Source organism: Dreissena polymorpha, chromosome 2 (genome assembly GCF_020536995.1).
Source record: "Dreissena polymorpha isolate Duluth1 chromosome 2, UMN_Dpol_1.0, whole genome shotgun sequence".
In the NCBI taxonomy this organism is placed as follows: domain Eukaryota; kingdom Metazoa; phylum Mollusca; class Bivalvia; order Myida; family Dreissenidae; genus Dreissena; species Dreissena polymorpha.
The window spans coordinates 68008613-68080701 of record NC_068356.1 but is presented as its reverse complement, the minus strand read 5'-3'; the positions used below and the strand labels follow the sequence as shown (position 1 = coordinate 68080701).

At 36.3% G+C, this 72089-nt stretch overlaps 1 protein-coding gene across 3 annotated transcripts; it reads right to left on the bottom strand.

Moving 5' to 3' along the window:
- Nucleotides 1–34289: 34289 nt before the first annotated feature.
- On the bottom strand, nt 34290–69139 carry LOC127867453 (tetratricopeptide repeat protein 30A-like). 3 transcript variants are annotated; one of them, XM_052408610.1, is made up of 17 exons: nt 69007–69139; nt 68684–68749; nt 67956–68165; nt 67569–67625; nt 66539–66607; nt 65116–65287; nt 64586–64714; nt 61347–61388; nt 59679–59881; nt 57448–57513; nt 45496–45615; nt 44568–44644; nt 40993–41203; nt 40062–40133; nt 38950–39053; nt 35179–35387; nt 34290–34622 (listed from the first exon to the last, which is right to left on the bottom strand). In XM_052408610.1, the coding sequence occupies exons 1-17, from the start codon at nt 69058–69060 to the stop codon at nt 34498–34500; spliced, it is 1986 nt and encodes a 661-aa protein (XP_052264570.1). In that variant the 5' UTR covers nt 69061–69139; the 3' UTR covers nt 34290–34497. The 3 variants fall into 3 exon arrangements, with proteins under 3 accessions (XP_052264570.1, XP_052264571.1, XP_052264572.1); XM_052408611.1 differs by having other exon boundaries at nt 61356–61388; XM_052408612.1 differs by lacking the exon at nt 61347–61388.
- Between the last annotated feature and the right edge of the window lie 2950 nt (nt 69140–72089).

Genomic DNA, 72089 nt, shown 5'->3' with positions numbered 1-72089 from the left:
GCATATTACAGATTTGATAAGAATATATTTTGAATATTCAAATTGACAATATACTTCATTTAACAATGTAATTTTAAACATGTTATTTGGAACAAATATATTACGCATGTCCATGTTTTCATGTTAGAATCCATTTCACAAATGGACTGCGCACACGCCTCACACGCAGTAAGTGCGTGTAGCACTCGGGTCATCTTACACATAAATTTACTCATAATATAATAATATTTGTGATTTGTAAACAGACATATTCAGAACGAATGTGTCTGATTGTCAATAATTTCATTTACAATACCAGGCGATAAAAGTGCAAATGTTCTTCATTTGGCCCTGACTTAACCCATACGAGACAATAACATCGGGAAATACAAGGAACACAAAACGTTATCTGACTTGACAACATCATTAGACAAACAAGTCGCATATTCTATGAAGGAACCATCCGGAGCTTGTTATCGAAGGTTCAGTTGCAGACATTCATTTCATGCATAACTTCGGTATAATTGGTTTAAAGAAAGCATTATCGATTAACAGTGGTCTGAACATCTAATAGATATAAGAATGTGTTTATAACTAAATGTAATAAGGAAATAACATGATTGCTCGTTACTGAATTAACAACTTAAATATTGTAATATTGTCTTATGCCTTTTTGATTGTGCGTGTTTTGGTCTACAAAATATATGATCTGACGTATCGGAAATATCATTCGAAAAAATGGCCTGACATATGCATACCTACTGTCCATTTGCTAAAGTCGTATCCTTTCTTTAACTGCAAAGATACCGCGGTATCTATTGTTAATCATTGAAAATGACATAGGCGTCCTGTTGTCATTCTAATTACAAATGTGTTGCCTTGAAACGCGGTTAGTTATTTATGAGCAAAGGTTGTTAAAGAATATGTGTTACATGAAAATGTATTTCATTTGTTTTATAACTGACTTGATCTTCTTTACCAAGATCATTCAAAACATTAATAGTGTTCTTATATTACACATAGCAGACAAATAATATTAAACGATCAAAAGCATGTATTTACAGGATATATGTACTTGACTTTGCATATATACCAACGTACACATATGGAAAATGAATGATTTATTTAAAACACGTTTATAACGCAAGTGTTTCAAGCAGAAAACAAAACCATTTTGAGACACATTGCCAAATATGAAGTCGTCAAACAAACTACTGCTAATGATTGTTGCTGTTCTATGCGTATTTATGAAACTAGTACCATTTCGACAAGGGAAAAGAATGCCTTTAAACGTAAGGGGTTATAGAACAAGTTATTAATGCCTTAAATAGATATATATGTAGTTTCATTTTACATATATTTATATAAAAGAATAATTAATATTTCAGAGGCGTATATTCAACATTATATGTTTAGTATGTTTTTAAATGTGCTTCATATATAAAAATGAAAGTTTTATGGATTAAAAAAAATAAGATCTGTCAGAAGACAGCGCGCTCGACTATTCGAGTTCTTGACAGTATACCGTAAGCCATCATGGGGATATTGTTCATATTCATAATTTATTAGACGATCTTTCAAAAATAAAAAAGGAGAAAAAATGGGGGGGGTGTTGAGAGGGGTTATAATCTGGGGGTGTGGTCATTTATAAGTCGATCTTTCAAAATTAAAAAAAAATAAAAATGGAGGGTTAGGGGGGGAGTAGGGGGTGAGAGGGGGTATAATCTGGGGTGGGGTAATTTATTAAATGATGTTTAAAAAAATGGGGGGGAAAGGTTGTGGGGGTAGGGGGGTGAGAGGGGGTATAATGTGAGGTGTGGTAATTTATAAGATGAAGTTTAAAAAAATGGGGGGGGGAGGTTGGGGGAGGGATTCTGGGTAGGGGCGTGGGGTACTGTTTGGGTGGAATACATTGTGGTATTCAGGTAAGTGTTGTTTTGTCAAAGTAATAATAAAATGTTATCATAAATAAAGAAGTTATGGCAATTTAAGCAAAATGTTCAATTATCTAAGTGTGAAAGGGGCAATAATTCTGTCAAAATGCTTGATACAGTTGTATGCTCTTATTTATAGGTCGGGGTCATGATGGTAAACAAGTATGCAAAATATGAAAGCAATATCTCAAGGCACATTGAAAATATTTGGGGTAGTACGCAAACTTTTACATTTGCTGCATATTCTAAGTGGAAAAGGGACCATATATTATGACAAAATGCTTGATAGAGTTGTCTGGTCGTGTTTATAGGTTGGGGTCATGTTGGTAAACAAGTATGCAAAATATAAAAGCAATATGTCAAAGGATATAGGAAGTGTTTGGGGTAGTACGCAAAGTTAAACATAGTTTTATCGATAATATGCATATTCTAAGTATTAAAGGGGCCATAATTCTGTCAAAATGCTTGATATCGTTGTATGATCTTGTTTTTTGGTTAGGGTAATGATGGTTAAATATGTCAAGGGACGTTGAAAATATTTGGGGTAGTACGCAAACTTTAACATTTGCTGCATAGTCTAAGTGGAAAAGGGGCCATAATTATGACAAAATGCTTGATAAAGTTGTCTGGTCTTGTTTATAGGTTGGGGTCATGTTGGTAAACAATGCAAAATATGAAAGCAATATGTCAAGGGAAAATGAAAATAATTGGGGTAGTACGAAGACTTTAACATTTGCACGCTAACGGTACGGAACGGAACGCCGAAGCCGGGGTGAGTAGGATAGCTCCACTATATATATTTCATATATAATAGTCGAGCTTTAAATAAAATGCAGTTTTTTTTTATGTGCATACATGTTGTTTTTTCTTAAAACCAACAGAGCTTGCCATACCTTTTTAACTTCTTTATCCTGGGTTTCAGATGATTTCTCAAATGTCGTTAGTTATTTTGATTGCCCCACGTGTATACGTAATAATGATTCATATAGGCGCTTAAAATGCAGTCTCAATTCATCACCGTTAAACGATTTCTAGTACTAGTAATTCATCGTCTATGAAATGTTCCGAATAACTTTCTTATTTATCTGACACACATATGGGCACTTCTCATTTAACTCCGTGTGCTGTAACATAAATCTTTATTGAAAAAAAGGCGTTTCAAATAGAGCCTTTTAGCAGCTGCACTGCGTCAGCAGTAAAGTAGTAAAGAAGACAAAGAATCTCAGATAGTCTTCCTTACAGGTGCTTGGTCAGTCAAGGAGCAGTAACACACTGGTTCGCTTTAAAGCTTCTTGAAACAACATAAAGTGCTCTAGACTCGTGTTACGAATAATTCCGTATTGATGTGAAAAACATGGAAATGATGAGCCAGACAGATTGGCAAAGCTGCAAACGTCGAAAAAAGGACCCAGAAGAGGACAAAGTAAGTATAGAAGAAATGAAAGCCATCATTAAGTGTCCTGCTCTATACTACACATTATATACTACACATATATAGTAAAGTAAAGACTTAAGTAAAGCATATGTCATTTAATATGACTAATGCCATTTCAAAAAGAAAAAGCGAGAGAAAACCTTCAATATAACAGATGGTTGGTTAAAGTACAGTGTTTGTTTAAGAATAAGTATGCGCATGCGTGTTCTTGTTTTTATTTGAATAAACAATCCACATATGCACTGCGTGGCAAGCTTTTCTAGTATCCAGATAATGCTGCGCTTTTGCGGATTCAATTACCACTTGATGGTAATAAATATAAGAAGCCATGTTGCACTTGCACATATAATGAAAACCATACGAAAGACTTCAAGTGATTAGTAAAATGGGCTTTTTTAGTCCAATCGTAGGCACATAGATGTAATTGGCGATCTTTAAATAATTGTTCGTTACGTCAACTGCTGGTTTATCACGATTGAGTTCGGAATCAAATATTTCCATAATTCTAAATGCACAGTTAGACGGTGATCGTAAAGATCTTATTTCTTTAGATGCTTCAGTTGTCGCTAATATATTACTATATTTATTTTACTTTTTGCAACCAAGAGATAATGTATGTGAGTAGGCAGTGAGCCAGTAGCCTTTAATGGCTAAGAAAACCTCTCAATACAAGGGCATCAATAATGGCCTTGTCATTCGTCACCAAGACTAGCATTTGAGTATTTGTTAAGTATGGTTTGCCATCAAAACAAGCATCCATGTTCCAGTAGTTTGACTATCAAAACGCGAAAGCGTGTATAAACATGATGTATTATAGGCCACCTCTACGCAAGGGAAGAACATGTCAAACAGCGGAGCTTTCTAAATATCCTTGCACTAAAATGACATTTCATTCATATCCATTGACAGAAAATAAGTACTTGCACACAGGTTACAAATTATTTTTGCAGCTTCATGTCTAAGGAAACTACCAATACATCGTAGATAGATGTTCAAATGATGTACCAGGGACTAGACTATGTCAATATTATTGTTAATATCTTTAAAACAAAATAACTCATGCACTTAGAGAAACAAAACATGAAAACAGTTTAATAGAACTTATAGGCTTACGCTTGTATTAAGCTTTAATGTTTAAACGTATTTTTTATTAACATCTACTTCATCAGATGGAATTTTGAACTCAAATCGCTTTTTTTCATAACTTTGAGTAAAACACTCATCACTTGATATTAAAATGGATTTCCTTAAGAATAAAGAAAATACATAATTTTAGGAATACACATTTCTCTTGAAAGATATAAAACAACTTCAACACACATTACATATATAAACTAAGTTAATGACTTCTTAATTTCAGTACATTGGTGTATTCTTTTATATGTTTGTGTTGCCTTTTTAATGCATTGTACAGTTTTACATTATATGTTTCAAAGTTGTATCAAAGTGTTGAAAATAAAAAATATTGAAAAACTAACCACCAATCCGTCCCCCCCCCCCCCCCCCAAAAAAAAAATGAAAAAAGAAAAAGACTCAATAATACTATCAAAGTGGTCTGTGGTGTTAAAATCCACATGCTATAGGTCTTCGACTTCTAACGTATCAGAGTTTCATGCCATTCCTCTTATGCCATCACTCATGTAGACTGGATCCGTGAGCATTATAATTCTTATTGATATACTGTAAACGTATAGAAATTCGTCGGTATGAAATTTCGTGGTTTAATAAAAAAAAAACTAATTCGTTGACACGTAATTTCGTGGATTTCAAATTTTCGGGGAAGATTGACAGTCATAATAATTAAACTTTTCTTAAAACAACCAGAGTTGTAACAAAGAATAATCTGCTAATGTGTGTTGACAGCAAGGCTTGTGATTAATGTGCACTGAAGCATGAAAGTGTTGCCGATATTTGTCGATAAGAGCGAATAAGCGGCGATCTTGTGGGTCCCGCTTGCTAATTGCCATCAATGTTGTTTTGACAATATTTGCAACTTTGCTCAATCGGTCCCCTAGTAGTAACAATTTAGTAATAAGGTCCCCAAAATACAGGTGTGAAAGCCGTTATGTCTCTTTTAACTTTATTTGGCACTAATTGACATATGTGATAAATCTGCATACTGTTAATTTGACGACGTCACATAAAAGAGAACAATCGTTGATGTACAGTTTAAATTCTGTGCTTGATTTAAAAGTATTATTAGTGAATTTATAACCAAACACTTATCAAGAAAACAACATATTGTATTACCTAGCATATCTCAATCAAATATCCCAGATAACCGAAAACAATAGAGAATGTCGGCAATGACATTCGGAAAGGACCGATTTCGGATTGAAAATGTAAACATAATCGTTGGTACTTGAATTCGTGGTTCAGCGGAACAACGAAATCCACGAAAATTCGTACCACACAAAATTTAATTGTTTTACAATATGGGGCAACTTAAATGCCGTCAAAATTCATCACCGCAAATCGATTGACAAGAATTACTAATTCATTCTCTATGGTACCGTCTTAATAGCTATTACAGATTTTGGGAACATACCACCTGCCCCACATCAATTGCACGATTGTCTATTGTTTAAGTAAGATTATATATTAATTCATAAATAGCTCACTTTAATTGTTTGAATCGTCTTAAATAAGTATTATCAACATATTCAGTAAGACATATAAGTAAGCTGAAGCAATGCATGATCGTAAAGTGTTGTCCCAGATTAGCCTGTGCAGTCCGAACAGACAAATCGGTTACGACAATGTCCGCTTTTGAGATTTGTTTTCACGGAAAACGAAAATCCTAGTTTAGACGGAAAGTGTTGTTCCTAGACTACGGCTAACCTTAGACGATACTTTACGCACATGCAGTAAGTTCGACATCCCAGAGCGCAGCTAAAATGCTTCTCTTCTCTCATCGATTTTCTGCTTTCTATGCACGAAAAGCCTGCAATGTTTCTAGGCTTCTGTAGCAGAAACACGTTAAGCACCGCAGATGCCTGATGGTTCAAAATGTGCCGTTAAAAGTAACCAGAGCTTGAATGGCAAATAGGATAACTTATATCTTTCTTATATAGCATGACATTAATACGGAGCGATTTTTATTGCAAACGCATTTTGACATGGCTTATAATTTCTGTGCTTCATTGCAAACATTAACAGAGATCTTTTATTAATAGCATTCCTGATTGGAACAGAATCTTCTCCATCATTCATATGACAGAATATAAGTAATTCATTATCCATGCCTTCTTTAATTTTATATCGGGATTTATCTGACAAACAGATGACCACGTGACGTAAGCGCAAACACTGGAAAATTGGTACGATATTGCTGTCTTTAGGGGTTTAAATGCTATAAAATCAGGTCATTGCAATATATTTCAACTTCTGTCGGTGACTTACTGAATGTGTGAATATGTTCATGGTATATTTCAATTTGACTGTAGACTCACATTGTGTTTAAACCTGGTGGTTTTTCATTCAATATTTTTTTCAAATTGTATAGAGTTGTGCTTAGATTGAGCAACACGTTTCTGGCTTATACGGCCATGAACGTGGCTACAATCATACATTCTTCAGACATCCATTCGATTTAAGTGTTTATATTTCTTATCTTACAACCATGTTTACAAAACAATTGGAAGCATTACAAACAAGGGCTGTTTGTAAAACACGCATGCCCCCCAAATGGACTGTCAGTTGTAGTGGCTTAAGGTCACTGTAACCTTGGACTTTGACCTAGAGTCCTGAAAATCAACATGGGTCATCTTCCAGCCATGATCAATGTACCTATGAAGTTTTATGATCCTAGGCGTAAGCATTCTTGAGTTATCATCCGGAAACCATTTTATTGTTTCGAGTCACCGTGACCCTGACCTTTGACCTGAAAATCAATATGGGTCATCTGCCAGTCATGATCAATGTACCTATAAAGTTTCATGACCTTTTGACCTTTGACCTAGTGACCTGTAAATTAATATGGGTCATCTGCCAGTCATGATTAATAATGTACTGATAAAGTTTCATGATCCTAGGCCTAAGCGTTCCTGAGTTATCATCCGAATGTTACTGTGGCATTGACCTTTGAACTAGTGACCTGCAAATCAATAGGGGTCAACTGCCAGTCATGATCAATGTACCCATGAAGTTTCATGATCCTAGGCGTAAGGGTTCTTGAGTTATCATCCGGAAACCATTTTACTGTTTCGAGTCACTGTGACCTTGACCTTTGACCTAGTGACCATAAAATCAATATGGGTCATCTGCCAGTTATGATCAATGTATCTATGAAGTTTCATGATCCTAAGCCTAAGCGTTCTTGAGTTATCATCCGGAAACCATTTGGTGGACGGACCGACCGACCGACGGACAGACGGACCGACATGTGCAAAACAATACACCCCCTCTTCTTCGAAGGGGGGGGGCATAAAAATAGAATGCTACGTTAAGGGACATTTTGACGAGCAAACTAAAACAGTCATCAATTTTTCAAAGTAAATCTTCACGCGATAGGAATATTTCAGTGACGACAGATGCAGATTAGATCTGGAGTTATCATACAGTATTGTTGCACAAGCACATTTTCATACAGCAGTCAAATGTCGCTTGTCATAGATTTCATAAAACATTATAAAATACAGCTAGTATCTATCATTCTTGTAAAATAATCATCATAATTGCATTTATCTACATCTATTGCAAGCTACAAAATACAAAACGCAATTTTCAGTCTACAAAAACACTAGTATGATCATGTTATTATTATATAAGGCACTATAAGCATTGTCCCTCTGGCAGAAACAAGATAAGTAGATTTGGCGGATTAATTTAAGGTGGCTGTTCAGTGGTCGAAGCAAATGTCAGTAACCTTTGACGGATGAGACATTATTTCCAGACACGTGATCCAATGATAGCCTGGTCATCAGTCATTTTCACTTTTTAATCAGGTTTCAGCTATGGTTTCAGTTCATCTGCAAACAAATAATGCCCATGTTTCGGCGGCATCAGTAATCACGTAAAATCGTATCTAAAACTATATTATGTTTCTATTGTGAAAGTAAAGTAAGTTCTAATCGCAGACCTTTTACACGCCTTCGCATTCTGATGGCACAGGGTAGTTGACGATAACAAAAAATCACCGCGAGAAATAATATTGATATGTATAAGCACTATTCATAGTTTCGAGGGTAATACTCAAATTACATTATCAATAAAATAAAAAAGACGACATGTTCTCTGGCTTTTAAGCACATCCCAATGTTGTATGTGTTTCTTGTGAAAATACCTAATTATATGCCATAACATATACGATAAAAGTATAAATATAGCATTATTTGCGAGACATCGATAAGTAATGTATGGTCAAATTTAAGTCAATTTGCTGATTGCTTACAACCTTTTCTTCGTCATCAACGGTCTCTTAGAAATCTCGCGAACTTATTGTAAAGCCTTTCAATTGATATCATAGCAAACCAAGGACAGAACATCCATTTAGTAGTTTTCCTCTCTTTCCAAAAATAACACCCGTGTATAATACAAATCAGTCTTGCAATTACGTAAGAAATTAAACATGTATAGCTTTCCGTGTCAGTGCTTCTGTTGCTGTCCAAAGATTTGTTCGAATTGTCGCAACGGATACGTAAGCACCAACTCAAAACATAATAAAGTACGCTTCCCAAATCGATTAACTGAACAATTAGTCACAGCGGCGCTATCTTACGCACGCAGAGAAATATACAAAAATACAGCACAATTTAGAACCCTGTCTCTATACTTGTTTCTCGTTAATACTTACCAATCATTTATTCTAGAAACACTACGCCATTCATAGGCCCTAAAATAACCTATACGTGATTATTAGATCGGGGAATAATAGGCATACAAGACGTCATCTGACTTGACAAATATCATGAGAAAAAAGGGCGCGTTTCGAATATTTCACCCCCTGAGGTTGTAATTGAAGTTAGAATTGCGGAAGTACACTTTATATATAATCTCATTATTTAGTTTGAAGTACGCAATATCAAGTTATATTTGTCGATACATCTTACATAAATGAAATGAAAGTATACTTTAAAAAGATGCCAGCTTAAGCAATTTTAGAGTATAAGCTGACACGGTTTTTCATATGTCTTTTAAGTGACTGGATGATCTCTATCCTGTTTATTCAATTCATTTATATCGTTCTAATATCGAATATAGCAGACAGATAATATGAAAGACACTTCATTGACAGGTAATATGTACTTAACAATGGACATATATTAACCAACGTACAACGTACATGGAAAATAAATGATAAATTAAAATTAAAGATCAATATCAGTTGCCTTTTAAAAAACAGCACACACAGTTTGCTACACATAGTTGCATCTGTAGTTTAGTTCACTATATAGGTGTCTGGAGTTGTAACAACGTATAAGGAAACACTATTTCCCTTAATGCAATATGTAATGAATACATGTTATGCTTGCTCATAACTGAATTAATAGCATACATAAAATCCTATAGTTAAACGTTAGTGCAGCGTTAGAGTGGCTAATGGTGTTTTGACTCTGTTCTATTGGTCTTAATAATATTTGTACTGAAGAAGCTAAAAAAAAATTTTTTAATCTGACCATAACATACAGTCTGTCGTCATCAACATGACAAATTGGTTGTCATGAAACGCAGTCACAGTTCACTACTTGGTTAAGGTCGATACGTGTTTGTAATCGTCTGTCTACGTTTTGTTTTACATTATTATAAGTAAAATTTAAATAACATTCAAGCTTAAGCAGTTTTAGATTGTGAGATTAAAAGGCAGTTCAAATGTTTGTTGACTGACTTAATCATCTTTATTTTGTGCATTCAATTCGATTATATCCTCGTTATCGCAGAAGACAAATCATATAAAAAGATCAAGACCATTTACAGGTATTATGTTATAGACCTTGAGCATATATTAACCAACCTACATATATGTAAACAAATGATACTTTAATAAACGTTTATTATGAAATTGTTTTCTAGCAGATTGCACACACAGTTTACGAAACCTAGCTGCAGCTGCATAATTTCAACTGGTGACGGCTTTAGCAATATTCACAGCATGAATTCATGGTGATTTAAAACGCACACTGATAATGGTTTCGGAATTTCGATGCATGTTAAGTGATTTTTTATCATTTCGACTGAGGAAAATTATGATTTTAAACGGAATGGCGTTAAAGGAGCCTTTTCACAGGTTTGACATTTAATGAAGTCTTTCATTAAAAGCTTTATATTGATAAATATAAACATAAGATCTAAAAAGCTCCAGTGAAAACTCAAGAATATTTTTTTTTTAGAAAAAAAGTAACCCTCAACATGGCTCAAACCACTGACCCCGGTAGTCCTGGAGTAAAAGTCTACCTCTTGGATCACTCGGCTATCCGTACTCATACAATGATTGATGTATTTTTTTCTTTATATAAGCAATCCTCGTAGTTTCATAAATAAAACGACAACAACAGAACTCTCCAAATTATTCAATAGTTTGCGTTGCAACCCTTTGTAATTTTCAGGTTTTTATATCATCAAAAGATGCGTATAATGGCTATTTAAGAGCATGGTAAATGTTCAGAATTATTGTTTCCTCACAAATATCATAACTTAAACAAACATTTGCGAATCTGAAACAACTGTTTTTAATTTTGTCTATTCGCCAAAACGTGCAAAGGCCCCTTTAATAGCCAGTTTAATTATCGGAATTTCCTCTCGAATGTTGTAATTAACTTTGAGATGTCTGGTTATATGATAACTTTAACGACAAAATATTTTCCCCTAGCGACAGAGTATTTAAAAAGAATGAAATAAGTTCCTTCGAACACGAAACAAAAACAAACACGAAACTGATTCGAGCAACATTATTACATAAACACTTAAAACAATAATATAATATATCTAAGATTCGTATAACCAACTCAGATGGTCATGCTTTTTAAGCCTACTTATTCTGGGTTTAGGCTAATTCTCGACCGCCATTATTTATTTAGATTGCCCCACACGCAATTCCATATGATCTACAGCAGCACTTAAAAAGCATTTACAGTTCATCACCGATAATCGATTGCCTAGCACTTTGTAATAATTGTCTATGAACTGTTCCCAATTGCTTTCGGATTAATCTGACAGACATATGGGAATCGACCAAAGCTTAAGCACTAGTAAATCAGATTACTACCTTTTGATGTAGCATTTATCTTTATTTTGAAGAAAAATCGTTGAAAATAAAATGTACGTTGATGCACACACTATCTGATATCAGGAATTAAATTGACCACGATTCCCAAATAGTTTTCTTACCAAATATTTTGTCAGTCCTGGAAGCAGCAGCATCCAACAAACTGCCTAGCATCACAGCAGCACAAAACCATCAAGTGCCCTATAATCATATAATAACGAATATTGCGATTCTACTGATTTACCACTGTCAGTCTTTCAGAAAAGATACATTTTCTAATTTTCAATGAATATATTTGATTTGACCAACTCGTATTTACTTATTAGGGGATGAGCTTCGATACCTTCATACTTCAGACTTCTGTTTGATGTAAATTATTGTTTGTTGTCGTAAAATCATGTTGAGAAAACCATTTAAACCATAATAATTAAGTAATTAAGGAGCTGGTAATCTGGGATATTTTGACGATCAAACCAAGGCCGTCTTCAATTTATCCAATAACATGTTCGTACAATCATGTTTAGACAATACTTTGAACCATTTAGTAATTAAAAAAGCTATGATATGGGACATGTTGACGAGCAAACTAAGGCAGTCTTCAATTTATCCAATAATATAACATAAATTAATTTATTTGTTTGAATGAAAAACACATATTATTACTTTGTCTGACAGACTAATTGATATATTAAAACAACCATGCTGCACGTTTGCGGATTCCAGTATCACTTGATGCAAATAAACTATATGTCAGTCACTTCAGTTGCATATTAGATGTGGAGTATCATACAATGTTAGTGCACAAAACCATTTGCATACAAAAGTCAAATTTTGCTTAATTTTGTTCACATAATAAAGTATTGACAAAAACTATTATTGATGTTTCTTACAAAACCACATGCGCACTTTCTCTGGCGTCTCCAACTCCGGTTAGGTCAATATAATTGAGATACATTATTTTTAATAACTACAGATTGCGTGACGCATACTTTTCATTGAAGGCTTCCAGGAAGACATTTAACCGTTACGCCAATAATTTCACCACTTTGAAATCCAGAATATTTCTGATGCAGCGGTCTTTTTTAATCTTGGTTGTTATTTTTTTTTTCATGTTCTTGTTCTTGTTGCTTGGAGGCAGAAATTGAGAGTTGTAATTTTATTCTTCTCAATATAAAATGTTTGTTAAAAAATCATTGCTAACTTAAAACCATCAACAACTGATTGCTTAATTTTCTTGTCTGGCTTGTTGGTATTTGTCAAGACGGTATACTTTTGACAGTATACTATTATAAAATAAAACAAAATCGATGAACCATCTTTACTTTCTTCTTAAAGTACCATAGATTTTACTGGACAATATAATAATTGAAGAGAATTGTTATCAGAATTTCGATTGACATTAAATGTGGTAAACATCGATCGTTTAACATTTGAAGTAAACTATATATACAGGACCATTTTATGCAAAATTAAACGAGTTAATTTGACCATTCAGGCTTTCAAAACTACTTACTTACTGTTGATATCTCCTAAAACCGTTCTTACTGATTTCTGTGGTGTCTTCTGTATCACCTCAAGGATCTCTGCAACGTTCTCTGAGCTGCGGCTAGATCTTTGTCTTCGACTGTTATTTTTCGGCTGTTCTCAACTGAACCAGTCTGTTGAAATCTATTACCAATTTCTACTGCTATTCTAAGTCACTATTGTACAAGAAGTAAGTCAAAAGGCATAGCTTTTTTAACATCCACGCAGTTTTTTGGCACTGATAAGTTTGGGATTAGGAGCAAACTCTGTTCAAGACGAAATAAAATATGGAAGGCCGCGCCAACTTATATGTATATGTGTAAGCATTATTCGTTGTTTCGAGTGTAATATGCGAATTATGTGATAAATGTATTGTAAAATGACGACACTTTGAAGCACTCCATAATTATGTGTGTTGACATATGCCAACACATTAAAGACATAGTATTTGTTCCTGATACGTCGCCACGTATAGTATTGTCGACTTTGATTAAATTTTCGTATTGCGGAATGTCTTCTCTTCGTCGGCAATTCAAGACGTAAAAAACTTCAATCGATAAAAGTGTATATGTAACGTGTGTTATAAGAACTCCGGAACTTCACTTAAGACACATTAAATTTTTTAGCATTTACACTTAGTTATGGTTTTGTAAATTAGTGTTAGTGGGATATATAACATCTTTTAGGTGTCAGTTAAAGTTCCAATATGTCTTAGGAAGAAACACTCGAGAATATTTGTCAAGCTCGAAACCAGGGACTTGAATTTGCGAAAAACCGTTGTCAATATGTTCAATTTGGAAAAAAGTAAACATTGACAAGAAATATTTTCATGAAGATACTGTTTAAAAAATAATAAATTGTATTTGGAAATAATCCCTCATTGTATTATATACACGCATTACATTTGACAGAGATGCGTTTTAGGAACATATGCAAAACCTCACATAATGCAGAATCAAGTAACATATAAAGCACTATATAAAGCCACAACAATTTACATGCACATGTATATATTATAATTGCGAGATAGTTATTGTATGACTAATGGTTTTAGTGGTAACGCTTGTAGGAATAAACGAGTGATTTTTTAAGAACAATGAATAATGTAAAAATAACAAAATATCAAGCAAGTACATGTATATATCATTGAAACATAAAACGTATTGAATATTGCATAATATTTTGAGGAAAACGACACAAGCGCTTTGAAATTTGAGTAATAGTGAACACTCATGGTTCTGCGGATAACGATGTATAAGCAGTATATTTAGGACACTGCCCATTTAAATCCTCAAAGAAAATGCTATTGATATGCTACAATGCTAAGCGATTAATCTGTACAAGCAATTATTTAAATATGTAGGAACGTAGTCTACAGATTCACATTTAAGTTATCCACACCGCGACTTTAGTGTACAAATTGTTAATATAATAATAAAGCGAACTAGCGATTCCCAAAAGAACCATTCAGTATGATGCTTTTCTTTGTAATAATACACCTACGTCTTGTACAAATCTTTCGTGTCGTGTGATTTCGTTAGCTCATAGACATGAGCTGTCTGTTTCAGTGTTTCGTTGTTGTCTACGGAATTTCAATGTCGCAAGGGATACGTTAGCAACAGCTCAAACCACAATAAAGTTCGGGTCTAGAATCGACTTACTGAAGAATAATCAGTCCCAATGGCGATATTTACTCGGGCAGAGAAAAATACAGTACAGCACAAGTTCATTTAGTTCCATGACTCTATTCTCGTTCTTCGTTAATACTGACCAGAGTATACCTTCCATAAAAGGAAACATTGCACCCTTCAAATGGTTTTTCATAGAGTATTAGATATACACATATATATCACAATTAATTTCGTGTGTATGTGTGGCGTAATGTCTTTCATTCTAGAGAGGAGTTCAGCTCTGGAGTCTTAAGTTAAGCAGACAACAATGCTGTTTGTTTTGTTAAATACGATTTGTTAGAATATATGAATACATGACATCAATAACATGCATTTACTACATTTTGAAAATCAAGTTGTTGCTTTATTATTCAATAAAACGTTCACGAGGCCCATGATAGTGTTTAGGAGAGGGAAATTTTGTTGTTGCTGTTGTTGTGACTTTCCACGAACATTTGGATAATTGAAAAAAAACGTGTTCTTGTTTGTATTTGAATGAAAAAGCTACATATATGATATTGTCTGGAAGGCTATTATCCATATCTATACATAGATGGTGACGTCACTACGTTATTGTCACCTCTATACTAAGACGCATCACATTCCCCTGTTTTGGGGAATTATGCTTCCTCCAAAGTAGTTCTGCGTAGGAATGAAAGTGTTACAAGTTAAAGGAAAATCGTTTTTTGTTGTGTGTGTAAAACGGAATATGGTTTAAAGAAATGTTATTTAATCATGTTTAAATAGGATATTGAATCCCTATTAAGTATTAAGACTGATAGCGATTATCGTAAGCACGATTACCTGACCTACTTTCGCTGTCACTTTTCACTTGTAAAAGAAATGCTACCCACAACTCCTTTCGCGTTCGTACACAAGTCAGTTAGACCGGTGTGTACACAATGGGCTATTATTCTGACAAAATAATGCGTCGCTTTTGCGAATTCATTTATCCGGCGCTGCAAATGAACGTTAGGTGCCTTGCAGCAGCAAACGGTATTTTATTTCAAAACAAAGACGTCACTCGTTAGTAAAATTTAATACGTTAGTCCGATTGTAGACTCACGGACGTAATTTAGTTGCGTTTCTTTGTCATAAATAGTGTTCAATGTGTATCTGCCTTCTGGGAGCCATATGATGAAGTATTTGCGTATTGAGCAAGTGGTCGAAAGAAGATGCCAGCAGCCGAGAAAAACTTTTAAGACAATAATAGTATTGTCATCAGTCAATGTCACTTTTTAATAAGGTCAAGCAATGCTAAATATTTTTCTGACATTCAAACAAACAGAAAGCCCTTTTCCACGTGTGTGCATAATGAATACTAGGAGGCGTGTATTAACTATTTTGTTAATGGTCCGCCCACTATGCAAGTGAACAGCGTGATAATTTTTTCAATTTCAGAGCTGTTTAAACACCCGTGCATTTGAATCTTGTCGATTGAAATCAAATTATGAGTTGTAGAACGTGAACACATTATTCACACATTAATATTTGTGGTCCCGTGAAAATATAGAAGCTGGTGGTTTTAATAATGGTGATTGATGACTGGTTGTAAGAACACTTAAGTTTCCTTAAACATGGTGTTACCAAGACGAAAGAAGATTTGTATATGATAAAGTAAAGGAATTTATTTCTAGAATTTCAGCAACAATCGAACTTTGTCATATTTAATGACCCATTGAAATGTATTATAAAACGGAAATATTATGAATTGATATTGGTGTAAATAATATCGAGATCTTTCACACGGACTTGTAAAACAAACTTTAAAGCGCTTATGGACTGCTTCTTACCTGTCGTTATTTTAAATTTACTACTATTTTACGTCTTCGCAGCTATTATTCGACGTTGTAGCTCGTATATGTTTCCAAACGCACGACTCACACACGACCGAACATACATGATTTTTTACTTGTGGAGGACTATTTAACTATTACTGTCCATACAAAAACAGAAAATTGCAAAAAAGTGTGTAGCATGAAATTGACACAAACTCGCATGTATGTTTAAATATCGAACACCGGTTGTTATATTAACGATAAGACCTAAACACGCACAAACATTTAAAAGCACATAAGCACTCAAAACCAACGATTATTTCGTACAATATTTCCAATAATTAAATGAACACATGAAACAAATTAATGTTCCGTATAGAAATAGCCAAAATTTCAACTGCTAGGTGTGGTCTGGTAACATAGATTCAATGCGATACAAAATGCTCGTTTTTATTTTATTTTTTGTCATAATATATTCCATATGAATTTCCGTCTACGATATACGAGCATTTACGAGCGAAGTCGAGATTGTACGGAATCCGGATAGTGCCAAGTTGAGTGTCGCGTGTCGACCTTCGAGGTCGACACACAACATTCAAGCGACATGCTCTCGACGCTCAATACGACGCGCGACAATCATGCGACGATCAAAATTTATCCCACATTTTACAGCGAAATCGGTTGATTAAAGCCCCGTTTATTAAATTTCATCTATAATCAACGGCAAGGCTATAATCAATGGCACGAAATGACGTCATCAACTGCCGAACCGGGACTACTTTTTCCCACGCACCTCGTCACCTGTATTTGCCAAGTGCATCAATAATAAAGACAATCTCAAATGTTTGTCAATCTTAATGACCTTAAAACAAAGGAAAGTAGCAAAAACGTGTTTTTTTTGTCATTTATTGTCATTAAAACCTAGTATTAGGTAAATTTAACACTATGCAAAAAGGTTCTGTTGTTGTTGCTCCCCTTTGAAGAAGTCAGTTCGAGTTGCTCCCCTTTGACCGTAGAAAACAATCGTCTGGACCAAGAAATCCTGTGTTAATTTTCAAGCTGTACTCGGATATGCGTCCATCTGATTTTTCTTCAAAGCATCTTTTCTACCTGACAATACGCACAAATGACACTGCATCCCGGTGATTCTTGCGTCAACAATTGGGTGTCAACGAGTTAGGTCAGATGCTGAAGGCCATGGCAAAAGACGCCGGCTTTCTCAAGCACAAGAGAATAACGAACCACTCAGTTCGCAAATTCCTGGTCCAAAAACTTCGAAATGCAAACATTCCACCCACTGAAACCATGGCCATAACAGGGCACAAAAATGTCCAGTCCATAACCAATTATTCCAACATAACTGTTGAACAGCAGCAAAAGTGTTCATTCTTGCTCAGTCCAGTAAATGTAACAATCCAACAGATTCCTCTTGTTCGCCTTCACGCACCGAAACTATGGCCGAAATGCAGCCTAGACAACCACGGTCTACCGTCGAACAAGTTGATCTTGATGTTTGCCCCACCCAGTCACTTCACCAGCAAATGTCTTTCTCTAGTTCGAACAACTTTGCCTCACAATTCTTTGGTGCCACTTTCAACATTCAAAATGTTAATGTATATAATTAGCTTAAATCCAAGTAATCTTTGTTATTTCGTCACGAAATAACCACATATTATCACAAAGAAGCAGATAGTGTGCACCTCGTGATCGACTCGATAGTTTGATATCGAAAGTGAATTGTGTGTGATGTTAGGCTACGTTGTAAACAAATGTAGTTCCTTGTATATAACAACTTAATGTCATATTGATATCATAAAACTTAAAGGTTTGCAATTCAATATGATTAAATTGGTAATTAATAACGCTCGACACTTTGTTACAGAACGATATTCTGATTAAAAAAATGATTATTTGATCAGCGGTTATTTTTGGAACGCGGAGTAATACACTGACCTTGGTTACACTACAGTCATGATCAAAGTACGACAAACACTCATGAAAACTTATTTTGTTTAAATAAAAAAAGTTTACTTAATAAAAAAGTGGGATAAATAGAATAATAGGTCAATGTTGATTATAGATCAGGTTTATCATGCTCGGCACGAAAACGAAAAAGCACTCGCCAAGGCTCGCGCTTTTTGTTTTCTAAGCCTCGCATGATAAACCTGATCTATAATCAACACTAACCTATTATTCTCTATTTAATTGTCGCATATCATGCTGGGTTTTAGGGAAAAAAATCGCAGAAAATCTTGACTGTCGACTGAATTGTCGCGCGTCGTATTGAGCATCGAGAGAATGTCGCTTGAATGTCGCGAGAATGTCGTGTGTCGACATTCTCTCGACGCACGATACGACGCGCGACATTCAATATGAAATATCGCGAGAATGTCGCCTGTCGACCTAAAAATCACACGACATTATCTAGACGCACGACATTCTCTCGGCGCTCAATACGATATATCGAGCCAAAATCGCGCAATTGTCACTTGTCGACCTAAAAACCCCTAGGTCGACACACGACATTCTCTCGACGCTCAATACAACGCGCGACAATCATGCGACAATCAATTTTTGAGTGTCGCATATCGCGATGAGTTTTAGGAAAATCTTGACTGTCGACTGATTTGTCGCCCGTCGTATTGAGCGTCGAGAGAATGTCGCTTGAATGTCGCGATAATGTCGTGTGTCGACCTTCGAGCGCGGGACTGGACATTCTCGCGACATTCTCTCGACGCACGACAAATCAGTCGACAGTCAATATGATATATCGCGAAAATGTCGCCTGTCGACCTAAAAATCACTAGGTCGACACACGACATTATCTCGACGCTCGACATTCTCTCGACGCTTAATACGATATATAGAGCCAATATCGCGCAAGTGTCATATGTCGACCGTTGTGGGAGTAATTTTTTCATCTGCAAGCAAGGTGCTATAGTATTTTTTTCAGCTTAAGTAAAAATAGCGGCATCTAGTAGCAACAATAACAGCAGCAGCAACAGCAGAAACAGTAGCAGCAGCAGCAGCAGTAGCAACAACAGTATCAGCAGTAGCAAAAGCTGCAGATGTAGTAGCAGTAGCAGCAGTAGCAGTAGTAACAGTATTAGTAGTTGTTGTAGTAGTTGTAGTAGCTGCAGTAGAAGCAGTAGCAGCAGCAGCAGTAGTAGCAGCAGCAGTAGCAGCAACAGCAGCAGCAACAGTAGTAGCAGTAGCAGCAGTAGCAGGAGTACCAGCAGTAGTATCAGTAGATGGAGTAGCAGCAGTAGCACTAGTAGCAGAAGATGCTGCAGTAGTAGTAGTAGTAGCAGTAGTAGTAGTAGCAGAAGTAGTAGTATAGTAGTAGTAGTAGTAGTAGTAGTAGTAGTAGTAGTAGTAGTAGTAGTAGTAGTAGTAGTAGTAGTAGTAGTAGTAGTAGTAGTAGTAGTAGCAGTAGCAGCAACAGCAGTAGCAGCAGTAGTAGTAGCAGTAGCTGCAGAAGCATGAGTAACAGCAGCAGTAGCTGCAGTAGCAGCAGCAGCAGTAGCAGCAGCAGCAGTAGCAGCAGCAGTAGCAGCAGCTGCAGCCGAAGTAGTAGTAGCAGCAGTAGCAGCTTTAGCAGCAGTAGCTGCAGTAGCAGTAGTAACAGTATTGGTAATTGTTGTAGTAGTAGCAGCAGCAGTAGGATAAGCAGTAGCAGCAGCAGCAGTAGCAGCAGCAGCAGTAGCAGCAGCAGTAGCAGCAGCAGTAGCAGCAGCAGTAGCAGCAGCAGTAGCAGCAGCAGTAGCAGCATGAGCAGTAGCATCATTAGCAGCAGTAGCACCAGTAGCAGCAGCAGTAGCAGCTGTAGCAGTAGTAGCAGTAGTAACAGCAGTAGCAGAGGTAGCAGTAGTAGAAGCAGTAGTAGAAGTAGTAGTAGTAGAAGTAGTAGTATTTTAGTATTATTATTATTATAAGTAGAAGTAGTAGTAGTAGTAGTAGTAGTAGTAGTAGTAGTAGTAGTAGTAGTAGTAGTAGTAGTAGTAGTAGTAGTAGTAGAAGTAGTGGTAGTAGCAGCAGTAGCAGTAGTAGCAACAGCAGCAGCAGTAGCAGCAGCAGCAGTAGAAGCTGTAGCAGCAGCAGTAGCAGCTGTAGCAGCAGCAGCAGTAGCAGCTGTAGCAGCAGCAGCAGTGGCAGCTGTAGCAGAACTAGCCACAGAAGCAGCAATAAGAGCAGTAGCAGGGGTAGTAGCAATAGCAGTAGTAGTAGCAGTAGTAGCAGCAGTAGCAGCAGTCGCAGCAGTACCAGCAGTACCAGCATTAACAGTAGAAGCAGTTGTAGCAGTAGTAGCAGTAGTAGCAGGAATGACTGCAGTAGCAGTAGTAGCAGCAGTAGCAGTAGTAGTAGGTACAGTAGTAGCAGTAGTAGTAGTAGCAGCAACAGTAGCAGCAGTAGCAAATAACTGCATAAACATTGCATGCTATGCATTTTCCAGATTTTTCATCAAGAGTCATTAACATGAACTTGAATTGTTATCTCTTTCAGGTAGTATCTGCCCATGGCAATGTTGAGTGCGAACTGCACATCATAATTATGATATTGGTTCTTGTTCCATGAACAATGTAATCAAAGCACAATGCTCTATAATCTGTAGATTATGTAACTTTTACAGTTGTTTATTAGTCTGTTAACAACCAATTAGTGTAATAGCCTTACATATAGATGATGCAAGTGTTGTTTATTCATAGATAAATAATTCATGGAACTGGGAAATAATTTGATCTGGAAAAAAAATGAAAATTGGGAACCTTGATTCTGAATTTTGTCAGACAGTTTTGTTCCGTGAATATAGGGTATCATGTTTTGCGTTCATTATGTTATGGATTTTGTTGTTCTTCTGGTTTAAAATATATAAATTAATCACATGAAGAAAAAAGAAGCTAGTTGTTAAAATTGTATTTCTTATATAATTATATAACACAGCAAAACATAACTGCAAGAATGTTGAGTGGACACATTATTAAAATAAAAGTATCGTTCAATCCAGTACAATAAAATATGCATCATTTAACAAGGACAAATCATAAATTATTACATGTAACTGTGTCATGAATCAAAAGTAAAGAGCATTTAGACGGCTATAATCTAAATAATGCATGCGCCTAAATTGTTTTACCAGATTGCATGTTCAGTCCACACTAATCAGGGAGACACTTTCCGCTTTTGTCGTATTTTTCTATGAGCGAAAATCCAGTTATGGCAGAAAGTATCGCACCTGATAAGCCTGTGCGGACTACACAGCCTAATCTGGGACAACACTATGTACATGCATTAAAATCTCTTTTTACAGAGCGAGTCTCAAGTATTTATTAAATGATTAATTAAGTCTTCTTACATGATTTTTTAAGAAACACTCCAAAATCTCTCAGTAAAACATGATTTATTTGATAGCAGGCGCAGGAAAAATAATTAAACTTGAGTAAAATTATTTAGGAAATGTACATGAAGTTCCAAGCTTAACTAAACAGCACTTTCATTTCAAGCTATATATCGAATAAATGTCTTGTTACTCGATAGTGTGCACGAAAATCGTCGATATTTTCTGGTATTCCCATGTAATTTGGTGCTGTTTGATGTTCTTGTTTTGAGAGAGTATACTCAAAATAGTTAGTATACTGTATTATTGAATAACCCATCCAAACTAAAGTGCATTCCATCACTCACCCTACCAAACATGCGTATTACAGCTTCCGTTTCCAGACTAAAGTGAGCGATCGAAGTCGACCCTAGTTTACAGTAAAGATGGTATAGTTTTACGGAAAACGAAGTTAAACTCCTTGTCTCTAATATAGATAATAGCATATAAAAAATATAAAAAATAACAAAAATATGGGCTTCCATCCTAAGCTTAGAACCAGAAGACAACATGTGTTTATTGCATGGAATTTCAGCCGAATAAACATCTTAATGTGACTTGAACACTAACACGTGGGTGCAAAATAGCGTGAACCCAAACAACCATACTCGCAACAATCACGCACCAATGACTAAATTTTGACTACTACTCTAGTAGTGCTATTTTTACTGCTGCAGCTACTACTCCTACAACAACTACTTATACTGTCAATGCTGGTGATGCTGGTGCTGCTACTGCAATGCTACTGCTACTATTACTATAACTTCTACTACTTCTACTACTACAAATACTTCTACCACTACTACAAGTCTCACTACCACTTCCACTATAACCAGTCTCACTACCACTTCCGCTACTACCATCACTAATACTACTACTAGTACTGCTGCTGCTACTACTATTACTTCAACTACTACTACTACTACTATTACTACTACTACTACTACTACATCTACTACTACTACTACTACTACTACTACTACTACTACTACTACTACTACTACTACTACTACTGCAACTACTACTACTGCTACTACTACTGCTACTACTACTATTGCTACTACTGCTGCTACTTCTGCTACTACTGCTACTACTGCTACTCCTGCTACTGCTGTTACTCCTGCTACTGCTACTACTACTGCTGCTACTGCTGCTACTGCTGTTACTGCTACTACTGTTGCAACTACTATTACTACTACTACTACTACTGAAAAATATTATAATAAATATAATAATAATAATAATAATAATAATAATAATAATAATAGTATTAATAATAATTATTATTATTATAATAATACTGCTACTGCTGCTGCTGCTATTGCCGCTACTGCTGCTTCTGCTACTGCTGCTGCTGCTGCTGCTGCTACTGCTTCTACTGCTGCTACTGCTACTACTGTTGCTACTGCTGCTACTGCTGTTGCTGCTACTGCTGCTACTGATGCTGCTGCTACTGCTTCTTCTGTAGCTACTACTACTACTACTACAACAACTACTAATACTGATACTACTGCTACTGCTGCTACTGCTGCTACTGCTACTACTGCTGCAGCTGCTGCTACTGCTGCTACTGCTGCTGCTGGTGTTGCTGCTGCTGTTATTGCTGCTACTAGATGCCGCTATTTTTACTTAAACTGAAAAAGTTACTATAACACCTTGCTTGCATATGAAAAAATTACTCCCACACCGGTCGACATACGACACTTGCGCGATATTGGCTCGATTTATCGTATTGAGCGTCGAGAGAATGTCGGGTGCGTCGAGAGAATGTCGTGTGTCTACCTAGTTATTTTTAGGTCAACAGGCGACATTTTCGCGATATATCATATTGACTGTCGACTGATTTGTCGTGCGTCGAGAGAATGTCGCGAGAAAGTCGAGTCCCGCGCTCGAAGGTCGACACACGACATTATCGCCACATTCAAGCGACATTCTCTCGACGCTCAATACAACGCGCGACAAATCAGTCGACAGTCAAGATTGTCTGCGATTTTTTTTTCTAAAACCCAGCGTGATATGCGACACTCAAATATTGATTGTCGCATGATTGTCGCGCGTCGTATTGAGCGTCGAGAGAATATCGTGTGTCGACCTAGGGGTTTTTAGGTCAACAAACGACAATTGCGCGATATTGGATCGATATATCGTATTGAGCGTCGAGAGAATGTCGTGCGTCTAGATAATGTCGTGTGATTTTTAGGTCGACAGGCGACATTCTCGCGATATATCATATTGAATGTCGCGCGTCGTATCGTGCGTCGAGAGAATGTCGAGTGTCGCGCTCGAATGTCGACACACGACATTCAAGCGACATTCTCTCGACGCACAATACGACGCGCGACAATTCAATCGACAGTCACGATTTTCTGCGATTTTTTTTTCTAAAACCCAGCGCGATATGCGACACTCAAATATTGATTGTCGCATGATTGTCGCGCGTCGTATTGAGCGTCGAGAAAATGTCGCTTGAATGTCGTGTGTCGACCTCGAAGGTCGACACGCGACACTCAACTTGGCCATATCCTAATTCCGTAAGATTGTCTTCTAGCAGCTTCGGATGAACGGTGTAGTTCTCATTACAATCGTGATACATCGGCTATCTCCGGACTCCTCCGTTAGATAGGCAATAAAATTTAAGCAATAAATCGTCTGCTGATCCAGAGTGCGTTCTTCCGACGCTACCCGAAGCAAGTCTCGCGATAGCTCGTAAATGTTCGGATATCATGGCGGGATATTAGCATGGAATATGTCGCACAAAAAATACAAACGAGCATTTTGCATCTCGTTAAATCTATGTTACCATACCACATCTAGCCTTAAAATTTTGGCTGTTTCTAACAGGAACACTGAATTTGTATGGGTTAACTTTTTTCCCGAAATATTTTTCGAAATATTCATTGATTTTGAGTTTTGAAAAAAGAAATTTTAACGTGATTAAAAACACGAACATTGGAAAATTGTTATGGGTCTGTGCAGACTCACTCTGTTGCCATCCCTTCAAATTCCGCCTTTGCTCTAGAAAAAAAGTCGATATAGCGCTTTCATTCAATAAAAGCTGAAATGACATCTCTCGTAATTCACTGAAAAGCTAAACAAATTGCTGCAGATTACAGAGCATTGAGACACGATCTGGCTATTAATCTACGTTATTCTAGACATATGCAGCCTGCATTCTTTCTGTAACAAAATACGTGCATTTTCTTCGCAGACAACGTTAATGGATTGAGAACATGTCTCAAATGTGTGTGTAAATACCATAACTATAATTTCATGTTAAATTATTATCATAATTGCCCTGACCTCTCCATCTCAACCACAGTCATTAATGCGTACGTGTAGGTCACTAAAATACAGATACATTATTGAAACCTGTACAGATAACGTCACGTTTGCACTTCATTGAAGGCTACCTGGAAGACTTTTAAACTTTATGAAAAGAATTGGATCACTTCGAAATCAAGAATGTTGCTGCTTTTCATGCTCTCATCTTTTTACATCCAACGTGTAAATGAAGTTTTAAAAAGAAATGTTTCTTGTATGAACGGCTGGAAAGCAGCAATTGACAGTTTTAATTGCATAGTACTGTATACGACAAGCTCCTTAATTTCGCATTAATTACTAAAATCCACCAAATACTGATTTGAATATTTCATGTCTGGCTTTGTGCTTTTTTTCTCTAGCCACACGTTGTCTGCATATCTGCATAACTTTTGAAAATAAGACATGATCTAATAAAAATTAAAAATAAAAATAACAGCTTTTACTTTTTTTCCAATTAAAGTACCAGCAATTGTATCGGACATTTGAATATATGACTACAGTGATTTGTTAAAGGGGCCTTTTCATAGATTTTGGCATGTATTTTAGTTTGTCATTAAATGCTTTATATTGATAAATGTAAACATGGGATATTAAAAGCTCCAGTAAAAGATAAGAATAGAATTAAAGAAAAAAGCAACCCTAAACGGGGCTCGAACCACTGACCCCTGGAGTAAAAGTCTATCACTTAGACAACTCGGCCATCCGTGCTCATACAATGATTAACTAAACATGTACATAACGCAATATAGTTTAAATGATAATTGAAGGAAGAACAAGAATGTTGAATAAAAATCTTCCCAAAGATTCGAACCTGGGGCATATTATATTATTATATATATATATATATTATATAATTTAACGGTTTACAGCTAGACGAATAAGGCAGAAAAGAACCAATATTTAAACATCGCTTTAGGTGAGGAATGTTTTATACATTGTTTTATATCATTCACACATTCGCGTAAGAATATTAAACATTTGTTTCTTTTGGAAAAAAAGGAATTTATAAAGATTGATTTCTGGAACCATATTGCAACAAATACACAAAGTCAATCTAAAAACACAATAATACGCCAGTAGTACTGATTTTATTGATTTAGACACGTCCCTTGGTCTCATATGTGCGGCTGTACGTAGAAGAAGGCGGATTAATTTGCGGTGGTACTTCAGTGGTCGATATAAGTGTCAGTAGCCTTTGACGGATGAGACAACATTGCAAGACGGGCGAACCAATCATGCCTTGGTCATCAGTCATTGTCTCTTTTTAATCAGGTTCCAGCAGTTGTTGTCCAAAGAACGTCCGTGCTTCCATTACAGCCGCTTTAGTAACGACGCAAAGCTATTTCTGCAATGATACTAGTTCCCCTATAGTGCAAGTAAAACAAGTTAAACTTGCAATGCTTTTTAAACACCCGCGCACACTGATGGCACAGGATATTTAACGCTGACAGAAAAAAAAACATAATTATTTAAGCATATCCAATGACATGGCCAAATTATTTCCTGTATTAGATATATAATTCTATGCGATAATATCATTCTTCCAATACATTGACAGGTACTTATCGTCGTATTTGAGTAAATTTGCCGATTCAGTAAAATCTCCTCAGCAAGTCAACCCGTCAAGAAACTTCAAATGATGTAAGTGCATTGTTACTTGGGTTATTTGAACTCCGGAGCGTCACTTAGGACACATTAAATTGTCTTTTACAAGTCGATGCTATCATTATAAAGGTTATAAAACGCATCTAGATCCCGAGAGATACCTTTCCCTGAATATCCAGAGTTGAATTTGGTAGACATTTAAGCTTACCATTTGAATCGCGATTATTTCCCCATTGTTCAAATGGTGACATCGAAATTTTGATTGCGATTACCAAGCATTTTTTAATTATCTTTAAGTATCTTTATATTTCATATTTATATTTGTGGTACTCATCTGGAGAGACATTAACCGATTTGTACAATATTGTGTCTTCGAATAATGACGACACTATTAGGAAATTAACATGTTACCTATTCCATCTTTTACAGGCGATTAACACTAAAGAAGTATAATATTACATTTATAGAAATATTGAAATTGTATTATATTGTGTTATTGTGTTTTGTATTACGGGTCGGTGGCCTTGATTTACTAAATAAACTCTTCTGTTCTGTTCGATGGTTTTCTTATTTACTGTCAGCGGGATATATATCGCGTTTTCAGCTTCAGAGAAATTGGCGATATGCATACAAAAACTCGAGAATATTTGTCAAGCCGGAAACTAAGGAATTAACAATGATTGTGATCGTTGCCAATATTTTTAACTCAAAACAAAGTAAATTTTTATGTTAAAAATATGTTTATGGGAAATATTCTTTAACAATAAATATATTGTACGTGGAAATAATCCAATAAGGAATTATATACACGCATGACGTTGGTCAGGGATTCGTTTAAAGCACGTGTTTGCTACATCACATAAGGCAACCTGAGCAGCTGAAGGACTATATAAAACTCGAAACAATTCACGAGTACGGATATATTATATCCTTGCGGGACAGTCAGTGTACATGTATAATGGTAGTCATGCAGAATCAAGCTTAATTTTTTTACAAAATGGAATAATCTTAAATACATATTATTAAAGCATGCAACAATAATTTAACCATAAGTTTTTAATATTGCATTACACTTTGAGAAAAACAACACTAGAACTCAGAAACTTGATTCATGATTCACACTCATTGGTCTGGGTATAACGATGTATAAGCAAGATATTTAGCACAGACCCGCATTTCAATTTTAATCTAACTGTTATTTATATGCAACATCGCTTATCGAATAATCCTTACAAGAGATGATTTAATGGTTTAAGTCGGTAGATACATATCAGAGCTTCTCATTAAATACTCTTTTAAAAAATCTCGCGACTGTAGTGTACACATGTTCCTTTTAATATTAATTCAAAACAGCGAGTCCCGGATAACCATTCAATAGTATGCCTTTCTTTTCCAGCAAATGCAACTGTCCCTAACACTAATATTTCCTGCGCTTTCGTGAGCTTATAAGCTGTTGGTTTAGTGTTTCTGCCGCTTGCGAAAGAATTTGAGTGTCACAGGGGTTTTCAGCAACAGCTCAAAACACAATACAGAACGCTACACAAATCGAGTCACTGTATAATAAACAATTACAAACGAGCAAAGAAATATAATAAGAATTCAACACAATTTAGAGCCCTGGTATAGTAGTTTCTCGTTATTAGGTAATAGTGCATTTTTTCCAAAACGGGAAACATTTACCCCTTTGAATGATATTATAAATATAATCATACATATATGTTCCACAATTATCCTAGCATACATGTATTGCGTAATTATTTTATCTTCGTTAGATTTTAACTGGAATTTCATGAATATAATAACACGGATGGACCACCTGTGTATGACAAGCGCAGTATTAATAAGATAATTACAAAATATCGTTATCGAGTGAAAAGTTCGCGAGGTCCGTGATAAAGGTCACTAATTTCATATAAGACACTATGTCTTTACAGTGCAAATGCTCGTTTGTCTTTACAGTGCAAATGCTGCTCACTAGGCCTTGAAATAACCGATTCAAGGTTATCAGACCTGGAAATAATAGGCATGCAAGACGTCATCTGACTTGACAATATAAAGAAGTGAAACTCCAGCTGCTTGAGCAGTATTGCATTCGAAGTAAATTGAATTTGTTGGTCCTTTATTTAAGGCAAGTGACCAATTGCCAAAACAGTACGAAACAGCACAATACGAAACAACATACACACATAGAAGAATAAAGCTGGGGTCACAGCCTTGGAACGGTCAATGCAAAGCATTTACAAACATCATGAGAAAAACAAGTCGCGTTTCCAATTTTGGAAAGCCACTGAGGTTGTTACTGAAGGTTCAGATGCGGACATTCACTGCATGCACTCGGTACATGTATTTAGTTTTAAGAAATCAGTATCGAGTTACAGGTGTCTGAACATCTAACAGGCATTAGAATGTGTGTACAACTACACGTAATAAATTCGTATGCCTTGCTTGCTTACAACGGAAGTAACATCAATAATAAGACCGATTAATGAAACTCGTTACTTAAGCAATAAAATTGCTAATGCTTTTTTTTAAGTTTTTTTTATATTTTTGGTCGTGGTCCCCAAATATATTATCTGTGCATTAGTATAGTACTATAGTACTGTATAATCATATTGCAAATTAAAAGCGTTTTTGCAACCATTTGATGAATTATTTTCGTTTATAGTAAGTATATGTAGTTGAGTGAAGTGTCATCAACTTATTAAAATGGCTGTGATTACATCTCAAAACAAATTCATTAGTAATGGCCTTGCCATCAGTCTTTTTTACTTTTTTTATCGGGTACGTCTAGCATTGATTGTATATTATCTTGTATATTATATTGTAAAGTATCTCTCATCGCACAAAATAAGACACCTTTTTTCAATGTGTGTAACACCAGCGGAAATCAGAACGCGTGTAACTATCTGCATCATAGGCTCCGTCAAGGGAAGTTTAAATCATGTTTTAAATGGCAAATCGCAGAGCGTTCTAACCATCCGTGCGCTCAATTGAATTTAAATCATGTTGCTGTAAAAAAAATATTTGCAGACCCGTAATGTATTATCCACAGCTTGTGGTCGCCTTGCAGATAATACAGTTGGTGATTTTTAATAATGGTGAAGTATGACTGGTGTTATGAAATTAGTGTCCATAACGTTTCTTAAAAAATGGTGTTAAAAGGGAAAAAGATTATTTAAAATAATATATCAATTTTCAGCAATAATCGCAGTTGATTATATGTAATGATGCAACTCCAGTCAGAACAGGAGGAACAACATGATCTAGTATGCAAATAATCCTTTAGGAAAGAAATACATTTTTATTTTCATCCGAAGTGTATGATAAAACGGAACATATATTAAATGCTATAGGTGTCACTTATGTCGATATCTTGCTCAATGACGTTTAAAAAGACTTTAAAGCGCATATACACCAGGTTTTACCTGTCGTAATTTTTAATTAACTAATAGTATTTATTGACGTCGTAGCTGCTTTTATTCGCCGTTGAAGATTTGATAGGTTTGGTCAAACGTTTTACCAACAGTACGACTGACAAATGACCGGAGTACAGGGTTGGGGCAATATCAACCATACAAAAAATGCACAAACCGAGAAATAGCATTACATTGGAATATACTCACATGAAATTATATATTAAATAGCGAAAAACGGGGTTTTTATTTTCGACACGGACTACACATAAAAGAAACTGCACATGTACTTCACTCAACCATCACATCAAAAAAAACATTAAATAAGAAACGATCTGGGATAAAAGCAAAGTCAAATCTTAAGAAATTGTAAAAAAGGGGGCGTACACTTGTTGCCGACCCTTATAAAACCGCTGTTGCTCTCGGAAACGTTTATATTGCGATTTTAATCAATAAAAGATTGTAATTGCTGAAATGACATCCCTCACACTTCTCTCAAACAGTAAACAAATTGCAGTTGGTTACAGAGCAGTTAGGGACACATTCTGGCTTTTAATTATTGCCATACCAGACAATATACAGACTGCATTATTTCTGTAGCAAAATACTTGACTTTTCTACAGATACGGGAAAGTGGGTGTATGACAAGTTTCCATCGTGGTCATCTCATTAATCAGCTTATCTCATACGCAAATAGCAATACAGTAAGAAAAAACACGTATCGTAATCAGATAAAATGATAATGATTGCTAACATATTTTTATTTATGACATAGCGATTGACAAGAATCGGCTACTTCACTCGAAATTTAAGTGAGAGAATTTTGTATACGGTTATTTTACACACGCAAGTGTTGTGAATGAGGGTAAATTGAAACATGTGACTATCAAAGAAATACTGTTAATGGATGTGTTCGTATATTGGTTACTTTGATTGAAATACGCACAGGATACCATTCGATTTATTAAATGCAAACATAAAACGAAGACAACGGTTCTTATTGTTGGTTGGTAAAATCAAATAGATATGCACGATGAACGTTCAACATTACATATAATCAGACCAAGCCATGAAAATGGCTCATATTTCAAATATTGCAAATTTGCGAAATGCGAGGCATCTTTTATAGGCAAACGGTTCAATCGTAAAAGAAATTCTGAGCCAAATAAGAATGTATGTGACCGGGTTTATTAGAATCGTGGCATCTCCTGGGACACATTGCACGTAAATACGATAAGACCGGTTTGCTTTCCTGAACGAGTCTCTGTGGGATACATATCTTTTCTTGAGTCAATTACATTTCCGATATGTCTATGGAAACTACTGGTAAGGCGAAGACATTAGTTTAAACAATGAACAAAGGACTGAAATATTCCAGCAATCATTGCGAATATATTTAATACGAATCAAAGCGTGAAATTGGCGATTATTTTATATGGACATTGTTTATCAGAACTTATAGGTTGTACTCGGGATTTAAGCTATCAAAGTTCGAAGTGCCACTGATGACCATTCTTCATTAAAACAACTTTATTCCATCGCAGAAATCACAACCTGGCAGTTTTTTGCGTCTTATTCTGGAATAGTTAGACATGAAATAGAAAAATTGATTGCTATGAGCAAAAGCATACATATGTTAAGAGTAAAATATTGATTTTTCTTAAGTGATATATAAAAAACAACATCAAAAAACTATATCTATAGTGAGTACACTTTTACAGTAATTGGTATGTCTATTTCCCTTTACCTTAATTCCATTGATACTAATATGTTGTCCTTTCGATGCTTTTAACAGATAATATTAAAACATTTTATATGTGTATGTTTGTAATTGCGTCAAATTTGATGTGTTGAGACTTCAAATATTGAACTACTAGAAATACTCAGAAAGTAGTCCAATGTGTTGAACTCCATATGCAAAAGGTCTTCGACTTCTAACTTTTCAGAATTTCATACCATTCCTATTATGCCATCGCTCATGGAGACTGGACCCGTGAGCATAATAATTCTTATTGATATATAGGGTCACTTAAATGGCCGTCACAATTCATCACCGCAAATCGATTGGCATGAAGTAGTAATTCATCTACCATGGCGCCGTCATAAGCTTTCTTACACTTTGGCTCATACATTAGAAATCTGCGCCACAAATATTGCCGATTGTTTCGGTAAGCTTGTATATAATGTGTAATTGATTTGCTTTTGCAGATACCGTAGCGAAACATGAAACACTTGCAAAAGAAAGTAAAATATCAGTGAATTCGTTTCACACTTCCTGAACGGGCAAAGCTGCAACTGTTAGCTCCCTCAGCGATTATGGGGCATATTATATATATGCTTCTCACGTATGTATGTGCGTGTGTGTTTCAAAGTTTATGAGGACCTTCCGCGCCCGAGGCTTCACTATGAGAGGACCCTGAGTGTGTCCCAGTACTCATACTTAATTAACTCCCATTAGTGGGGTCGAACTTTAAATAAAGCTGAAATATCCAGCTTTTTGCATGTAAATGAAATGCATCTATGTTAGTGGTATTGTGTTATTTTGGGAAACCGCAGTACCCCGAGCAAAGACAACCTGTCCAGTATGGTGACCACCGACCATTTACATGATGGGAGCGGGATTGAACCTCGGTCTCTCAGATACCAACCACTTCGCTAACCGGAAAGCCCAGTATGTATCTCAAATCAATACTCTGCTTTAAGTACTTTCTGTAGCAGAGATATTGCAGAGATATTGCAGACAGTAGATGACTGATAGTGCATTATCTGTCGACTACAGAATCCAGAGCTCAGACAAATGGAACCATTTCCTGCATTTGCCAATTGATAAAGTTCGATAAATTGCATTTCACATTTTTCTCATCATCAGTACTTATGTACTTTATTGGACAGGAAAGTGGGCATTATCACTTTCAGTAGACCAAAGAAATTGTTTTTTTGTGTGTTTTTAACACTTTTGCCAAAACAAAATGTGCTTACATTTAATGCCGAATTCAGAAACACAATTACACGCAGTCAGGTTTTGATTTACAAGAATTTCAACACGGTTCATGATCATGTCTGTGAAAATGTTGTTGTTTGTATTTAATACCAGACTGCGTTTTGATAAACTAAAATGGACGCGAATGAGTCGGCTCTAAGGATATGATCAGGTACGACACTGTGCTAAATGCATGTGCAACTGAGACTTATCAGGTACGACACTGTGCTTCTATAGTAATTTTCGTTATAAAGTAGTCTTTTCATAGCTTAACTCAAGTTAAGGGGGAAAGTGTGGTCCCTGATTAGCCAGTGAGGACTGCACAGGCTATTCTTAGACAACACTTAACGCACATGCTTTAAGACCTGTTTTTCCCAGAGCGAGGTTTTATAAATACAAAACAATCTAATGAAAAAGACACAAGTAACAACAGCCTTGGAAAACAAAATACTTTATTTTGGACGGATATTTAACAGATATACACACACGTTTGGTTCTTTAAAATATATTTTAGTTCATACTTATTTCATACAGTCATAATAAATTAAGGGCAGTAAATGGTAATTATATTTCGTTTTGATATCTTCCAAAACCTAATAAACTACTAGTATATTACTGTGTATCTAAATTATATATATTTCTATAAATAAAAAAAAATACGTAACTTTAAACAAGCCATAAATAATTTATTATGTTCTCACATAAAAATAATTAGCTATCACCAAATGAAATATCCCCTTGTTTAAAATAAAACCAGGAGTGGCAGATAATCATAGTAGTTGTAGAATTATAGTTTCATACAAACACAGTTTTAGTTAAAGACTGAATTTAATGTGAATTACACTAATATTTAATGAATAAAGATTAACATACCCATTATACAAGAAAACTCTACTAGTATAAAATGTTTGGTTGTATTAAAATCTAATTAACAAAAAAAATTTGGCATATTAATCCATTTAATAACACAATTTTTACATAGATCTATTTTCAAACTCAGATCCAGTGTGGCTCTTGAAATGTTCACTCCCAACACCCATGAATAAACAACCTTTCTGCCCCTATTAACTCACAGTCTGTTCAGGTTTTATACTGATTGCAGCTCGTTAGTACATTGGGCTTGGAAAATGAAAGCCTTAAAACTTATATATTATAGTTAGGATGGTCTTTAATTATATTTGATTTTCTACTAGACTAGAACAGATCAAAGTAAAGTGGTTATTTGAGCAGGAAATGGTTAAAATCTGCCAAGGTAGGCCACATGTAGGCCCCTGGTGGCCCCTAAATCAGCTGCAGCAGCAGGCCCTTGAGCAGGCGGGCCTCGTATGTGACTGTGTTCTTCCCAGGGTGCATGGGCTCTGCCTCTAAGGGCTGCTCTATAAGGGCCTTCACCTCCCGACCATACACTGCAAGGGGCCAGAAATAAAAGCATGTTATAAGAGTTATTTTTTTATAATCACAGCTGTTATTGACAGGAACTATTCAAAACGTTTTGCCATCAGAAAATTCGACCCTATCAATATCTAGCTTATGGACAGAAAATAAATGAGGATATAATAAAACAAAATTGTTCTTTCAAGGAGACTTCCAGCCCATCAGGTATTCTTGTCATGGGAATTCAGGCCAACAACGAATGTACAAATGGATTTTTATATACAATTTTGTGTAAAATGGCTCTTTTTATGAAGATATTACAAGCCAGTGTATTCTATAATGAGCTACTTTATGAAGCCAAACTGATTACGAAAAATTTAGGTACAAAAATAATTGAGTTATAAAGTACACAACGTTTAACAGTACATGATAAGTTTGTATGTCAAAAGATTAAAATAATTGTAGTTAAACATCTTACTTTCTCAATACAGGTTAGGTCCAAACAATGTCTGTCATCTAGTTAACAACATTTAACAGTACCTGTCAATCATGCATGTTGAAAACAAAAATTGTAGTAAAGCCTCCTACTTTCGCAGCACTCCAGGAACTGAATGCACTCCTGCACGACAGCGTCACGCATCATTATCATGTGCTTCGACATGTTCTCGATCAGCGAGAGGAAACATCGCTTGGCATAGTACCAGGTGTCGGTGCCCAGCTTCTTGTTGTACGGCTCCAGGCTCTTGATCACGCGGGAAATGCCAAACTCGTAGTTGCCCTTCGCGCAGTACAGCGTACTGTAAATCATGAAGGTGATATCTATGACATCTTGTTCAAAACATCAAAAGTCCTTTAATTTTAATTTACAGGGGGAAAGGAAATAGGAAATGTTAAAGATTCTATCCATGCCATCTCATTCAAACCACCATAGGCATCTCATTCAAAACATCAATGGACCTTTTTTAAATCTTAATTTGACATAAAAAAGATCAACAGACCAAAACAGTAGAACAATGATGAACATACAGTAATTACACAAGTGATAAAATATGTTTAAAAAACAAAAACAAAAAAATTTAAAATGTTTAAAATACATTAAAATTAAATTAAATTAAAACTGCAAAAGCTTTTATGAAAATGCAGTTCAGATTTATAAAGTATGTAATGAGCTTATTAACACTGAATATTTCACCTTCAAGACTCTAAGTTTTCAAGCGCTAATTTATTGTTTAAGTCCAAAAAAAGAAACAATATAATAGTCGCTACTGATTGTGAACATAATTTTGACTACTTTGACCATTTACCACTTAGAAGCAAAGTAAAAATTGCTATGTGCAAACGGCATAACACCAGATTGTATGCTGTTTGCTGCTAATCCAAGATATCTAAGGGTTGGAAATGAAGCCTTTAAAACTTGAATTTAGTAAGAAAGGTCTTAAATTAAATATAACTTTCTAGAGTACTACAGATGCGTGAAAATAGGTATCTAAGTGGTAAAGGGTTATAAGGTCCTCTTTTTACATCCCATCTACGCTAACCACCTACCCAATGACCAGGTTGACAATACACAGATGGTAAATCTTACATCCCTTCTACACTAACCACCTACCCAATGACCAGGTTGACAATACACAGATGGTAAATCTTACATCCCATCTACACTAACCACCTACCCAATGACCAAGTTGACAATACACAGATGGTAAATCTTACATCCCATCTACGCTAACCACCTACCCAATGACCAGGTTGACAATACACAGATGGTAAATCTTATATCCCTTCTACACTAACCACCTACCCAATGACCAAGTTGACAATACACAGATGGTAGATCTTACATCTCATCTACACTAACCACCTACCCAATGACCAGGTTGACAATACACAGATGGTAAATCTTACATCCCTTCTACACTAACCACCTACCCAATGACCAAGTTGACAATACACAGATGGTAGATCTTGCATCCCTTCTACACTAACCACCTACCCAATGACCAGGTTGACAAAACACAGATGGTAAATCTTACATCCCATCTACACTAACCACCTACCCAATGACCAGGTTGACAATACACAGATGGTAAATCTTACATCTCATCTACCCTAACCACCTACCCAATGACCAAGTTGACAATACACAGATGGTAAATCTTACATCTCATCTACCCTAACCACCTACCCAATGACCAGGTTGACAATACACAGATGGTAGCTCTTACATCCCATCTACACTAACCACCTACCCAATGACCAGGTTGACAATACACAGATGGTAAATCTTACATCCCATCTACACTAACCACCTACCCAATGACCAGGTTGACAATACACAGATGGTAAATCTTACATCTCATCTACCCTAACCACCTACCCAATGACCAGGTTGACAATACACAGATGGTAAATCTTACATCCCATCTACACTAACCACCTACCCAATGACCAGGTTGACAATACACAGATGGTAAATCTTACATCTCATCTACCCTAACCACCTACCCAATGACCAAGTTGACAATACACAGATGGTAAATCTTACATCTCATCTACCCTAACCACCTACCCAATGACCAGGTTGACAATACACAGATGGTAGCTCTTACATCCCATCTACACTAACCACCTACCCAATGACCAGGTTGACAATACACAGATGGTAGCTCTTGCACCTCATCTACACTAACCACCTACCCAATGACCAAGTTGACAATACACAGATGGTAAATCTTACATCCCATCTACACTAACCACCTACCCAATGACCAAGTTGACAATACACAGATGGTAAATCTTACATCTGATCTACGCTAACCACTACCCAATGACCAAGTTGACAATACACAGATGGTAAATCTTACATCTCATCTACCCTAACCACCTACCCAATGACCAGGTTGACAATACACAGATGGTAGCTCTTACATCCCATCTACACTAACCACCTACCCAATGACCAGGTTGACAATACACAGATGGTAAATCTTACATCTCATCTACACTAACCACCTACCCAATGACCAGGTTGACAATACACAGATGGTAAATCTTACATCTCATCTACACTAACCACCTACCCAATGACCAGGTTGACAATACACAGATGGTAGCTCTTACATCCCATCTACACTAACCACCTACCCAATGACCAGGTTGACAATACACAGATGGTAAATCTTACATCTCATCTACACTAACCACCTACCCAATGACCAGGTTGACAATACACAGATGGTAGCTCTTGCACCTCATCTACACTAACCACCTACCCAATGACCAAGTTGACAATACACAGATGGTAAATCTTACATCTGATCTACGCTAACCACCTACCCAATGACCAAGTTGACAATACACAGATGGTAAATCTTACATCCCATCTACACTAACCACCTACCCAATGACCAGGTTGACAATACACAGATGGTAAATCTTACATCTCATCTACCCTAACCACCTACCCAATGACCAAGTTGACAATACACAGATGGTAAATCTTACATCTCATCTACCCTAACCACCTACCCAATGACCAGGTTGACAATACACAGATGGTAGCTCTTACATCCCATCTACACTAACCACCTACCCAATGACCAGGTTGACAATACACAGATGGTAGCTCTTGCACCTCATCTACACTAACCACCTACCCAATGACCAAGTTGACAATACACAGATGGTAAATCTTACATCCCATCTACACTAACCACCTACCCAATGACCAAGTTGACAATACACAGATGGTAAATCTTACATCCCATCTACACTAACCACCTACCCAATGACCAGGTTGACAATACACAGATGGTAAATCTTACATCCCATCTACACTAACCACCTACCCAATGACCAAGTTGACAATACACAGATGGTAGATCTTACATCTCATCTACACTAACCACCTACCCAATGACCAAGTTGACAATACACAGATGGTAGATCTTACATCTCTTCTACACTAACCACCTACCCAATGACCAGGTTGACAATACACAGATGGTAGATCTTACATCCCATCTACACTAACCACCTACCCAATGACCAGGTTGACAATACACAGATGGTAGATCTTACATCCCATCTACACTAACCACCTACCCAATGACCAAGTTGACAATACACAGATGGTAGATCTTGCATCCCTTCTACACTAACCACCTACCCAATGACCAGGTTGACAATACACAGATGGTAGATCTTACATCTCATCTACGCTAACCACCTACCCAATGACCAAGTTGACAATACACAGATGGTAAATCTTACATCTGATCTACGCTAACCACTACCCAATGACCAAGTTGACAATACACAGATGGTAAATCTTACATCTCATCTACCCTAACCACCTACCCAATGACCAAGTTGACAATACACAGATGGTAAATCTTCTTCTGCGGGTCCTGATAGGCCACCTGCTCCTCCTCCTTCTCGATCTTCCTCATCAACTCCTCAGCCTGTAACATGCCACCCACGAGATTAAATGAGACGCGTTCTGAGAAAACTGGGCATAATGCATGTGCGTAAAGTGTCATCCCAGATTAGCCTGTGCAGTCCACACAGGCTAATCAGGGACGACACTTTCCGCCTCAATTGGATTTTTGCTATGAAGAGACTTCATTTAAACGAAATATGTCATAAAAGCAGACTGCACAGGCTAATCTGGGATGACACTGTACACACATGCATTATGCCCAGTTTTCTCAGAACAAGAAATCTATTAATTTGATGCATATGCCTAAAGTATGGTTCCAGATTAGACTGTGCAGTTTGCACAAGCTTATCAGGGAAAACACTTTCGGCATAAATTCCTCAGCATGCAACATGGCATGCAGCTAATTGAGACACGATCTGAGAAAACTGGGCATGACGCATGTGCATTAGATGTTGTCCGACATTAGCCTGTGCAGTTTGCACAGGCTTATCAAGGACTGCATTTTAGGCCAGCTAGACTGGATTTGCACTTACTTCTTATAAACAAAATTTTGCATTTAAGCAAAAAGTGTTGTCAGTGCAGACTGCACAGGTTAATCTGAGATGAAATATTACTGAAAGCCGTGGGCTTATTGAGACAGTCTTGTATCAGTTTTCTGAGAAACCGCTACTGGACCATTACTAGCGGATGATACGGAATAGAACTTCAAGAGTGAATTTTAGTATTTTAACATGTTGACCATTAAAGTCAACCATCACATGTGCACCAAAGAAACATTGACCCTATCATTTGGGTAATAATGGGGACTATAACAAAGGGAGACGTTATCATTTGGATCGAAAAATGGAGATTGCAACATTTTGTCAAACCTGATAAAGTGAAGTAAATGAATCTCCAATATAAACTGAAAAAGATTATATGTTTACTTTCAAATCAAACGGTTTCAAGACAAGGGATTAAATATTTATACCAATTACCAAAATAAAAACATAGTTTATTTGAATTGCACACAATTATATCTTCTCATTACCTCTTCATTCTGGCTGGTCATGATATAGGCTACACACAGGTTGGCCAGGACTATAGCACTGACGTTCAGAATCTGAAACAAACAATCCCATTTTTACAGCCACATATTTTTTTTCAAAATTTGAAACATTAAACATTAAAACACAAAAACTTTAAACAAATCCCCTTAGACTAAGAAACTATAAAATACAATAAACTAAATGTTGGTCTATTTTATGACAAGTTAGTTAAATATAAATTTTCCTCCTGAAGAAAACTGCATAAAAAATACAAAGACAACAATTAAATTACCAGTACATTGCATGGTAAATCTTGACGGTGGCTTTGTAAAAAACATTCAAGTATTTAAAAAAGATGTCATATTACCAAAAGAAATATTTAAACAAAACAAGTATAAAACAACAAAACTTATTATACAACAACGCCATTTCAACAGTGTTATTAAACTTCAAAGAAGGACACAAAGGGAAACAAATCCAGTTAGGCTTTAATAGAATTTGAATATTATAAGTTCAGGTTCGATAAATCTTTTTTGCACTTAACGAATCTACAATTTATGTAAAAGGAAGGCATTTAAATGTAGACCAAACTGACTCAAAGAACAATAAGAACATTTAAAAACAAAACGATACATTGCAGATTTGTGAAACAATATATTGTAACCCTTTCCTTCTCCGAAGCATAGTGAACATGGCTATAAGCAAACAGAATAAAACCAGAACAGCCTGTGAGTACCTCGCAGTCTGTTCAGTATTAATGCTGTTTGCTGTTCATTAGTAGCTTATGGTTGGAAATAAAGCTTTTAAAACTTGAATCAAGAAAGAAAGGTCCTTAATTTATTGTTATTTTCTAAGGGACTCAAGACGCGTCAAAGTGCGTATCTGAGTGATAAAAGCTTAAAAAAGCACATCTGAAGTCTATGCATGTCTTACGTTGTCATAGTTTTTCTTGACAATTGGTTCATAGAAGCCCGTTGCCTCCTTGTACTTATTCTCCTGCATGAAGAGCACATGGGCCACGTTGAGCTTCCATGTGTCATGCTCATTACAGAACTCTACTGACTTCCTGAAGATCTTCTCAACTTGCTGGTAGTTCTCCATGTCCCAGTAGATCTTAGCCTGCTGCATCAGGATTGGGATGTACCTGGGGTGAAAAGGAACAGCCTTAATATTTGTTGAGAGCACTGTGGGAGGGAATAGGAACAGCCTCATAAATGGATGAGACACAATCTACCTGCTGGTAGTTCTCCATGTCCCTGTAGATATTGGCCTGCTGCATCAAGATTGGAATGTACCTACAGGGGGTAAAAATGAACAGCATTACAAGGGGGGGGGAATAGAACAGCCTCACTATACCATGTAATGTAACATGCCGGTAGTTGGTCATGTCCTAGTAGATTGCAATATCACCATTGATCTTGGCCTGCTGCCTCAGGATTGGGATGTACCTGGGGTGTAAAGGAACAGCCTCACTGCAGGGTAAATAATAAACACCTCACTATATGGTGTAATATAACTTTCTGCTCTACATGCCCCAGAACATCTTAGCCTGCTGCATTGTGATCCGAATGCACCTGCAGGGAAAATATGGGTCTTCATTCAATAGCCCTTCTGTGACTAAAAGGGGCCTTTTCACAGATTTTGGCATATTTTGAAGTTTGTCATTAAATGCTTTATATTGATAAATGTAAACATTGGATCTTAAAAGCTCCAGTAAAAAATCAAGAATAAAATTTAAAAAAGGAAAAAAAGTAGCCGGTACCAGGGCTCGAACCAGTGACCCCCGGAGTCCTGGAGTTAGTCTGAAGTAAAAACGCATTAGCTCTCTCGGCTATTCCGCCAGGTATACACAATATATGTATTTTATACCTTATATAAGCAATCTTCGTAGTTTCGTAAATTTAAACGACAACAACAGAACTCTCCAAATTCAATCGTTTCGCGTTGCAACGCTTTATAATTTTAAGGTTTTCAAATCGTCAAAAGATACATATAATGGCTATATTGGACTATGGTAAATGTTCAGTAATACTGTTTCCTCACAAATATCATAACTAAAACGGAATTTGCGAATCTGAAAAAACTTCTTTCAATTTTTTCAATTTACCAAACCGTGAAAAGATCCCTTTAAGTATATAGCACAGACTTAGACCAAATAAATATTACTTCAGAGTTTAATTTAATTAAGTCTGTCAATGGTGCTTATGTCAACAGGCTAACTGGTCCATATGAAGAATGATGTTATTGAGGTGTCAAATTTCAAGTTAGACTTAACAAAAAAATCGTTGAATTGACATCCCCCGCAAAAAATAATTTTGTGACAGACATATGGACAACGCAAATTCAATATCCCTCCGATAAAAATAAAGAATATTTAGAACATTACAGTTTTCAGGATATTTCATTCTTAGACTTAAGTCTAGGATGGATTGGTAACAAGGTCTGTTTGTAAAACATGCATGCCCCCCTATATGGGCTATAAGTTGTAGTAGCAGCCATTGTGTGAATACGTTTTTTGTCACTGTGAACAGTGTAGTAGTAGTAAAAATAGTAGTAGTGGTGGCAGTAGTAGTAGAAGTAGTAATAGTAGACATGGTAGAATAAGTGGTGGTGGTGGTGGTGGTGGTGGTGGTGGTGGTGGTGGTGGTGGTGGCGGCGGCGGCGGCGGCGGTGGCGGTGGCGGTGGCGGTGGTGGTGGTGGTGGTGGTAGTGGTAATAGTAGAAGTAGAAGTAGTAGAAGTAAAGAAGAACATGCATAAACCATAGTTGTTTCCCTTGTTTGAACCATGCTAAATCCTTATAACGCCTATTTCCAGTAACTGTGACCTTGACCTTTGACCTAGTGACCTCAAAATCAATAGGGGTCATCTGCGAGTCATGATCAATGTACCTATGAAGTTTCATGATCCTAGCCCCAAGCGTTCTTGAGTTATCATCCGGAAACCACCTGGTGGACGGACCGACCGACCGACCTACCGACATGAGCAAAGCAATAAACCCCCTCTTCTTCGAAGGGGGGCATAAATATTTGCCAAGAAAAGCCTCACTATTGGTACAGGGCTTATTTGAGTAACATGCCCTGTGTTCCAACAATATATGGGCAAATGTGATAAAATATACACTGCTTTTTCCATCTCAACGAAGCGCCAAACAATGCCTCTTTTCCCCAATAGAAACCCTTTCAATTGCACACTTTTCCACAATTTTTAAATTTACTGTGGATAATTCTTGCCCAATTTTATTAATAATTATTTGACATATTAAAATGCTTGGTACTTTCATCCTATAAAAAATGGCTTGTAATAACACACAAAATGTGAATTTACATATTAAATTTTAATGAGGCCTCATTTGTGAGGATTATGAAAAAAAGATAAAGCAAACAATTTAAAACATATAAAACATTAACTTAAAGATATATAAAATTCTGCCCTTGTTTATTGCAAATAATTTATAGTTTCATAATGTAATATAAAACAGAAATAAATGTTAACATTTCATTTTTGCCAATTAACATTTACAGGAAAACCAGAACACAACACTAAGCATTTAAAGAGCAATAAACGGTAATGTTATACCAATAAGAGTCGTGGACCATTGATATATGTTGTGATCATGTAATTGACCTTTCTGCTAAGGACACAGATGGTGGTGATATTATGTAAGGTGACTATTTTATGTTGAGAAAAAAACATCTTGGGAAATGTGTATAAGAGAAGATCCAACAAGAGCTGTCTCCATAGGATAATATATGCCCCCGATAAACACTTTGATAGCAATAATGAGCATTTTTCGAAACCTAAACGCATTTTTCGAAACCTAAGTTCAAGGTCAAAGTCAAAGGGGTCAAAATGTGTGTGCATATAGAAAGGCCTTGTCCATATACACATGCATACAAAATATGAAGGGACATAGAAGTTTTTTTTCTAAACATAAACGCAAAGTGTGACGGACAGACTGACGGACGGACTGACAGACGGACAGTGCGATCACTATATGCCCTCCTTCAGGGGCATAAAAAATTATACCCAGCTTTCAGGACACAGCTCTTTTTCGAGATACCAGTCCTTTATATCATTTGTCAATAGAAATAATTTCGAATAATAAATTTATTTGTGTAAAATTATTTAGTCTTTAGAAATAAGTAGGTGTCTAAATAAATAGTATTGCTAATCAATTCTTTGCAATAATTTTTGCTTCATAGTTAAGTAGAGCCTTGCTCTGAAAAAAACGGGCTTTTATACATCTGCCTAAATTGTCAACCACAATTAGCCTGCCCAATCCACATAGGCTAATTAGGGATGACACTTTCTGCCTGAATGGGAATTTCATTTAGTTGCAATTGCCTTCAGAGGAATAATATCATATAAGCAGACAGTTTTATTCCTAATTAGCCTGTGCAAACTGCACAGGCTATTATGGAACAACACTTTAAGCACATACAATTAACCCAGTTACCCCATAGCAAGGCTCACTGGTAAGTTTTCTCTATTCCATAAGAATTCTACCTTTCCAGAGCTTCGTCATATTCATTCACAGCTTTCTTCACTGCCTCATCATCATGATTGGTCCTGGCTTCTTGCACCTGAAAGATGATCAATAGATTTTCCTTCTCTAAAAGCTGCCTATTATTCATGTCAGTAACATGTCCTCCCAGATTAGCCTGTGAAGTCCACAGAGGCTAATCAGGGAGAACACTTTCAGCTTAAATAGTCGTTTCCTTTAGAGGAAGTCTCTTCTTAGCAAAATAATCCTATTAATGTTATCATGTGTTTATTGGTTAAGCTGTTTTTTGTTGTATTTTTCTTCAGTGCAGTAATTTTTGTCATTTAACCATGGCTGGTTAGAGGTGGAAAAACCAAGATCCATCCATAATATTAGCACTTGAGGCATGCTTTTGTTATAGTAAATTTTACATGACATATTACATATGTAAAATTGAAACATAGCTAAAACTTGAGTGCTATAGAGGGAGTGTCCACTAAAGTCCCAAATATATAAAAGCAAACTTTCCAGTTTAAATAAATAACAAACAGCTTCTACTTAAAAATCAATACTAAAGATCTCCAGACAATTTTAGGAATTTGAGAACATACAGCACTTAAGACTGATAAAGAAGAAACACCCAACAGCCAGTTTAAACCAACATTTATACTTTTTAAAACCTTTCATACTAAGATATGAGCTTCAATGCGTTTTAGTCCCTTAGAAAATCAAATTCAATTTAGACTTTTCTCAGCACATTCAAGTTTTAAAGGTTACATTTCAAACCTAAATAGTACCTCTATGGACGAGCAGCAAACAGCATAAAACCTGAACAGACTGCGAGTTAAATGCAGGCTGTTTTGGTTTTATGCTGGTTGCATATAGCCATTTCCACTTTGCTTCTGAGAGGGAAAGGGTTGAACAAACATTTTCAAAAATGACAACTGCTACCTGTTTGGTGAGTTTGCGGAGAGTTTCTGTCTGCTTGGTGGCCATCTCATCTAGCTTCCTGTACGCCTCTTCAGGGGACGTCTGCCTTGTGATAACGGCTTCCAGGAAGTCATACAGGTACTGAGAACACAGAGCATATCATACAGGTACTGGGAACACAGAGCATATCATACAGGTACTGGGAACATAGAGTAAAATCATAGGAAGTTGTACATGTACTGAGAACAAAGAGCAAAATCTTAGGAAGTCATAAAGGTACTGGGAACACAGTAAAATCAAAGGAAGTCATACAGTCACTTGAAACACAGAGCAAATCAAAGGAAGTTGTACAGATGCTGGGATCATAGAGAAAATCATGATACACAGGTACTGGGAACACAGAGCAAAGGAACACAGTGCAAATACATGTAATGCCATTCCGTCATAGGATGAGGTATGTGACATGTCAAGCCAAAATGGGTCTTTTGTCATCTGCAGCCAGCATAGCTCGAGAGCAGCCCATGCAAATGCATAGTCTGGTTTGGAGCTAAGCTGTCTGCCATAAAGTCATGCAATGTTTTGTGGTCTCATTAGCGGACAGATTAGCTCTTTACCATACTGCACTGCTCATATTTGAGTCATGGTAGCAGACAGATTAGCTCTTTACCATACTGCACTCCTCATATTTGAGTCATGGTGCTAGCAGACAGATTAGCTCTTTACCATACTGCACTGCTCATATTTGAGTCATGGTGCTAGCGGACAGATTTGATCTTTACCATTCTGCACTGCTCATATTTGAGTCATGGTGCTATGGACAGATTAGCTCTTTACCATACTGCACTGCTCATATTTGAGTCATGGTGCTAGCGGACAGATTTGATCTTTACCATTCCGCACTGCTCATATTTGAGTCATGGTGCTATGGACAGATTAGCTCTTTACCATACTGCACTGCTCATATTTGAGTCATGGTGCTATGGACAGATTAGCTCTTTACCATACTGCACTGCTCATATTTGAGTCATGGTGCTAGCGGACAGATTAGCTTTTTACCATTCTGCACTGCTCATATTTGAGTCATGGTGCTATGGACAGATTAGCTCTTTACCATACTGCACTGCTCATATTTGAGTCATGGTGCTAGCGGACAGATTAGCTTTTTACCATTCTGCACTGCTCATATTTGAGTCATGGTGCTATGGACAGATTAGCTCTTTACCATGCTGCACTTCTCATATTTGAGTCATGGTGCTATGGACAGATGAGCTCTTTACCATACTGCACTGCTCATATTTGAGTCATGGTAGCGGACAGATTAGCCCTTTACCATACTGCATTGCTCATATTTGAGTCATGGTGCTATGGACAGATTAGCTCTTTACCATACTGCACTGCTCATATTTGAGTCATGGTGCTAGCGGACAGATTAGCTCTTTACCATACTGCACTGCTCATATTTGAGTCATGGTGCTAGTGGACAGATTAGCTCTTTACCATACTGCACTGCTCATATTTGAGTCATGGTGCTATGGACAGATTAGCTCTTTACCATACTGCACTGCTCATATTTGAGTCATGGTAGCAGACAGATTAGCTCTTTACCATACTGCACTGCTCATATTTGAGTCATGGTGCTAGTGGACAGATTAGCTCTTTACCATACTGCACTGCTCATATTTGAGTCATGGTGCTAGCAGACAGATTAGCTCTTTACCATTCTGCACTGCTCATATTTGAGTCATGGTGCTATGGACAGATTAGCTCTTTACCATGCTGCACTGCTCATATTTGAGTCATGGTGCTATGGACAGATTAGCTCTTTACCATACTGCACTGCTCATATTTGAGTCATGATAGCGGACAGATTAGCTCTTTACCATACTGCATTGCTCATATTTGAGTCATGGTGCTATGGACAGATTAGCTCTTTACCATACTGCACTGCTCATATTTGAGTCATGGTGCTAGCGGACAGATTAGCTCTTTACCATACTGCACTGCTCATATTTGAGTCATGGTGCTAGTGGACAGATTAGCTCTTTACCATACTGCACTGCTCATATTTGAGTCATGGTGCTATGGACAGATTAGCTCTTTACCATACTGCACTGCTCATATTTGAGTCATGGTAGCGGACAGATTAGCTCTTTACCATACTGCACTGCTCATATTTGAGTCATGGTGCTAGTGGACAGATTAGCTCTTTACCATACTGCACTGCTCATATTTGAGTCATGGTGCTAGCGGACAGATTAGCTTTTTACCATTCTGCACTGCTCATATTTGAGTCATGGTGCTATGGACAGATTAGCTCTTTACCATGCTGCACTGCTCATATTTGAGTCATGGTGCTATGGACAGATTAGCTCTTTACCATACTGCACTGCTCATATTTGAGTCATGGTAGCGGACAGATTAGCTCTTTACCATACTGCATTGCTCATATTTGAGTCATGGTGCTATGGACAGATTAGCTCTTTACCATACTGCACTGCTCATATTTGAGTCATGGTGCTAGCGGACAGATTAGCTCTTTACCATACTGCACTGCTCATATTTGAGTTATGGTGCTAGTGGACAGATTAGCTCTTTACCATACTGCACTGCTCATATTTGAGTCATGGTGCTAGTGGACAGATTAGCTCTTTACCATACTGCACTGCTCATATTTGAGTCATGGTGCTATGGACAGATTAGCTCTTTACCATTCTGCACTGCTCATATTTGAGTCATGGTGCTAGCAGACAGATTAGCTTTTTACCATACTGCACTGCTCATATTTGAGTTATGGTGCTAGTGGACAGATTAGCTCTTTACCATACTGCACTGCTCATATTTGAGTCATGGTGCTAGTGGACAGATTAGCTCTTTACCATACTGCACTGCTCATATTTGAGTCATGGTGCTAGCGGACAGATGAGCTCTTTACCATTCCGCACTGCTCATATTTGAGTCATGGTGCTATGGACAGATTAGCTCTTTACCATACTGCACTGCTCATATTTGAGTCATGGTGCTAGCGGACAGATTAGCTCTTTACCATACTGCACTGCTCATATTTGAGTCATGGTGCTAACATGAATGATTTTCATGTGGTTCAGTGTGTGTGATGTTTTTTCAATTTTTATCAACTTAAGAGATTTTTTAACTAGTTTAGCTAAATTAAAAAATTGCATTTTTGCCCTAATTTTAAATGCTGGCTTTCTTGGTCTATTGAGAGTCCAGATTTTAGTTATTTTTAACAAATATAATTATTGGTTCTCACAATCTGCCTCCAAAAACACTTAAGAACATTATCATTGTGAAGCAATTAATCCTAAATTGTTTAAAAAAATCATAAGCAGTTGCATTTGATTTATACTTATTTCACCCATGCATATACAACAAAGACTTTGTTCAGGATTAAACAAAATGAAATTAACATGGTGAGATGGTTTATTGTGATTTTACAAAATATTACTATAAAACAAGAGGGCCATGATGGCCCTGAATCGCTCACCTGACTCATTAAGATCAGATGAAAACCATGACCTCTATTGTCTACACAATGTTTTTCTATATTTGGCCTAGTGACCTAGTTCCTGACTCTAGATGACCCAAATACAATCCCAATCCAGATTTCATCAAGATGAACATTCTGACCACAGTTCATAAATATTGGATGAAAACTGTGACCTCTATTGTCAACACAAGGTTTTTCTATTTATTTGACCTAGATTTTTACCCCAGACGACCCAAATACAATCCCACCCAGATTTCATCAAGAATTCTGACCAAATTTCATAACGGTTGGATGAAAACTGTGATCTCTAATGTCTACACAATGTTTTTCTATTATTTGACCTAGTGACCTAGTTTTTGACCCCAGATGACCCAAATAAAATCCCAACCCAGATTTCATCAAGATAAACATTCTGACCAAATTTCATAAAGATTGGATGAAAACTGTGACCTCTATTGTCTACAGAAGGTTGTTCTATTATTTGACCTAGTGACCTTGTTTTTGACCCCAGATGACCCAAATACAATCCGAAACCGGATTTCATCAAGATAAACATTTTGACCAAATTTCATCAAGATTGGATGCAAACTGTGACCTCTACTGTCTACACAAACAAATTGTTGACGGACGGACGCACGGACACACGCAGGCACGCACAACGGACGCCGGACATCACACGATCCCATAAGCTCACCGTGTCACTTCATGACAGGTGACCTAAAAATATGTGTCGGAGATAAACATGAACAGTTGTGGTTAAAATCCCATAGAAACAAGGGCTGTTTGTAAAACATGCATGCCCCCCTATATGGGCTATAAGTTGTAGTAGCAGCCATTGTGTGAATACGTTTTTTGTCACTGTGAATGGTGGTGGTGGTGGTGGTGGTGGTGGTGGTGGTGGTGGTGTAGTAGTAGTAGTAGTAGTAGTAGTAGTAGTAGTAGTAGTATTAGTAGTAGTAGTAGAGTAGTAGTAGAGTAATAGTAGTTGTGTATAGTCGTAGTAGTAGTATTAGTAGTAGTAGTAGTAGTATAGTAGTCTAGTAAGTAGTTCGTAGTAGTAGTAGTAGTAGTAGTAGTAGGTAGTAGTAAGTATCTTAGTAGTAGTAGTAGTAGTAGTAAGTCGTAGTAGAGTTCGTAGTAGTAGTGGTAAGTAGTAGTAGTTAGTAGTCAGCAGTAGTGGTAAAAGTAGTAGTAGTTGTAGAAGTAGTAATAGTAAGACGTGGTTGGTGGTGGTGGTGGTGGTGGTGGTGGTGGCGGTGGTGGTGGTTGGTGGTGGTGTGGTGGTGGTGGTGGTGGTGGTAGTAGTAGTACTAGTCGTAGTAGTACTAGTAGTAGTAGTACTAGTCGTAGTAGTACTAGTAGTAGTAGTAGTAGTAGTAGTAGTAGTTAGTAGTAGTAGTAGTAGTCGTAGTAGTAGTAGTATAGTAGAACGTAGTAGTAGTAGTAGTAGTAGTAGAAGTAGTAGTAGTAGTAGTAGTAGTAGTAGTAGTAGTAGTAGCAGTAGCAGTAGCAGTAGCAGAAGCAGTAGCAGCATTACAAGACCAATACTTAAGAATGATCAAATGGGAAAAGGTAACCTAGCACTGGCAGTAAATATGGGGCTCATTTACAGGTCAGATTTGGAATCTCTGCTGTAAAATGAGATTTTGAATGAACTAAAGGGAGGCAAATCTGTAATAAAAAGAACATGCATAAACCGTAGTTGTTTTCCTTGTTTGAACCATGCTAAATCCTTACAAGTTTGGAAAGAATTGGATGAAAAATTTGGACTTTATTGCATAAACACCATTTTCTCAATTCAAGGGGAGGTAATTCTGTACTTCATGGACCAATAATGCTCATTTTTTGTAGGGTTCGTGTCCTCATTGATATAAAGACACTGTGCAAATTTGGAAAGGATCGGACAAAAAATGTGGAAGATTTTTGAAAGTTTTCACAAAATAGGCAAAAACGAATAAACATGCAAAGTTTAACGAGCTCCTGCGGCCATGATTTTTGACGAATCAAATTTCTTTGAACAACTTTTTTAGGGGAGCCTTCAAAGATCATCCCTGTGAAATTTTTTGAAAATCTGATGAGCGGTTTCTGACAAGAAGATTTTTTAAGGTTTTTACCATATATGGTCATGGCGGCCATCTTGGTTATGTGATAAATTTTTTTTTAACCAGGGGTTTTTTTTAGAGAAAGGGGAAGACGCTGGACGCTGGGTGACAGGGGAAAAAAGAGTGCGAAAGAGACAAATTAGGGGAAAAAATAAAAACTGTTCATTTCAATGTCTATAACTCATTAAAAGAGGCTTGTCTCTGTCCTTTTTGTTCTTAAACACATTTAACACGTATTAAAGTCAAAGTTCTTAATAGATGGGTGTAGATCTTGATAATGGGAAATGTTTTCAACTATATTTCTGTACTGGGGCCGGGGGACGATGTCAATTTTGTGATTTCAATTTCATGATGAATGGGTTGACGATCTTGATCTGCTACAGTATTGGAAGGGAAAGGAGCGGCAGCTGCCGATTGTCTACTTTCACTTTCACAATGTTCGATGTTGATTACCTCAGAATCCTGCTGGGTTATAACGGTTTTCGATGATTCTTTCTTAGAAAATGCCTCGATGCGTTCAGTATCTTCCGAGTCCGAATGTTTTATTTTGTTTGTGTAAGAACGCCAATTGTGAGACATTTTTTTTCTGTTTTCACGTTTATATCTTGGCTTGCATATAGCCCGGATGAAAATTCAACTGGTTTCCGGTAATAAATCGACGAAACACCCTTCTCGCGCAAGACCGGTATCCAGTAAAATAGTCACATGATTATTACGATTAGTTGCCCAGTTTACATGACGTAATTTAAGAGCTATATTTAGAATAACTGGGATTCCCAGATTTTTTGTGTTCGTCTGGAGAGAGAGAGAGAGAGCGAGATCGTTGTACATGGTGCAAATTGGATAATTGTCGAATGCCCAAAGGAAAAACAAACATTTCTTTGAGAGAAAATATTATAATTTAGTGAAAAATGATATTTTTGGTGGGGAAATTGTATTTTGAGGGAAAAAAATCTGGTAGGGGAAGACGCCGAATATCGGCGTCACTTTCTTAGTAAAAAAAACCCCTGTTAACAATTCTTTTGTCCCATGACCTAGGGATGCTCCACATGAAATTTAGTTGAAATTGGCTCAATGGTTTAGTAGAAGAAGATGTTTACAAATTGTTTACAGACAGACAGACAGACGGATGGACGGACGCCGGACGGTGAGTGATCACAATAGCTCACCCCGAGCTATCGCTCAGGTGAGCTAAAAAACAGATCTACTGCATGCTTCACCTTGTTTAATATGTCATAAAACAAATACAAGTATTTTTTATTTTAAAACATGTGTATTTTAGCTTATTGAGCATTTTGCTTGGTTACTTTTTGTGTGACAGATCTATCACTTTAATATGCTGAAATGAGATTGCAGAGTCCACTAATTTCAAAGAATTAAAAATAACCTTTCTAGTTTTATCATGAAGCTTACACAACTAGTAATTTTCTTTGCTGATTTATTAAATTCATACAGGAAATTTATTCGTAAGCAAGCTTTACAAATTCCTAAACTTGTATAAAATATGGTATAAAATTTAAACTCATGTCATGTCATATATATACTGGATGAATTTCGTCAAAACAAGCAAATTCATTGAATTGATATCCCCCGCCATTATACTTCTGGACACAAAAGTTTTCTGGACGGATGGACAAGGCCAGCGTGCATCATCTTCTTATCCATATATATACTCATACCAAGTTTCAATGAAATCCGTCAAAGCACTTCCATGATAGGGCTCCGGACACACAAAAAAGCATTTTTTTAAGATACAAAGGGCCATAACTCCTTTTTTTTATATGATGGTGTACAATGCCATTTGGCGTGCATCATCCTCTTATCCATATATATATACTCATACCAAGTTTCAATGAAATCCGTCAAAGCACTTCCAAGATATGGCTCCGGACACACAAAAAAGCATTTTTTCAAGATACAAAGGGCCATAACTCCGTTATTATATGATGTTGTACAATGCCATTTGGCGTGCATCATCCTCTTATCCATATATATATACTCATACCAAGTTTCAATGAAATCCGTCAAAGCACTTCCAAGATATGGCTCCGGACACAAAAGTGCCGGACGGACGGAAGGATGGAAAGACGGACGGACAGATGGACGGACAATGCCAAAACATATATTGTTATGTGACTGTCTATCTGTGTACAAAAGGTACTTGAGAGTTTGTGAAAACATCTATACATATACAAAATGTATACCTCAGAAATAAAATAAGATTTTCCATTTTTTCATAAACAACAAAATAACATAAATTATATCCAACAACAACACAACAGATTAAACAATTTGTTTTCTAATTCCATTTTTTGCTCACTGAATCATAACCTTAAAATGTTTGTTACAACATTTGCCATTCGTATGATAAAATATCTAATAGACTCAAGCTATGCCTTAATCTTATGCTAGCAATCAAACAAAATACAAGTACTTTCCTACTAACAAATTAGCACAACGCAAAATAGTTTGGATTCAATATTACATGCAATAAAACAGCAAACACAGATGCAGAAAAATATGAATTACGACAGAAATACTCAAACCTGCGAACTGCTGAGGGACTTTCCTCGTGAATACTGTAGTAACATTTCAAAGAACCCACACTTAATGCACAAAACTAGCATATATCTTCTTCACACAAAATCTTTTAAAAATTGGGCTTAAATTTGCAATTTCCAGACATCAGAGTTTATGAGCCTTTTCATGTACTGACACTTAATTAAGGGGTAACTTAAAAGCTACCATTTAAAAGCCCATCATTTAACAATATAGCTTAAAAAGATGGTTTCTTCTGTTAGACAAAATAAAAAATTATAACAATTAAACTTTAAATGTTCAAAAGTAATTCAAAAATGTAGAACTGAACTTGCCTGAAACCTTGGCTAAAACAAGACATTAAATAAGTGTTATTACTGCAAACACTGTCTGTATATAAATTAAGAAAATAATTAATTTTTTGAAGTAACATAAATACTCAAATTTAAAGAAAATTATGAAAAATATTGCGTAAAATAAAGTTAACACATAACAAGATATGTGTTTGTCAGAAACACTATGTCCCCTACTGCGCTGCTTTAAAGCTATATATATGATCTTTGATCTTGAATGATGACCTTGACCTTTCACCCCTCAAAAAGTGCAGCTCCATGAGATACACATGCATGCCAAATATCAAGTTGCTATCTTCAATATTGCAAAAGTTATGGCAAAATGTTAAAGTTGGAGCAAACAAACAAACAAACCAACCAACAGACAGGGAAAAAACAATATGTCCCCCACTTATTGTTGTGGGGGACATAAACAAGAGCACCGCATAAACGGGTGCCACGCTCGGTTGCCAAAGCTTGTCAGAATTTATTTTTTTTAGAGGTCACAGTGACTTGACCTTTGACCTAGTGACCCAAAATGGGTGCGGCATGTAGAACTCATCAAGGTGCATCTACATATGAAGTTTCAAAGTTGTAGGTGGAAGCACTTTGATTTTAGAGGCAATGTTAAGGTTTTTGTTAAAGTTTTATATAAGAGGTCACAGTGACCTTGACCTTTGACCTAGTGACCCAAAAATGGGTGTGGCATGTAGAACTCATCAAGGTGCAACTACGTATGAAGTTTCAAAGTTGTAGGTGGAAGCACTTTGATTTTAGAGCCTATGTTAAAGTTTGATATTAGAGGTCACAGTGACCTTGACTTTTGACCTAGTGACCCAAAAATGGGTGTGGCATCTAGACCTCATCAAGGTGCATCTACATATGAAGTTTTAAAGTTGTAGGTGGAAGCACTTTGATTTTAGAGGCAATGTTAAGGTTTTTGTTAAAGTTTGATATTAGAGGTCACAGTGACCTTGACCGTAGATCCTAGTGACCCAAAAATGGGTGTGGCATGTAGAACTCATCAAGGTGCAACTACATATGAAGTGTCAAAGTTGTAGGTGGAAGCACTTTGATTTTAGAGCCTATGTTAAAGTTTGATATTAGAGGTCACAGTGACCTTGACCTTTGACCTAGTGACCCAAAAATGGGTGTGTCGTGTAGAACTCATCAAGGTGCATCTACATATGAAGTTTCAAAGTTGTAGGTGGAAGCACTTTGATTTTAGAGCCAATGGTAAGGTTTTAGCACGACGCCTACAACGGACGGCGGACGAGCTGGCTATGACAATAGCTCGGGTTTTCTCCGAAAACAGCCTCGCATAAAATCAGTGTTCCTTATAGCAATAACCAAAATTTCAAAGTTAGATGTGGTATTTTAACATAGAATTAATGAGAAAATGCTTGTTTTTTGTTTTTCGTGCTACAATATATTCCATGTTAATTTCCCACCTACATATCTGAACACTTACGAGCAAACGCAAGACAGGCTATGGGCAGCATCGGAAGAACAACGTATTCATGAGAACTATGTTGTACTTCCAAAGCCAATATCTCATTCACTCATAAATGTACGGTTATAGCAGCACATGAAATAAATTATGACCAAACAAAAACTAGCATTTTGTATTGCATTTAATCTATGTTACTATATCACATCTATTGTTAAAAGTTTGGCTAATGCTATAAGCAACATTCAGGGCTTCCGCTGTCGTTCGCCAAATTCGCCGTTGGCGAAAGTTTCGCAAATTCGGCGAATAAAATTCTCGGTTGGCGAAAATGCTCGGCGAAACGTTTTTAAAATTCGGCGAATAAAATTCTCGGTTGGCGAAAATGCTCGGCGAAACGTTTTTTTGCCTGTCAAGTACCATCCCAGATAGTAAACTCTTTAACCGTCGACTGTGCGTCAATGCATCATCGTGTTATTAACCAGAAAATTTGATACGCAGTCTGCTGCAACACCGGTCAGAACCGGTCATCGAAACAAAGCAAACTTGCTGGTTCATTGTGTACTGGCAGTGACGTCACCATCTATGTATAGAACGCTTGCTGGTGTGAAAACAAAAGGTGTTATCGTACATCTTATCGGCTAAGATAAACAATAAACACTGATTAAAGACTGCTACCGATTCCAATCAATTTGAGTAATAGCAGTTAGCGAATTATCAACTAAGTCACACAATGAACGCAAGTAAAGAAATTGATAATTTGATTTTAATTTCGAGTAGTTTGTTAATTGTTTGCAATGTTTGTTAAAGATCATAGTCTTAATGTGTTGCAATTGTGAATGACGACAGGTTGATGGGAATATAAGCCTAAACATTGTCAGAATTGCGTTTTCCACTATGGCAACCTTAGGCAATACGCTGACGAATGTATTGAATCGGTCTAAAAAAAAATCAAATCTGACAATAGATCGTTCAAAGATATTTGGCTTTCGGAATTCATGTGGTTATATTATAACGCAAAATCAAAAAAGATGTTTTGCAAAATATGCATACAGTTTCAAAAATCATGTTCATTCACACCTTGGTGTAGTATGTTGAAAAAAGACAACATTTCAAAACACGAAAAATCAAAAGGTAATAAAAAAGAATGACAATCATTAATATTAAAATGTATATACATGAATATTGTTTATATTATTAATACTATATTAAAAATAACAATAATATTTTCATAATAAATATATATTGACACTTTTCAAAATGAGCTTTTTGTTTTGAAATTTAGCATATTTGATTTTGTTTATTTCAGATCACAAAGAGGCCTCACAAGCCTCTTTAGTCTGAAAACATCTATGACAAATGCGCAGGCTGCAGCAATATCCAAAAGTGAAGCGGCTGTGTGTCGGCTATGACTAATGTGTACTTTGCTGCACAACTGTGTTTTTTTGTTATGCACACATGATGATTATAGTAATAAACTTATTAAAGCTTCTTTGTTTAGTTTCTTCTTTAACACTACTGTAGCCTATACAACAGGCGGTTCCGAATGCTTTGCTAATACTTTGGCTACAGTTTCTAAAATTTGGCTACAAAAATATCCAGTTGGCTAAAATGTTGGCTACAGAAATTTTTGGGCCAGGGGAAGCCCTGAACATTTATTTGATATGTGTGACCTTTATTTTTCGAAATATAGTACGAAATATTTGTTGATTTTGAGTGTTCATGGGCTTCATTTCCAACCCTTAGATACTAATGAGCATCAAACAGCATAAAACCAGAACAGAATGCGAGTTTTTCGCAGGCTGTTCTGGTTTCCTGCTGGTTGCAAAAGCCATTCTCACTTTGCTATGGCTGGGGAAAGGTTAAAACTGCCCACACCAAGGTACACGAACTCAGAATACAAAATGAAATTCATCAGAATTGAAATGTTCACAATGCATACTGCCATCTTAAAGTTATCTTTGAGAACAAGTACAAAGTTTACGACGTAGAATTACACCACTAGAAATAGGGACGTCAAAGTTATGCAACACAACAAAGATGACTCACTGATGACAAGAACTTGTATGTCAGATGAGCATTTTCTGCCAGAACATCTGCAGCCAAATCATAGTACTGCAATAAAAACATTCACTTTTTCAAAAATGCATGCAATATGCAATACTATTTTCTTATGAAAGCAGATCCATACATTAGTTTATATAAATAAATGAGCCTTGATATGGGAAAACGGGGTTTAATGCTTGTGTGAAGTGTCATCCCAGCTTAGCCTGTGCAGTCTGCACAGGCTTTTTATGGCAGATACTGTTAAATAACATGGTATTTTTTTGTTTAACCCTTTACCACTTAGATACGTATTCTTACGCATTTGTAATCCCTTAAAAAAATTACATTTAATTTAAGACCGTTCTTTCTAGATTCAAGTTTTAAAGGCTTCATTTCCAACTCTAAGATACTGATGAGCAGCAAACAGCATAAAACCTGAACAGCCTGCAAGTTACTCGCAGGCTGTTCTGGTTTTATGCTGTTTGCACAATCCCTTCTGCAAAAATCCAGTTTAAGCGGAAAGTGTTGTCCCTGATTAGTGTGAAGACAGCATAGTCTAATCTGGGACGACACTTTACACATATGCATTTAGTCACGTTTTCCCAACGCGAAGCTAATATATAACATGCGCATTGAGCAGATATGGCAACAAGGATAATTTTCAGTTATAAGACATAATCAGTAAATTCAGTGATGTTTTTTTGTAAGAGCAGAATTCCCATCATTTCTAAACAGTTTTATGTACAGAAGTTATTTTACATGAACTTGAGATTTTTCTGGTTACACCCCAACACATCGATAGCACCATGCAAATAATCTATTCTATAATTATACTATAAAAGAAACCAGCTCATAGATTGTTTAATCATAAACAAACCGCTAAATGTCATTAAGTGATCTACACTCAAATACATAAAAAACAAGACATTTTTTAAAACAACCATTAAAAATACACTTATTAAATGATAATCATAATTTTGAATTTATTATGCTGTTTTAAACATAGTTATGCCCCTTTAAAAGCGACCTTAACTTCCTATAACCTGGAAAAGACTCATTTAAAGGCTGATTTCTCTAGACCCTTGCTCTGGGAAAACCAGCCTTAATGCGTGCGTGTAAAGTGTTGTTCCATATTTACTTGTTCAGTCCCCAGTTCTTATCTAGTAGGACACTTTCTGCTTTTATGGAATTCTTTGGGATACAACAACAACAACAACAATAAACACAATGGGTAATAAAGTTGTTAACAATTAGCGCTAATCATTACTATTCTACCTAAAAGACGTTAACGCATTCTTAACAGCTTTACTTCATTCAAATTTACAGCAAAATGTCACATGTTCGTTAAGTATATTATATAATGTGCACCCCTTTGTGTCACCACCTCATATTTCACATATACCACCCATCTCATATTTCACACATACTACCCATCTCATATTTAACATATACTACCAACCTCATATTTCACGTATACTACCCACCTCATATTTCACATATACTACCCACCTCATATTTCACATATACTTCCCACTTCATATTTTACATATACTACCCACCTCATATTTCACATATACTACCCACCTTGTATTTCACATATACTACCCACCATAGATTTCACATATACTACCCACCTCATACTTCACATATACTACCCACCTCATATTTCACATATACTACCCACCTCATATTTCACATATACTACCCACCTCATATTTCACATATACTACCCACCTCATATTTCACATATATTACCCACCATATATTTCACATATCCTACCTACCTCATATTTCACATATACTACCCACTTCATATTTCACATATACTACCTACCTCATATTTCATATATACTACCCACCTCATATTTCACATATACTACCCACCTTGCATTTCATGTATACTACCCACCTCATATTTCACATATACTACCCACTTCATATTTCACATATACTACCTACCTCATATTTCACATATACTATCCACCTTATATTTCACATATACTACCCACCTCATATTTCACATATCCTACCCACCTCATATTTCACATATACTACCCACCTCATATTTCACATATACTACCAACCTCATATTTCACATATACTACCCACCTCATTTTTCACATATACTACCAACCTCATATTTCACATATACTACCCACCTCATAGTTCGCATATACTACCCACCTCATATTTCACATATAATACCAACCTCATATTTCAATAATACTACCCACCTCATATTTCACATATAGTATCAGCAGATTGCCGAACGTCTCTGGTGGGAAGGGGTTCTGCTGCAGGAGGAACTGCAGTTTTTCAAAGCCCTGGGTCGGGTCCTGGTCCATGTTCATGAGTGCTTGGTTGTGGAGGGAGACTGCATCCAGTTCCTCCTCTCCACGTGGCGGCATGTCGGTCAGGGCCTCGCACGCCGCCTCAACTGAAAATAAGTTGATCATATGTGTCTTGTTCTGTGAAAATTGGGCAAACTGCATATGCGTAAAGTGTTGTCCCAGATTAGCCTGTGCAGTCCGCACAGGCTAATCAGGGATGACACTTTCCGCTTTAATGGTATTTCCGCTTTAATGGTATTCTTTGTTAAAAGGAACTCCCTTTTTACCGAAAATCTAGTTTAAGCGGAAAGTGTTGTTTCACATAACAAGACACATAAAGTCTGATTTTCAAGGTAGAGGAAGTGAAGTTTAGAATAATCAGCCATTTTTTAAAAGAAAGTTTTACATTTTCATTTTGAAATATCAGTTATATAATGTATTATTCAACATTCTATCACCTTTTTTACAAATTAATGTAGAATAAAACATGTTTTCTACATTTAACATATTTTTATCCAGTATGAAAATATGTATCTTTTCATTAATATATTTAACATGTATTTATAATATTTAACATTGCACGCAAAATGTTTATCCTGCCTTTAACATATTTATTTGTTATAAACATATTTATCATGTATTTAACACAATATCATTTATCATATACTTAGTGTATTAATCATGTGTTTAACATATTTATCATGGGTTCAATACAGTTATCATGTATTTAACATATTTTTTGTGTGTTAAACATACTGATACAGGCCAACAAGGTTTAACTGCAGTTTCAGTGCAGTGATCTACATGTACCAGTATATTATCACAAAACTGTCAAAACACTGCACTGGTCAATTTACAAACAAGCTTTTTTACATTTCAGATTTATTTACTATAAACACTGTAAGTGGATTTATATGTTTATTAAAAATCAAGTTCACATTTCTTGTATAAAAATATGAATTTCCCCCAAAAGACTTATAATGGTCACCATCTTGGAAGCACTGCCATCTTGGAAGCACTGTCATATTTGGGACAGAAAGTGTAGGTCAATATTTTGCATATTTTTTTAATTAATCAAACATATTAATTTTTCACTGGAAAGAAAAAGTTTCTGCTAATAAAATATTTCATGAAAATAATTCAGACCTGTTCATGAGTGTTTTTTTTATATAAATTATTCGACTTTCGAGTTTTATAGTCATGTACAATTTTTGTAGAGGGTCAGCTGACGATCACATGACATGTAATGGCCAGATCAATAGCAGTCTCTAAGGTATTTTTTTGTAACAAAGAGAATTTATCAATAGCACCTAATTGGATGATGATATTGTAACTTACTGTCCATACAATATGGTAAAAATAGGACTATAAGGAAATCAGAGGGTCGACAATACACTGGTTTGTATTTACTTTCTTGCCAAATCTTTGGCAATATACACATGTAACAAGAAAATTGAAATTCGACCATCACTGATTAACAAAATGTGTAGGAACCAGAACAATCAATTTAACTCAGGGAAAACTAAAGACAAACAATAATTCTTTAAGATGTTAACAATGAACCTTGCTTACCATACTCACCTGCATTTGTATCCCCTCTCAGAGTTGCATTTGCTAATATGTGAGTATGAAATCAAGCCACTTTGAAAACAATAAGACACTAGGCAAAACTTGTAAGGCACAAGTTGGTGCTTGTTAACTTTTGTCGCATTTAAGGTCACATCAAGGAAAAAAACTCCCAAGAATGTTATAAAACCCCCTTTTAAAACTTCCCTTGCAGGGAATATGGCAATAACATAGCACAAAACTCAAATTTGTAAATCAATTGCCTGGCCCAAGTAATCACCGTTCTGTCTTATTTGTCTAAATTAGATCATTAATGACTATCAGGAATTTAACTCACACAGTAAGTATATGGAGGAAACATAAAGGGGGGGGGGGGCATCTAGAAAGTAGATCAATTCCAAGACTGCAATTTATTTACGTGTTGTTGTAAATAATAGGAGAATAACAGTTAATGCCGCTCGATCATTTCACTCTGGCTCAAGTGAAATGATACCGTTCTATCATTTAACTTTGTCTAAGAGAAAATTAGGGGAGACTAACGTTAATAATTTGTTTTAACAATATGTTAACAATGACATAATAACATATATATACAATTAAGCGTCAAGGATGCGGAACTAAAACACTCTTTTCTAACTACAGCAGTAAGGGACAATGGTGGAATCATATGACCTCATATTTATGTAGTAAAAATAAAAAACAAGAGCACCGCCTTGCGGGTGCAGACCGCTCATCTATTTTCTTTTTAAAGGTGAAGGGACTCTCATTTTCAATCACAAAGGAGGGAGGAGTGGAGTGAAGAGGGGTGTATAGTGTGGGGTTGTGGACATTTATTACATTATCTTCCAAAAAAGCGAGAAAAAAAAAAAAAAAAAAAAATCGCGGGGGGGGGGGGGGGGGTGGGGGTTGGGTGCGATGGTTGGACGGTATTTCAAACATAACCGTTTAAAAAAAAAATGGGGGGGGGGTATAGTGTGAGGGTGTGGTGATAATTTGTGAGATGATCTTAAAAAAAAAAAAAAAAATAAAAAAAAAATAAAAAAAAAACTTGGGGGGGGGGGGGGGTGGGGTGGGGGGGTGGGGTGGGGGGTATAGTGTGAGGGTGTGGTGGTCATTTGTGAGATGATCTTAAAAAAAAAAAAAAAAAAAAAAAAAAAAATTAGGGGGGGGGGGAGGGGGGAGGGGGGGAGGGGGGGGAGGGCATGGGGGATGGTTTGGGTGAAGTCTATTGTGGTATGTCAGGTAAGAGTAGTTTCATCAAAGTATCAATCAAATCTAATCATAAATAAAGAAGTTATGGCAATTTTAGCAAAATTTAATAATTTGACCTTGAGAGTCAAGGTCATTCAAAGGTCAAAGTAAAATTCAAGTTGCCAGGTACAGTACCCTCATGATAGCATGTAAGTATTTGAAGTTTGAAAGCAATAGCCTTGATACTTCGAGTGGATCGAAACACAAAATTTAACCATATATTAAAAGTTACTAAGTCAAAAAAGGGCCATAATTCCGTAACAATGACAACCAGAGTTATGCAACTTGTCCTTTTACTGTACCCTTATGATAGTTTGTGAGTGTTCCAAGTATGAAAGCAATATCTATGATACTTTAGGGGTAAAGTGGACCAAAACATAAATCTTAACCAAATTTTCAATTTTCTAAGTATAAAGGGCCCATAATTCCGTCCAAATGCCAGTCAGAGTTACATAACTTTGCCTGCACCGTCCCCTTATGATAGTTCATAAATCTTGCAAGTATGAAAGCAATAGCTTTGATACTGTAGGAATAAAGTGGACCTAAACACAAAACTTTATCAAATTTTCAATTTTCTAAGTATAAAAAGGGCACATAATTCTGTCAAAATGCCAGTCAGAGTTACATTACTTTGCCTGCACAGTCCCCTTATGATAGTTAGTAAGTGTTGCAAGTATGAAAGCAATAGCTTTGATGCTTAAGAAATAAAATGGACCTAAACACAAAACTTAACCAAAATTGTCAATTTTCTAAGTATAAAAAGGGCACATAATTCTGTCAAAATGCATGCCAGAGTTATCTAACTTTGCCTGCCCAGTCCCCTCATGATAGTAAGTAAGTGTACCAAGTTTGAATGCAATAGCATTGATACTTACTGAGAAAAGTGGAACTAAACGCAAAACTTAACCAAAATTTTCAATTTTTTAAGTATAAAAAGGGCACATAATTCTGTCAAAATGCACGCCAGAGTTATCTAACTTTGCCTGCCCAGTCCCCTCATGATAGTAAGTAAGTGTACCAAGTTTGAATGCAATAGCATTGATACTTTCTGAGAAAAGTGGACCTAAACGCAAAACTTAACCGGACGCCGACGCCAACGCCAACGCCAACGCCGACGCCGACGCCAAGGTGATGACAATAGCTCATAATTTTTTTTCAAAAAATAGATGAGCTAAAAAATGCTGCACACTGTGTCTGTCAGGCAAAGCTCGCACATTTCATTTTTTATCGTTAAAACCTAGTAAATATATAGAGATATTATGTACTTCACAAAGCTAACCATAATTTTAAGTACATAAAGGGGCACGTTAGAGTTATGTTACTTGGTCAGTTACCTTGCACAATGGCCCTTAACACATATTTGAAGTTTTGATTAAAAACTGTGGTTAAAATGGTAAAATGAAGATGTTGCACATTTACCTTAACCAAATCTTGTATAATATAAAGGGGCCATAACTCTGCTAAATTGCTTAGTTATGAAACTTGGTCAGTGACCTCATATGACCCCCAAAGACATGTGATAAGTTTTTATTGAATAACTGTTGCAGAAACAGTGATAGGGATACGGTAACCAAATTCCTGAGCACTAAAGGGGGGCTTATCTCTTCTAAATTGCAGGTCAGATGAATTGAACTTAGTCAGTGACCTCACAACATAACCCAGAACAAATGTGTTGCGTTTGACTGCCTGTAGTTGAAACAGTGAAATAGACATGATGCATGTTATTCACAGGGAGGATGCCCACTCAAACATTTGGGTAAGTAATAAAGCTCTGACTATTTGGTTCATAACTGAGCCGACTAAAATCCCTTATAGATGCCGTAAACACATAATTAATTTTTAAATGACTAGGAATCTTACTTTCAAATTTATATGTGGGGTTTAAAGTATCAACTTCATGATACAAGTAAGTTACTTTATGTTTGCAATTTATTATTAGGGAGTGGGTTAATCAGGCACGTAAGTAATGTCAAAGGACATGCAATGCAGCTTACAGTTCTTCAGCTGGTACTCGATGGCAGCCTTGAGGTTGAAAGCCTCCACCAGGGCTGTCTCATGGAGAGTCAGTGAGTTACCGACGCTGCGGACATCGATACCCTCAGTTGTCATGCCGACGCTCAACTCTGAAATATACACAGGAATAAAAAAATATGAAGAATTTACAGTGGTATAATCTATCAATATGCCAAATTTGCCACCATGACGGTTGTTATCTTGGATAGTTACTGTTTGCAAAAAAAAATGTGTGAAAAACCTGAACAAACAACTTTAAAAATCACCTTCCAAAAAGCTCTAATTTGACTTAAGACACCAGTTAGACACAAAAGTTGAATCAAAATAGGTTTGGAATTAAAAGTTTATCCATACATTACAATGGAAAGGATACACTATGGAAGGAATTTTGATGTAAAACACAACGTGTCAACAAGAGGCAACCTCTAACATTCGAGCAGTACAACAGACACAGTAGATGATGGGGGCATAAAATAAGCCTTCAAAACCACATTTCTTCACATGTAAACACCTGGATGTTCTTTTATGCCTTTCTCTATAATGTCGGCAATGTGCTTGAGGGCTGGGGCATACTTCTTCATCATGTAGTGACACAGGGCGATGTTGTAGGCCAGGTCAGGCTTGAACCCAAGTATCTGGATAGCCGTGGTGAACTTCTGACACGCCTCCTGGTACCTGTGCTCCTGTGTAGAAACAACATGTAGTTTAGAATTAATGTTACTGTAAAATAATTGCATTGGTCTGCATGAAATGGCGTGGTTTTACAAAAAATTACTTTTGCATTGACTAGAAAATTTGTGGATAAGAATTTTCAAAAAAAAAAGATTTTTTTTTCAGTCATTTTCTGATGTCTTTGTGCTTTATTTGTGGATCGGTCAACCCATACAATCATAGAATATTAATGTCACATAAATAATAATGATTTTGAAGTATTTGTATACACTTCATTAAGTAAAATCTGGATTCTTCACGAGATATTCTTGATTTTGTTTCCATGGAAGAACCAGTACTTGGTATGGTTCTAAGAAAAGCAAATCATATCGCATTTTTGTATGTATCAAACTAGTTTAACCCTTCCCATTTAGATACGCACTTTCATGCATTACTAGTCCATAAGAAAATCAAATAAAATTTAATAAAATGTATTTATTTCTAGATTTCGGTTTTACAGGCTTCATTTATAACCTGGTGATACTGATGAGCAGCAAACAGCATGAAACCTGAACCGACTGTGAAATACTCCCTGGGGGTGCTGGTTTTATGCTGATCGCATATAGCCACTCTCACTTTGCTTCTGAGCAGGAAAGTGTTTAAATAAAACGCATTTGTATTTTATCGATTGTCTCTAAGGGCTGATGACTCATGAGGCATGTTTAAATTTGTGTTCATGGTGAAGCAGTACATGTACTTGGTACTGTATGAGGAAAGTTATTCATGGAGCACCTTTGCAGGGATCAAACTAGTTTAAGTAGGAACCATCTATGTTAAAATCTATAAATTATTGTTGGTTTTTAAACGAGATAATCCCAATTGCATTTTCCGGCTAGAACATATACTTGGTATTGCCAGAGAAAGATTAACACATTCAAGAAGGTACATGTATTCAAGCAAATTTCCTGATCACAAGGTAGACACCATATTTATTATTCCAAATAAACAACATGACGTAACATCAATTTGGTTCACCTCAAAACATATTATGACATTTTCACATGTAATAAACAAGAGAAAAAACAATTCCATCTAAAACAATTAATGTTAAAATTGTGCGATTTTGCAAAATCTCTACTATTTGTTTTCCCTTAAATACTTTTATATTTTACCAGATCTAGAACATATGCATTAGTTAGACATTTATTTTCTGGGTTTAATGAACACGCAAAAGATAGGTCTCAAGACGAATAATATTGGTTACACAGTATATATTGTCTTACCTTAAACAGCAGGCAACCCAGGTTGATTTCTGTGTCCGGATCATCTGTGGGACATTGCTCAACAAGACTCTGAAATACAGCCGCACTTTATATATGAGATAGGCTCTAGGAGAATGGATTTATTATATGTGCATTAAGAGTTGTCCCAGATAAGCCTGTGCAATCTGCACAGGCTTATATTGGACGACACTTTCCGCTATTAAAGAATTTTTGTTTGTTAGCCCTTTGCAAGTTTATGCGGAAAGTGTCGCCCTTGATTAGCATGTGCACAGGCTAATCTGTGATGACACTTTGCGCACATGCATAAAGCCCCATTTTACAATGCAAGGCACATTTAAACTTTTAAGCAATATTTTACTTCAAATCAACTTGAGTCATAATTGTCATGTGATGCAGGACCAAAAAAGATACTTAACAGATAAAAAAGAACTGTCTAAACTGACACTAAGAATGAAAAGTACACATGAGATGACTGGACGTGTCTATTTTTCCATATGTTTATCTTTAAAAGATGGGATGGTTATTTAAATGTGTGATATTGTTCAGGGGTATATCATTACACTTGCCCACTTGAATCATCAATTAAAATTTTGAAATACTTTCCCAACCGGACAACCCTTTTTTTAGACCAGTCTGCACCTTTATATTGTAACAGATGCTTGTCTGGTAGCAACATGATTAAGCTGAGTTGTTACTTGATACTTCATAATGCAATAATCATACTATACTGTTTTCACAGTAACAAGCTAATTTGCTGTCATGTAAGGTAAATATTTATATTGGCATCATTGATATTCCAAACAATATCAAAGCAGATTGATATTCACTAATTATTTGGGGAAAAATCACGTTATGGAAGGATATCTAAGCAAAACTGGAAACTTACAGCAACTGCAAATATTAATCAGGGCATAATGATTTTGTCAGTTGGTAGACGTGTGGATTAATATTCCCACATTTTGACATCCATGTTGTTGTTATCAATCTTCTCGCACACAGATACAATATATCAAACTTCCAGCATGCATACCTTAGCTCCAGGCAAATCTTCTTCACCATATTTTATGGCAGCTTGAAGTTTGACCACCTGAAATTAAATGGTTAATGAGGTACAAAAAATCTTTGCAGAAAGAGCAAATGTGTAAAATATTTATTATTTAAACAAAAAATAACATAAGAGTGGAAAGTGTTGCCACGGATTTGGCTCTTCCTGTGCAGACTGCACAGGCTAATCTTGGCAGACACTTTAATCACAAGAATCATGCCCAGTTTTCCTTTAGCAAGGCTCAGTTAATCAAACCTCTGCCTGCCTAGCTGGGTTGTCCATCTGGCAGAAGACCTCTAAGCATTGTAATTATAACTTATTATTATTGATCTCACAACAAAAATCCATTCATCATAACAATAAGCTGCCTACCTCAGCCTGCCTGGCAGGGATATCCATCTGACAGGCAACCTTCATTGCCTCCTGGTACAGGCAGGCCTTGTAGAGGGCCTGTGCGTAGTACAGCTTGTAGTCCTCTATCTCTGGGTGCATGATAGACAGCTGTTCGTAGCAGTCAGAGGCGTTTACAAAGTCCTGCTTCTGGTAGTAGCAGTAGCCAAGAAGGGACAGGGCTGCCCTGGACTGTGTTTGGAAATATTTAAAATTACTTTGGTTTATCCTATTGATTTCAGTTTGAGTGCTTGGAAAGCCTTAGACTTATAGATAGACCCTCCCTGGCCTTGACATTTACTTCAGACCGACTGACCGAGTTAATCAAAACATAGATGTGGACAAGGGAAAAAGGTAAAGGTCTTATTTGTCATGTATTTCTATACTCTTAAGTCTAATAGCTATATTTCCCAATATATGACAGGCGAACATCAATTCGGATATTTGGCACTGAATAAGGGAAAAAATGTTGCCTTTGGAAATATGACAAAAGAAAGGACATAAACTGAGCAAAAATAGCCCTGTGAACACACTTTGTAGAGGACCTCTTGATTATACTACATGCAAAATTATAAAAGCGATTGGCTTGGTGATTTCAGACAAGATTCTTTTAAGCAGCAATATTAGTAGCTAGATCACTCTGTACAGTACTAATGCTTTGCTGATAAACGAGCATGTCTTTATTTTTAAACAACGTAGCACTGACATACCCTCTGATGAGTCTGTAACTGAGTGTTCAACACCTGCACAGCTTCGCTAAACCTCTGGTCTTTGATCTGAATAAAAATACCTGGTATTGCAAAATAAAAGAGTGCCAACGTTTTAAGGTTTGAGCTACATTGATCTGAGGACTATGTATAAATTTTGTAAAAAAATGTTAGCACAGAAAAGAATGTTAACAGTTTATAACCTCATTCTCGAACACTAGAAACACACCACACAACTTCACAAGATGTCATAAGAATTTTTTCCGCTATCAGCGAAGTACATTTTGATGCAAACAATCACATATGAAAGTAAAATAAAATAATACCATTCCATATATGGTTGACGTAAATTCGCCTTCTTTAATTTGAATTTGGGCCATGATGACTGTTACTTTTACAACTGTCAAAACTGTTAGTAGTGCGTCGTCAGGAATGCTTTGCAATGCGCATGCGCCTAGGTGATTGATACCAACTAGACACGCGTGTTTATCAAGTTACCAACCGATTTGTTATAATCAATTTCCGTGAAACAACAAAATTAATATTTCACTTAGCACATTTTAAGCAAGCAAGTAAGCTAACCTTAGTTACATTGGTATTTTTGCTTTAATAGTTTTAAATTATAAAATACATTTCTTAGTTAATTCAGAGAACTAGTTTATCTGGTTAATTATATACTGTATTGATGAAAAAATATGCTCACAATTGTTTGTTTTGTGTTTAATAATGCTAAAGAGGGGCTAACACGGCTTTGACTACATTAGAGCTTTCGGTTGATTAACTTTGGTTGTTTACATTACAGCACAGAACCAGGGACCTATAGGTCCCTGACAGAACATATCGCTCATTCATCATAAAATTATCAGTTGCGGAGCAAGAGAAACATTAAAGGCGTGGCAAACCATAAGCTGATTAGGTTTGGGAGTCGAGGACATGTCCCACGTAAATTTGTGTTTATCTGGAAAATATTTGTAGCGTTTCTTATGCCACTAATATCACGATCGAACATAAAATCACACGAATCATCGTCGCTCTTAAAAGGTTTATTAGCTGCCTTAAGTTACAAGTTTTATAACTAATGTAAATCATTTAGTGTAATCAAACAGCTAGCGATTCAGTACTTACGACAGGCACACATGTTTTGGGGTTAAAGAGACTTGTGTCTGCATTTATTTGCAGTTGATTGTTTTCGTATATAGAAGTGTGTACGTGTCATTGTTCATCAAGAACATTCGGATTTTTATTCCGTTTGGCGATATAATTTATGATACTTGTAACATGAGTTACGAGTAATATTGTGAGATATAAGGTAGGAGACGTTAGGCTATGTGCAGCACAAATGCGTTAGGAACGCAAGGTTACGTCGGAATGATGCACTCGTTTGTGTGTGTATCAGAGTTTATTTACAGGTCCTACATGATGCACTCGTTCATTGACCGCTCGTTACTATAGTCCTACTGCGCTTGATTGGTTTTGTCATAAACTACTACGCCAATGAGATGCTTGACGCGGTGTAGTCGAATTTGTTCTTGTATGTCTAATACTCTGACCAACGACATTCATCGTCATTAAGCTCAATCGTTTTTTTCTAGCTGTGTTCTTTCTGAGATATGAATGTGTGTTTTTTATTCTACTATTTTTTTCAAACGGGAACTAGCCAAACCATGAAATATTTTCACGTCCAATCAACTATAACGCATACGTTAATCACAGTTTAATAAGAATTCCTTAGTATTAATAGCATTTCTACATCAAATAAAAAGTGTTTTATCCGCAGTCTACCGGTATGTTCTTTTGAGTCGTACACGCTGATTTTAGAAACGCCTTTTAAATAAGTATTATTAAAAAAAAATATTCATAATAGTCAACCTAGGCGTGTTCTCGTTGTAATATACATATTTTATTCATTTGTACTGCTTGCATTTAATCATGAGTTCATCCGTGAGGCATTTTTCATATATATTAAACGGGACGTGTATAAGCATGCCACTAGACTTGAGTGAGCACTTAGTTGAAAATGTACTACACCTTAACTTAATGGTTTAAGAATAAAGAATATTGAAATTATTTACTTAAAAAATACTGAATAAAATCTGCATATATTCCCTTTACAGTAATTGCGACAACAAGCCTCTCAATATTGTAGCGTGTAATGTTGGCTAGGTGTGTCAACGTACTTCCAATGGTCGGTTGGTCAAGTAATACCGGTAATTATATAAGGGATATAATTATGTAAAGAAGATTATGTATAACAAACTATGGGAACATGGAATTTCTAACGAAACATGCAATACACAATTAACTATACATGTTAATCTACAATAAAATATACATTGAAACATTTCTATGGCGAAGCGTTCTGTACGCAATACTCGTAAACCAAAATTCAATTTCAAACGTCAACTTTAAGCAGGAAGGCAATGCATTATAAATTGTCTTAAGCGAAACTTTGTCAGCTTCAGTGAAATTTCAAATTACTACAGTAGTGAAAAAATGAGACGTGGTTTCGCGCGCAAGAATCAGGTCTTAGATCTATTGACATGGTAAAAATTCACAAAAAATAATGGCAATCGCTTCTTTATATGCTGGACAACTTGCATCAAACACACTAAGAGCTTGACCGAGTTCATCGATTCTGATTATCGCCAAATATTTTTTTAATTATCTTACCTCTTTGAAAAATGCATGGATTTCCTTCCTAAATCCGCCGGGTGGCTAAAATGTTTGTTTAAATATTCTCAACATTATCACAAAAAAAACTTAATTAAGTTACACAAGACATGTTAGGGAGTGGAGGTTTGGGTCCATGCTTCCCGTGAAAAAAAAAACATTAATAAGTTCTCTTATATGCGTTTTAGAGATAATTGGCTATATATGTGCAGCGAAATTTATGCGAAAATAGCATACGTTTTGCCAATTAGCAGACAACCAACCAAGTCGCATTTTTGCTTGTATATTGCGATACTAGTTTTATATATTTCAAGATGCCCTTGACAGCTCCAAGACCTGCAACAAAGCCAAACTTCGTAATAGCAAATGTAAATAGAGCGGCATTGAAATAACCATAGTTGAGTCCATTTTTCCGCGTGTATTGTTTTTAATTAACATCTCTAAAAAAACTTCAGTTCTTTACTGTTTACCATAGCAGCTTCACTCTAAAATATATCTTCAATGGCCTCTTTGTATGGCTTTGTCGAATATTTGAAACAAAAATGATATTGAATCATTAAACCATCTTTATAATATGTCCATTTATTATTAATTTCATCTGAAGCATGACAAATGGCCAAGTTAAGCTCGATTTGTCATTGGCGGCTCGTGTATTACTTAAATGTACCCCTGGGTATTCTTAAGTATACTTAAATGTACCCCGTGAACGGAAAATATACTGAAACGTACCCGATAATTT

Bases quoted from the DNA above. Each gene is read 5' to 3' on its own strand.
- LOC127867453 (XM_052408610.1), bottom strand. From the start codon at position 69,060: ATGGCCCAAATTCAAATTAAAGAAGGCGAATTTACGTCAACCATATAT. The intron at 44,645-45,495 runs GTAGCAGTTGTC...ATCATCTTTCAG, and splicing joins TCCGCAAACTCACCAAACAG to GTGCAAGAAGCCAGGACCAA. The intron at 39,054-40,061 runs GTAATGAGAAGA...GGCATGTTACAG, and splicing joins TGACCAGCCAGAATGAAGAG to GCTGAGGAGTTGATGAGGAA.